This window comes from Staurois parvus, unplaced genomic scaffold (genome assembly GCF_062004578.1).
Source record: "Staurois parvus isolate SC_StPar_1 unplaced genomic scaffold, SC_StPar_1.0 ptg000085l, whole genome shotgun sequence".
NCBI classification, from domain to species: Eukaryota; Metazoa; Chordata; class Amphibia; order Anura; family Ranidae; genus Staurois; species Staurois parvus.
In genome coordinates, this window is record NW_028317881.1 from 100,163 (window position 1) to 172,251 (window position 72,089).

The 72,089-nt window shown below is 44.3% G+C and overlaps 1 protein-coding gene across 1 annotated transcript; it reads right to left on the reverse strand.

Annotated features, from left to right (window-relative positions):
- Positions 1-7,616: 7,616 nt before the first annotated feature.
- CAMLG (calcium modulating ligand) lies at positions 7,617-46,950 on the reverse strand. The gene is made up of 4 exons (XM_089669943.1): positions 46,707-46,950; positions 27,998-28,407; positions 23,189-23,254; positions 7,617-8,590 (listed from the first exon to the last, which is right to left on the reverse strand). Exons 1-4 carry the CDS (start codon positions 46,852-46,854, stop codon positions 8,399-8,401), a joined length of 816 nt encoding a protein of 271 aa, XP_089526069.1. The 5' UTR covers positions 46,855-46,950; the 3' UTR covers positions 7,617-8,398.
- Between the last annotated feature and the right edge of the window lie 25,139 nt (positions 46,951-72,089).

Below are 72,089 nucleotides of genomic sequence, written 5' to 3' on the forward strand. Positions count from 1 at the left end.
CTGCTCAATGGCTGCCAATCACAGTCAGTGAGGGAGTGGGGGCGGAGCCAAGCTGAGCCACACTCTGTGTGTCTCAGACACACAGAGGCAGCTCAGGAGCAAGTGGCCCCAGAGCATGCAGCAGGGTGGAGCCAGGAGCACCACTGGGAAACCTGAGAAGAAGAGGATCAGGCCTGCTCTGTGTAAAACCACTACACAGAGCAGGTAAATAGAACATTTTTGTTAATTAAAAAAAAAATCTGAAGCTTTAATATCACTTTAAGGATTGTGCAATTTCTCATAGAAAAAAAAAAAAAAATCAAGTTACTTACGGTAACGTCTTCTCCGGGAGTCTTTCAGGCCAGCACCTTGAGAGACCTCGGCTCCTCCCCATCTGAGGAAACACCTCCACCCTAAAATAAAAAGACCTCCACTCCCCTCCGACCTCAGTTCACCAAACATCCTCCAGTCACCTGGGGGAGACACAACGTGAGACAACGTAATCACCACAAATCATGCTCACATAAAATCATATCAATACTGGGTGGGAAACCGGTGCTGGCCTGAAAGACTCCCGGAAAAGACGTTACCGTAAGTAACTTGATTTTTCCCCTTACGTCTTTCAGGCCAGCACCTTGAGAGGATAAGCGAGTACTCACCCCTCGGGCGGGCTAACTGCTTGCAAGACCTTACGACCAAAGGCCTGCTCCTGCACCGAGACCAGGTCCAACCTGTAGTGTTTGGCAAATGTGTCATAACTGGACCATGTTGCCGCCCTGCAGATCTGCCCCGGAGATGCCCCTGCAAACTCAGCCTGAGTAGCCGCCACCGCCCGTGTGGAGTGCGCCCTAATACCGTCCGGAACCTCCAGGCCTTCCGCCTGGTATGCTCCAGAAATTGCCAACTTCAACCAACCTGCCAGCGTCCCTCTGGACGCCTTTTTCCCTTTCCTAGTTCCCTTGACAAAAACAAAAAAGGATTCGGTGCTTCTAAACTCCCTAGTCCTTTCTAGATACTGGAGTACGCACCTTCTGACATCCAGTAAATGAAACTTTTTCTGATCATCCCCAACCGGGTCAGGAAAAAATGAGGGAAGGACTATGTCCTGTTCCCTCTGGAATCTTTGTGCCACCTTTGGGATGAAGGATGGGTCCGTTCTAAAAACTACCGTCTGGAAAAACACGGAGATAGGGCGACCTGATGGACAACGCTTCCAACTCACACACCCTCCTTGCCGTGGTGACCGCTACCAAGAAGGCAGTCTTAATGGTGAGTTCGTCAATCGAGCAGGACTCCAGGGGCTCGAATGGCGTCCTTGTCAACGCACCAAGAACCCTGGCCAAATCCCACATCGGGAACGGACTGGCCCTTGGAGGCCTCTGTCTCACTAGAGCCTTAAAAAATCTAGCCACCAGCGCCTCCCTGGCCAGGGGTGTCTCCAGGAACACGCTGAGAGCAGAGATCTGTCCCTTGAGCGTGCTAACCGATAACCCCATGTCAGCCCCCGCCTGTAGAAATTCCAACACAGACACTAAGCTGTGGGTTGTCAGCGACATCTGCTCACACCAAGCAGTAAAGCGACCCCAGACCCTACCGTAAATGGCCTGGGTCTCCTCTTTCCTACTGGCCAGTAACGTGGCCACCAACCTGGGTGAAAAACCTTTCCCTAAGAGGAGCTGCCGCTCAGAAACCAAACGGTTAACCTCAACTTCCTCACGTTGGGGACCGGTCCCTGTGATAACAAATCCTCCCTTGGTGGCAGTTCCCAGGGCGGACGGGAGGTTAAACTCTGCAGTGTGGCGAACCAAGCCCTCCGTGGCCAGAAGGGCGCTATCAGAATCAATGAGGTCCTCTCTGTTCTGAATTTCCTCAAAACTAGGGGAAGCAAAGGAACCGGGGGGAAGGCGTAACACAGCCGGTAGTCCCACTTTTGACTCAGCGCGTCCACCATCCTTGATCCGTCTCCGCGAGACAGGGAAAAGAAGGCCGGGACCTTGTTGTTCCCTCCCGAGGCAAAAAGGTCCATGTCAAGGGGACCCCCACCTCAACACAATATCCTGAAACACCTCGGGGTTCAGGGCCCATTCCGATTCCCTGAGTCGTGTTCTGCTCAGAAAATCCGCTTTCCGGTTTAGCTCTCCCCTTAAATGCACTGCAGACAGGGATGCCAAGGTCACCTCTGCCCAGGACAAGAGCGTTGCTGCCAAGGCTCCAAGGGCCCTGCTCCTCGTTCCCCCTTGCCTGTTTACGTACGCCACTGTCGTGGCATTGTGCGATAGGACTCGCACGTGGTGGCCCCTGATTCTCACCTGGAAGGCTTGAAGAGCCTCTGCCACTGCCCTCAGCTCCCTCCAGTTTGAGGACCTGTTCCTTTGTTCCCAGGACCATTCCCCTTGAGCCACCAATCCTCTCAGGTGGGTGCCCCAACCCCTGGAGCTGGCATCTGTCGTTACCTCCCTGGACACTGGGAAGCACCATAATAACCCCTGGGTTATACTGGACGCCCTTCTCCACCACCACAGCGACCTTTTTACACTGGGGGGAACCAGTACTCGGTCCTCTAAGGAGTGAAAACTCCCGTCCCAAACTCCCAGGATCCAATACTGGAGGGGACGCATATGCAGACCCGCCCATTGCACTGCCGGGATGGAAGCAGTCAGTCAGTAGACCCAGTACTGACATGACCTGCCTTATCGTTATTGGCCCATTTCCCTGAACCAGTCTGATCCCAGCTTCTAGCTTCGACACCTTCTCTGGGGTCAGGCTGACCCTCTGCCTCACCGAGTCCAGAGAGTAACCCAGGTAAACCATCTTCTGAGAAGGCACCAGACAAGACTTCTCCAGATTCACCATCCACCCCAGGTGTTCCAGATGGCCCCGCACTATACCTAGATTCCGCAGAAGGTGAGCCTCTGAATCTGCGAAGAGCAGCAAGTCGTCCAGATAGGCTATCACTGAAATTCCCATCAAACGAATAGGAACCAGTGCCTCCGTCAGAACCTTGGTAAAAATTCGCGGAGAGGAGGACAGGCCGAATGGAAGAGCCCTGAACTGCCAGTGTTGCACTCCTCCCTCTCCCTGCACTGCCAACCTGAGGAACCGCTGAGAAGTTTCCGCAATGGGCACGTGCAGGTATGCGTCCTGCAGGTCTATGGACGCCATGAAGGACCCCGGCGGGATCAGGGACCTGACTGTAAATATAGACTCCATGCGGAACCTCCGGTAACGCACAGATCTGTTGAGGGGTTTTAGGTTCAAAATCAGCCGGAAAGCTCCCGACGGCTTTTGAACCAGAAATACATGGGAGTACACCCCCTTCCTTTGTTCCCCTTCTGGGACCCTGACCACAACCCTTTGGTCCTCTAGATCTTCTAAAGCAGTGATCAGGGCAGCGGCCATTGTCGGGTTTCTCGGACGCGACGTCACCAAATATCTTTCGGACGGTGTTTTCACGAACTCCACCCGATAACCCCTTCTGACAATATCCAGAATGAAGGGGCTGGTGACCACCGCTTCCCACTGCGGGAGGAAGGCCGCCAATCTTCCTCCCACAGGAGGCACCGAGTCAGTGTGTCTTCCGGGGCTGCTCAGGAGGGCGAAAAATCGCTCCTCCCCTGCCCCGACCTCTCTGTCCTGTAGGCCTACCCTGGCCCACCGATCTAAGGCTCAGTCTCCTTAATGGACGGGCCCTACATGTCCCTCCCTCCGCTAACTTCCTTTTGAGGGGAAAAGATTTTTTTCTTGTCTGCCGTTCGGTCCAGCGATTCCTCCAACCCTGGGCCGAAGAGACAATCTCCTGTGAGAGGGATACCGCACAGTCTGACTTTGGAAGTGATGTCCCCTTGCCATGTCTTTAACCATAGTGCCCTCCTAGCTCAATTGGTGAGAGCCGCAGACCTAGCCCCCAACCTCACCGACTCAGCAGATGCATCCGCAATATAACCTACCCCCTGCAGAAGGGTCTCAAAAGAGGCCAGGATCTTCTCTTTGGGGGAGTCCGCCACTATATGAGCCTGCAACTGAGTAAGCCAGTACTCCAAATTTCTGGCTACCACTGTCGAAGCCATGGCTGGTTTCAGATTATACAAGGTAGAGTCCCAGGCTTTTCTAAGAAGGGATTCCGCTCTCCTATCCAGCAAATCTGGTAGGACCCCCATGTCCTCAAACGCCAGGTCAGTCCTCCTAGTCATTTGGGAGAAAGCTGCGTCTAGTTTGGGGTTCTTGTTCCACACTGCAGCGGGATCCTCACTAAATGGAAACCGTCTTTTTAACGATTTAGAAAAGAACGGCTTTCTCTCTGGGTCCTGCCATTCCTTCTTAATAGTCTCGATTAAGACGTCATGTACCGGGAAGATTCTGTAACTATGCTCCTCCAACCCTTGATACATCTGGTCATGGAGAGATAGGGTCTTAACCTCCTCCTTTATGTCCAGGGTCTCATAAATTGCCCCCAAGAGCTCATCCACCTCCTCTAAGGACAATTTATACCGGGAGGGACCCCTACTTCCCTCCGAGGGACCCTCCCCTGCAGACTCCTCCTCTGACCGGGAATCCCCCAATGGTTCCCCCTCATCCCTAGCCACGAGAGGCTCCATGCTGCGACTTAAGGTCGCTGGGGGGGGGGGAAGCGTAGACTAGGGAAGCGCAAACCGCTCCATGAGCGATTTAAAGGAGTCAACGGTGCTAGTCAGATCCTTTACCGATCTAGCTAAGTCCCCCTGCTCAGGCCTGTCTTCCCTCACCAACCCCTCTATGCATGGGCCACATAGCACCTTCCTCCAGGATTCTCTTAACACTTCCTTGCAGGACAGGCATCTCCGTTTGGGCTCTTGGTGTTTTGTCTTAGCCCGAGCCTTGCCCTGAAAAACATAAAGGGGCAGGGGGGAGTCACCATACTACCCAGTATCCTCTTCCCTGGCAGAGCCTAAGGGCCTGCACCCACGCAGACCCCCTGCCCTTACCCTACCGGGAATGCCTCTGGAGCTAGGGGGTAACAGATAGGGGAGGCCTCCACTGAGGCACCTTACCTGCAGCTGGCTGGTGCTGGCGTCTCCTGGTCCCGGTGCCTCCGACATCGCGCTCCGGGAGGGTGGTCGCTTGGTGCAGGCCTGTCCCCCAGGCTACTATGCACCGCACCGCCTTTTAAATTTTGCGCGCCGTGGATAGGGGCCGCGACCGGAAGTCGCGGCCCGGGGTGAAGCCCCGCCCCTTCCACCGGAACTCACCGTCTCCCGGCGTCCGGCCCAGCAAAACAAGCCTGCCAGCATGGGAAGGAGCGAGACTTCACCCCGATCCTCACCAGACCGTACCACAGCCACCCCAACTCGCCGGAGGGGGTCGGGGGGCGAAGTGCAGGTACGCGCCAAGCCCAGTCACCCGGGGTGCGCGCCCTCTGCCACACAGCCTGCCCAGGGAGGATGAGCAGCCGGACCCTCCGGCCTTCACTCCCGGCTGCGTTAGGCCTGACAACCGGCTATCCGGCCCTAGGCCCCCCTGCCATCTGGGTGACAGCACCTTGAGCTTCCTCGTGTCTCCCCACCGGAGGAAACACCTGAACTGAGGTCGGAGGGGAGTGGAGTGGAGGTCTTTTTATTTTAGGGTGGAGGTGTTTCCTCAGATGGGGAGGAGCCGAGGTCTCTCAAGGTGCTGGCCTGAAAGACGTAAGGGGAAAAATAGAAATCCGACTTAATTTTATGTTCTGTAGCTGACCAGTTTGAATTTGATGAACTGTTCTCTTCCACATGCCATTTTATGCCCTCAATGCATCAAACTAAAGTATTCACCTTCAATTTAGAATTACAGTAAATGTTTTTTATTGGTTTGGTCTGGAAAGTATTAATCCTGCCCATTTATATAATTGGTAATGTTCTGAGAGAGAAAAGAAGGCTATTGCTCATTAGTGGTGAATATGTTTTGCTGTGTTTACAATTCTAGGTAAATCAATTTGAACACAAAATTATTCAATCTTAAAGTGATATGTCGCAGGTTACTATATTACTGTATTACTATATTACTGTTTATTTTCAAAAGAACAAGCTCTCTTGCAGATGTAGCTGCTAGATGGTTGAGACAAACTTTCCACCACTCACAAGGGTGCTTACAATGATCTGCTTTTATATATGTAAAACTTCTATCCCCAGAGGGAAAAATAAAAAACTCTGTAACTGCTCTTAAAGTGTATCTAAATCTGAAAATACATCTAAAACACTCTCTGAACACCCCCTCCCCAAAGTTTAACACTGCTGCTGTCCTAAGGTGCCCCTGCGCTCCTTCTTCCATACCCTAATACAGGAGGCGTGTTAGTGGTCAGATAAGCAGGTGAAAAAAAGCCCAAAATAAGAAAAGGAATGCAGCCACCACATCTAATGACTGGTAATCTGCAGTATGTTACATTTTTGGTTTGCATTAACTCTAATCAGGGACATTGGCTAAGATGGTTACAATAGCTACTGTACACTTAAAGTGTTGTACAAGCTCACCAGTTTTTTGATACTTTATGCTAACAAAAAATCTTGTCGTTTTACACAGGTTTTCCAATGCACTGGAATATCACTTCATCAGCATTCCCTTATTTTCTTAAGAAATAATAAGATCAATAAATGTTACTACATTGATCCACCAGCGGAATATGAACACCATGACTTTTAATTTTGAGGTTTTAAATTACAAGAAAATGTCTTACCTGCCATTGTTCTCAGCATGACACCTGCCTTTTGTATTTCCACCAAAAATCAGTACTAATGTCCTTGAAGTAAAGTCACCTCCCAAACAAATTGACTAACTGTGGCTAGATATGCACACACATGGAATACATACTTATTCAAAGAACATCTGAATAAAAAAAACAAACAAACGTCTCCATGTGTGCATACAATCTGTCTTAGAGGTTCCCTTTGGTACTTATGAAATAGTATATTTGTTGCATGAATAATAAATGCCTAGCATATACATGTAAATTCCCTTATAATGGTAACATCTTGCTCTTGAACATTGCTTCTAGAAAGCACACACCATCTATACATGCTGGAGTTAGGCACATGTTTGCTAAAACATATATTTGAGTATACTTTTAAAAGGAATATTTTCTTTAGCAAACTACTTTTCTTTTTTGATGTTTAGGAGTGTTTACATTCAGGAATGGATGCTGCTGTAGGACATCCTCAGCAGCTGGTCCATTTACACTACTGAAAGTTCGTTCACTAAAATGCTTGAAAGAAAAAAAAAAAAAATTATATACACTACTGAATATATATATATATATATACACATATATATATACATATGTATATATATACATATGTATATATATGTGTATATACATATATATACACATATACACATGTATATGTGTATATATATGTATATATACACATATATATACACATATACATATGTGTATATGTGTATATGTGTATATATATGTGTATATATACACATATACACATACATGTATATATATACACATATACATGTATGTGTATATGTGTATATATATACACATATACACATACATATACATACACATATATATATATATATATATATATATATATATATATATATATATATATCTACACACACACACACACACACACACACACACACACACACACACACTTAAACGCTGAGAAATGGCATATTGTGAACTTGGCTTCTTAGGCATTTTATTAAAGCCGAACTCCAACAAAACTTTTTTTCTTTTTTTTTAAGTGGGTAAGAATTTATGTTCTGTTTTTATTCTAGGTCATGTCCTTCCTGAGTAGATCTTCCACATCAATTCCTGTTATGCCTGGAGAAGTGTGTTGATCTCAAAAGGAACAGAAAAAGCATAGCCTGTAACAAAAAAAATGTCAGTTGTAACCTCTTCTTACTATTAAAATGTTTTTGTAGTGTGTCCTGACAATAAGTGATGGGACGTCTCCTGAATAGGGGCATAGACTATAATAAAATCCCGACCAAGTCTCTACTCATGTTACCCAAAATAAAACAAAACATTTTGGCTGGAGTTGTTTTAAGTGCAAGTAAAGCTGCATTAACCCTTAAAACCCATAACCCCATAAACAAACTGGAAAATGAATACATGATAGAACAAGATAAAGCACATTACATCCATGTATTGTAGAAACCAGGGTATCATTGTAATTCCCTTTTGATATGATATAGATATGTATTAGAGGAATTTCCAGTACAGGGCTGTTGTATAAATGGACCTTAAAACAACAAATAAAAACGGTTACCAGACATTTTAAACAGAATATTTTTCAACATTATTAGGTTAAATAATTGCTTTAGGCACCACAGTGTCTCTCCCAGTTTTGGACTTAAAATAGGTATGTAGCTTATGATCTAGATCTCCTGGCAAGTTACTCTCAATCAGGCAGTAAGGCCAGAAAGATTCAGTCTAAGGAATAATGAACAGTCATGGGTCTTCTGAGCCAAGAAATAAAAGTATTTCATGACAAAAAATGAAGGTGAAGAAGTAAACACAGAGGTCTGTAAACACATCTGCCATCTTGCTGTATGTATCCAGTGAGCGACTGATCACTTCAGATGGAATCCCAGACAATAAAAGAGCAGCAGTGAGGACAGTTGTCTTTGTTTTTTTCTCCCCCTAAAAACAAAACAAATTAAAATTATTACAGTCAGCATATGACATCCCATGAAGCTTCACTTTAAACCTTTTCTACCACACTGACAAAAAAACAAAACAAACAAAAAAAAACACAACAGTTCAGAATTTTGGACTGGTTTCAATAAAATATATAACACAGCAAGCTAAAATAAATGTATAAGAATAAACATTATATATCAGCAGTAGAAACACAGGTGTGGGTAATCTTAAAAGGGTAACATTAAAAGCAGTGAATGTAACATTCAAACATTCACTGTCAGTGAATCAATCACTGCATCTATAAGATTCAACTGGAGTGAATGTTTGGTAAATATCAGATTCACTGCTTTATAAATATGCCTTTTGGTTAGAGCAGAGAAAATCCAAACTATCCTGGGGCTCTGTTGGAGAGATTCCATAATTTCCTGTCTGGTAAGAAAAAAAAAAATCTGACAGGAAGTAACATGGAAATCACTTAAAGAGCAACACAGAGAAAAGTAAAAAACATAGAATTTTGACTCACCCACAAACTCCTTATCTTGGAGTACAGTACATTACTGTTGCACACAGAACTTAGGTTACAGTGCCATGAGAAAGTATTCATACCCCTTGAAATTTTCCACACTTTGTCATGTTACATCCAAAAATGTAAATCTATTTTATGTGCTAGACCTACACAAAGAGACACATAATTATGAAGTGGAAGGAAAATGATAAATGGTTTTCAAACTTTTTTCCAAATAAATATCAGAAAAGTGTGGCATGCATCTGTATTTATCCCTCTTTACTCTGATACCCCTAACTAAAATCTAGTGGAACCAATTGGCTTCAGAAATCTAATTAGTAAATAGAGTCCACTTGTGTGTAATTTAATCTCAGTATAAATACAGCTGTTCTGTGAAGCACTCAGGAGGTTAGTTAGAGAACATTAGCAAACAAACAGCATCATGAGGGCCAAGGAACACACCAGACAGGTCAGGGATAAAGTTGTGAAGAAGTTTAAAGCAGGGTTAGGTTATAAAATAATATCCCAAGTTTTGAACATCTCCTGGAGCCTTGTTCAATCCATCATCCAAAAACGGAAAGCGTATGGCACAATTGCAAACCTACCAAGACATGGCCGTCCATCTAAACTGACAGGCCGGGCAAGGAGAGCATTAATCAGAGAAGCAGCCAAAAGGCCCATGATAACTCTGGAGGAGCTGCAGAGATCCACAGCTCAGGTGGGAGAATCTGTCCACAGGACAACTATTAGTCATGCACTCCACAAATCTGGCCTTTATGGAAGAGTGGTAAGAAGAAAGCCATAATAAAGTCCCGTAGGGGAGACACAGCAAAACATATGGAAGAAGGTACTCTGATCAGATGAGACCAAAATTGAACTTTTTTGGCTTAAAAGCAAAATGCTATGTGTGGCGGAAAACTAACACTGCACATCACCCTGAACACACCATGCCCACTGTGAAACATGGTGGTGGCAGCATCACATTGTGGGGATGATTTTCTTTAGTAGGGACAGGAAAGAGTTGATGTAGCCAAATACAGGGCAATCTTAGAAGAAAACCTGTTAGAATCTGCAAAGACTTGAGACTGGGGTGGATGTTGACCTTCCAGCAGGACAATGACCCTAAACATACAGACAGAGCTACAATGGAATGGTTTACATCAAAGCATGTTCATATGTCAGAATGGCCAGGTCAAAGTCCAGACCTAAATCCAATCGAGAATCTGTGGCAAGATTTGAAATTTGCTGTTCACAGACGCTCTCCAACCAATCTGACAGCTTGAACTATTTTGCAAAGAAAAAGGTGCAAAAATGTCACTCTCTAGACGTGCAAAACTGGTAAAGACATCCCCAAAAAGACTTGCAGCTCTAATTGCAGCGAAAAGTGGTTGTACAAAGTATTGACTTGAGGGGCTGAATATAAAAGCACACCACACTTTCCACCAATTTATTTGCAAAAAAATGTTGAAAACCATTTATCATTTTCCTTCCACTTGACAATTATGTGCCACTTTGTGTTGGTATATCATATAAAATCCCAATAAAATACATTTACGGTTGTAACATGACAAAATGTGGAAAATGTCAAGGGGTATGAATACTTTTTCAAGGCACTGTACATGCTGCTACTTTCAGGTTACTGAACAATAGCAAAAACAACAGAAAATATCCATTTAATCTGCCCGGTCCGGGAGTTTTTTTTTTTTTTTTTTTTTATTTAATCAAGCTATAGGCAGTGATCAAGGCACAAGGCAAGCCAAAATTCTTGTTATTCTAGTTGTACAACACAGTAATGGTATTCATAGGCGATGAAACATGCCAAAGCAAAAAACTGAGGGGTGGGCAACAACATAGCAACTGAGAACTTCCAACAAGCCCACAGAGAAAAACAAGGGTTTAAGAACATCCAAAATACTCAGCTGATGCAAGCTTCAACCACAAGTTGTTTCAAGCTATTATCTGAGGACTGAACATCAGTGGCATATCATCCAAGTGTGTGGTGTGCATGGGCCCCGAGGGAAGAGGGCCCACTGTTCTGTGACCCATACTGAACCAAGAAAGGAAACAAATCTCAGACATTGCAGCTGCACCTGTCACTGCCTGACCCCCGTCACAGGATCCTATGACTCACAGTCAAATGCAGAACCTTTTGCTATCCAGGAGCTGCACATCACTGTCAAGGAAAGGGTTCGGCCTCACTAGGTGGTGGGGTGCTGAAGTCATCTTAACCACGGAGAGCTCAGGAGAAAGGAAATCTTCCATGTCTGAGATCTGTGAATTTAGGGAGGAGGTTATTGTGTAGACTGTGACAGTGACCTGGGAGGGTGTAATGATTGTAGTGGAGAGCAAACTGACCTGGGGGGTGACTGTATTAGTAAAAGACATGACGGAAGGGGTTCCTTCCTCTTCCGAATTGCGTGGATGGAGGAATCTGTTAGTTTATTTTGTTCAGCCCTCTTGCTAGACAAGAACAGACTAACCATCGATGACCAGTTTAACAGATCCTATACTATATTATACATTACAGACTCTGCTCTACATAAGCTATATTGTACATTACAAACTCATGCACCATGAGATATATATTTACTGTACATTAGACTGCTGCACTACATACTGTATGATATATTGTACATAAGACTCCTGCATTATATTTGCTATAGTGTACATAATCCTGCACTATATACACTATATTGTAGATTACATACTTGGGAAAAGTGTCTCAGCAGTTGCTGGTTGCGAAGCAGTTTCTGAATATTATAGCGAAGTTCTTCTGTAAGATAGGCTCAGACAGAACACCAGGTTGAAATCCTAGACATAGAAGATCGAACTGGGGAAATGACATTAGCAACTCTCTGCAGAGAAATCCTAATAAGGTAATGTGAGGCAAGGAGTTTCTGGAAAAAGGATGGTTAGGAGAGATTTCAGTCCCTTGAGGGTGGCCAAGAGCAGACTGAAGGAAGGTCCATGGAAAGAGGCCCTTTTATGTGCAATAATAAATCTTGCAAGAGTTGGATTCCCTTGCTTTGAGTAAGATGGGAATAACCAAGCCAGAGATACCCCTATTCCTTAGAACTTGGGTTTCCACAGCCATGCCGAGGAAGGAACAGGAAGCTTTGTACCAGTAAGTCTGTATTTTTTTTGGAAAAGTCCAAGTCTCATCTACCAGTAAGTTAGTGTACCAAGTTCCGTTGGTCCAATTTGGTGCAATAATTATCATCGGAAATCACTGGAACCCTTCCCTACTCTATCTTGTACAGCAGTCTAGGGAGTATCATCAAGGTTGGAAGCAGTTAGAATGAGGTCCAAGGAATCACCAAAGCATCTACCACAAAGGCTAGATGATCCCTGGCCTTGGCTAAAAGTTGTTCAGCTTGTTGTTGAATCTGGATATCAGGATGTCCATATATGATTTTCCCCATCTCTGACAGATTTTGAAAGATCTCTGTGGGCAGAGCTCATTCCCCCAGGTCTGCCAATTTTACACTCCTGTAATGGGGACTTCCATGTCATGAGAGCTGGAATGTAAGTTTATGCCCATGAGAATATTAGAATTGCTTCTTTTAGGGCTACTGCTGTGATATTCTCTGATTGTACTCCTACAATGGATGCACCAAAACATATCAGCCGGAAATAGCCCCATGTGCATTGTGCCGATATGAAAAATTTAGCCGATACAGGGGACTGTGTGTACTGCAGATGTGGGGTGGGGGTGAAAGGCAAAGCAGGAGAGGAGCAGTGTATACAGGGATTGGCTGTCACTATATGTCAGTGCCGGTTTTTCAATGTAATTACCGGCTTTTTTTTCTTCACTATAGCTCAGAGAATCAGCTATCACTTTTTCCCCAGCTAAAAGAAACAAAGTTTCCTTTTAGTTAATTTCCCCGAGTTAAAAGTAACAATGTTTCCGGTTTGCTTTTAGTTTCTTTGCCGAGATAAAAAACAAGTTTCCTTTAGCTCGGGGGAAAGTGACAGCTAATTCTGTGAGCTATAGTGAAGGAAAAAAAAAAAAAAAAAAAGCAGTCAGTTGCATTTAAAGATCGGCAGCAACATATAGTGACAGCCAATGAGAGAACCTCTCTGTATACACTGCTCCTCTCCTGCCCCATCCACTGTTCCTCTCCCCACCCCCTCCCCCCTACAAAGAGGACCTGTCACTCATATGCTATCATATAGGGGACTAATGGTCCCCTATGATATAGCAATAAAATCATGTTTAAAAAATAAATAAAATGTACATGAAATTAGAAAAATAAAAAAATAGAAAAAATGGAGCCTCCCCAACCACACATACGCAGACATTTCGGTTTTGTTCGGTTTTCGGCCACATGCATTCTAAATTTTCGGTATCGGTTTCGGCACCAGAATTTTCATTTTGGTGCACCACTAACTGACTGCTAAAAGGGAGGTCCAATGTTGCAGAGACAGTTTGACAGGTACCTCGTGAGTCCTGTGGGAACAATGTTCTCAACAATCATTGAGCAAAATCTTCCCCAGCCTGTAAGGCTTGCATCTGTTGAAACCACTTTTCAAGTCTTTTGAAGGAAAACTTCCCCAATTCTGTTGCAAGATTGGAGATCCACCATGGCAGGGAGAGCTGGATTGGCAGTGCCACAAACTGGAAGGGCTGGTCTCTTATAGCAAAACATAAGAAGTGTTGAAGTGATAAGAAGATGGGTATCTTGTACCTCTGCTGACTTGTGACATTCCCCTTGTTGAAAATGAGAAAAAAAAATCCAGACAATCACATTGGCTGATTTGGAAAGAATTTATTTGCAAATTATGGTGGAAAATAAGTATTTGGTCACCTACAAACAAGCAAGATTTCTGGCTTTCACAGACCTGTACCTTCTTCTTTAAGAGGCTCCTCTGTCCTGCACTCATTACCTGTATCAATGGCACCTGTTTGAACTTTATCAGTATAAAAGACACCTGTCCACAACCTCAAACAGTCACACTCCAAACTCCACTATGGTGAAGACCAAAGAGCTGTCAAAGAACACCAGAAACAAAATTGTAGACCTGCACCAGGCTGGGAAGACTGAATCTGCAATAGGCAAGCAGCTTGGTGTGAACAAATCAACTGTGGGAGCAATAGTTAGAAAATAGAAGACATTCAAGACCACTAAATCTCCCTCGATCTGGGGCTCCACGCAAGATCTCACCACGTGGGGTCAAAATGATCACAAGAACGGTGAGCAAAAATCCCAGGACCACACGGGGGGACCTAGTGAATGACCTGCAGAGAGCTGGGACCAACGTAACAAAGGCTACCATCAGTAACACACTACACCGCCAGGGACTTAGATCCTGCAGTGCCAGACGTGTCCCCCTGCTTAAGCCAGTACATGTCCGGGCCCGTCTGAAGTTTGTTAGAGAGCATTTGGATGATCCAGAAGAGGATTGGAAGAATGTCATGTGGTCAGATGAAACCAAAATAGAACTGTTTAGTAGAAACACAACTCGTCGTGTTTGGAGGAGAGAGAATGCTGAGTTGCATCCAAAGAACACCATACCTACTGTGAAGCATGGGGGTGGCAACATCATGCTTTGGGGCGGTTTCTCCGCAAAGGAAACAGGACGACTGATCCATGTACAGGACAGAATGAATGGGGCCATGTATCGTGAGATTTTGAGTGCAAACCTCCTTCCATCAGCAAGGGCATTGAAGATGAAACGTGGCTGGGTCTTCCAACATGACAATGATCCCAAACATAACGCCCGGGCAACGAAGGAGTGGCTTCGTAAGAAGCATTTCAAAGGTCCTGGAGTGGCCTAGCCAGTCTCCAGATCTCAACCCCATAGAAAACCTTTGGAGGGAGTTGAAAGTCTGTGTTGCCCAGCGACAGAACCGAAACATCGCTGCTCTAGAGGAGATCTGCATGGAGGAATGGGCCAACAAACCAGCAACAGCGTGTGCCAACCTTGTGAAGACTTACAGGAAACATTTGACCTCTGTCATTGCCAACAAAGGATATATAACCAAGTATTGAGATGAATTTTTGATATTGACCAAATACTTATTTTCCACCATAATTTGCAAATAAATTCTTTCCAAATCAGCCAATGTGATTGTCTGGATTTTTTTTCTCATTTTGTCTCTCATAGTTGAGGTCTACCTATGATGCCAATTACAGGCCTCTCTCATCTTTTTAAGTGGGAGAACTTGCACAATTGGCGGCTGTCTAAATACTTTTTTGCCCCACTGTATACTGTGGTTCAGTCTGGATCCATCTAAAAAAAAACAAAAACCAGATAGGGCTCTTTGAAATGGGCAGTCTAGTTCTATGTGTCTTATCTCGCAAGCATCAGCTCCGTATCCTTTCATCAGTTTTTACATTCATCTTCAGTTTGGTTTAGATCAGTATACATCTGTTTTCACATGTCAATTTTTTTTAGTTGCTCAGGAAAAAAAAAAAAAAAGTCATAGGTGTACAAATGCATAAAACAAAAAAATACAGACAAAATCCATTATGTCCACAAATACTGTTCTGCAGACACAGGGATGTCCAATTTGTATCGCCTGATGCCTGGGATGTAGTTCTTCTTACCCTTTAGCTCTGCTGCGGGCAAGCAGCAGGGCTCACCTGTCAGGAGGAAGCATTCGGGCGGCAGCGCTGACACCCGACTGCTTCCACACAGCCCACAGTGCCAGCCTCTCACCCTTGCCCGCTATATATGTCCCGGGCTCCACTTGCCCATCTGTGGGCCTGGGACCAGCTGCCGGGGGGAATATGGGAGGGAGGAGAGCGGACACATCAGTTTAATTAAAGTTACACCCAAGCATATATATAATTTCGGTAAACACAATAATAACACACTTCAAACTGAGTAAATCTAGCAAAGTACCCCAAAAAAGTCACACTTTCACCCCTGAAAGTGAATAAAATTAAAAAAAACCTTTTTTGTGCCAATCAATGTTTAAATAAGGAAGCTGCCAGGCTATATCATGGGAATATGCAGCGGACAGATGAGATCCCTATGATGAGGAGACATTAGATGCTTGCCTAAAAGTGGAACCCCACCTGTAACGTACTAGAGTGAGAGTCCAGGAAGTAACTTCAACATTGGAGTGAGAGTCCAGGGTGTGCTCCACCAAGGCTTGTTATTACTCTGAGAGGGTAATTGTATGCTTTTCAGCTATAGAACTGTTCACGGAGCGTGCACGATTTATATACTTATTATTTTTTTTATTTTTTATTTTGTGTGTTTATTCATTTATTTAATTTATTCATTTGTTTAAGAGTGTACACTGATGTTTCACATTTATTTATGGTGTACACGGAGTGATTTCACGATTCACGTGTTGCCCACGATTTGAATCTTGCTTTATTTTTGCACCTTTTTTGAAGTATATACTTATTGTTTGGTAAAGTATATACCAGCTGTTATTTAAGGTAATGCACTATGTAGTTTTTCATGTATTTGAGGTACACAATTTATCTGGATTTATGTGGAGGTGCAAGTTGGACATAGAAGAGAAAAATATATATATTTTTTGTGGATTTTAATTTTTTTGTGGACTTTATTTAAACATTGATTGGCACAAAAAAGTTTTTTTTTTTTTTAAATTACACCCAAGCATATACCGTATTTTTCACTTCATAAGACTCACTTTTTTCCCCCAAACAAATGGAGGGAAATGTGCATCTTATGGAGAAAATATGGAGCGGCCGGCCTGGTATTCCCGCCGCCTGCATCGTGTTAGAATACCGGGCCGGCCGCTCGGCTCTACTGCGCAGAAGAACCGGCTCCTCCATCCTACCTGTTCCTTGGTCCAGTGGTGTCCCGTTTCCATCGACGGTCTTCTTTCCCTGGCATCTTCAGCGTGGGTACCCGGCTGTGACAGCTTGCGGCTTCACAGCCGGGTGCCCACTGCGCTTGTCCGAGAAACGCTGCGCTTTGTGAATGGCCCCATAGTCTTGTGGGACCGGTCACGTGTTCTCTTGTTTTCCTGCTCTAAAATCTAGGTGCGTCTTATGGTTAGGTGCGTCTTATGGAGTGAAAAATACGGTAACACTCCAAAAAAATTTTACAAGGCCCCCACCCCCACATATGTGCGCACATACAAACGTAAAAGCACACGCTGGTGCACCTACGCAAGAAAACAACACCTGTGATACACGTTACGTATCACCGCGCACGCCAGAATGAGAGCAATAATTCTAGCACCAGATCCCCTTTGTAACGCTAAACTGATGACCTATAAAAGGGGCTTTAAAAGCGTTGACCTATAGAAAATATAGGTCACTGAAGTTTTCCGCCATTTTACGAATTTAAGGTTTAACATGTTGCGTATCCATTTACTCGATGCATCCTCGTCTTTCATATTTTAAATTTATTTAAATTTTTTAAATGTATTGCTTTTTGTACCCTAAAATTAACTTAAGTGTATTTTGTACTGAAATTTTGCATTTCCTAGACCTTTGTGATAATATTGTGTGATATAAAAAATTGGAACTACCACTATTTTATTCTCTAGGGCCTCTGATTTCAAAAATATATCATGTTTTGGAGTTGTGTAATCTTCAGTCCTTAAACGATTTTTTTCAAACGTGTGCAAAAAAAAAAAAAACGCAAAAATGGCTCTGGCAGCGAAAGGCATAAAAAGGAAAAGTCCGACACTCCCCTTTCCTGACGAAGACCCCATCTGTGCTCATTACACTGCAAGGTCTCTCTCCTCCATGCTAGTCCCCTGGTGCGGTGCTGGAGACAGGCAGGGTAAAGAGGAGGAGATATACAGTGCAATATGAATATTAAACGCTTAAGTTGCCCTAAAGCCCTTTTTGTTTTTAAAAGCCCCAGACATACTTAAAGTAGATTTAAATACGGTTTTGGTTAAAATTTATTTATTTTTATCAGGACAGGTAGATTGTCATGAAGGACAAGTAGATTGGAGCACCAATTTAGTCCCTGAACAAGTAGTTTTTTAAAAAATTTCCACACCCCTGAAACATAAACAGACTTGGATGGAAGCGGATGTAAAAGGGACATCCCTACATATTCACCCGCTCAGACATACATGGATCCAGACTGAATACCCCTGTGAAGGGGCCTGAAATATGGTAAAGAACACTAGAAGAGCCAGGTCCGGCAGAGAAAGGTTGCCTGATAGTTTAGGAGAGGCAGCCCAATGTAGACATTCAATGGAAACACTCCAAAAATGCATGTACATGCATTTTTAAACACAATTTTGCAGGTTGTTAAGGCCCCTTTATGATGGGGATAAAACAAATCCTAACACCTGAACACAGTTTTGCAACTTTAACATGTGTTAATAAAACTGTACATATCATCGCAATGTCGAAGTGATTATGATTATACATTACATCTTAGTGTATATGTATGTAGATGAATTATACTGGGGTTTTTTCAGGACAAATTGAGCTTTCATTTGGTGGTAAATAGTAATGAATAATGCTTTTTTTTTTTTTTTTTTTTTTTTTTTTTTTAATTATCTTGTTGAAAGCCTGGTCCTTGTATTGTGCAGAATGCTCCCAGCACAAACATATATGCGGCCCAAAAGAGTAGAATGGTAGACAGACTGCATATAGCAAGAAGGCACAGGGTGGTCTAACTGCACAGGCAGATATTTAAAGGAAGAGAAGGGTTTTCAGATGTACCGTCCAGGCTCTTCTACAAAAGCACAAAGAAACGGGAAATGTCGAGGTCAGAAAACACAGTGGTTAACCAATGAAACTTGGTGCAGCAGATGAAAGACATATTATAAGGACTTCCTTTAGCAGTCCAAAGATGTCCAGTGGTACCATCAGCTTAGATATGGCAGAAACCAGTGGGACCCAGGTACAGCAATTTACAGCGTTAAGATATCTGGGTTCAAGGTTGTCTTAATAGAAGACTTACAGCTAAAAAGCCATATATCCGAAGTGGAAACAAGGCCAAGCGACTAGCCTATACAGGAAAGCACAACAACCAGCATACAGAAAACAATCAAGTGTTCTGAACGGAGGAGTCGAAATGTGAAATTTCTGGCTGTAACCAAAGGCAGTTTGCCAAAGGCCTACAACAAGGATGAGGGTCTGCAAACAACAGTAAAGCAAGTTGGAGTTTCCTTGCACATTTAGGGCTGCGTTTTCTCGATGCTGAAAAGTTCAAGCAGGTATTTAAAGTACAAATCTTGCAATACAATTAAGGAGGCATCTGATCAGTGAAAAATTATTTTCTGCAGCAAAACAATGACCTCAACCATAAATCCAATGTCATCAAGAAATCTTTTCAGTGAAAGAACAACATATAGTCTTGGAAGAGATGGAAGACCTCAGCACCATTGAGTCTGTCTGGAATTACATGAAAAGACAGAAGCAACTGAGACCGCTTAAATCAGGGGTCCTCAAACTGCGGCCCGCCGAGGCCATTTATCCGGCCCGCCGGCAGGGGCGTATTTTCCGCAAGAAAGGGACACTAAGATCCAGTCCATGAAGCGCTGCTCCTTCAGTCACTCCGGCCACTCCCTTACTCCTGCCGCTCGGCTCCGCCTCCTCACGGGTGATTGGGCGCCAGAACTGTAGCTCAGGAAAGGCACACAGGCAGCCAATCACCTGCGAGGAGGCGGAGCCGAGTGGCCCCGCGAACATCGAGTGAGGGAGAGGCCAGAGTGAAGGACAGCTGACAGGTAAGTGTGCCATGCAGAAGGTGCTGCTGCAACCAGGTATGCTGGCTGCAGCAGCACCATGCTGGAACAGGGGTCAGCAAGTTAAGTGTCATAGGGAGGAATAGTGCCCCATCATTGCTGTCACTTATACTAATGATGGGGCACTATTCCTCCCCCCACTGACACCCAGACGGAACACTATTCTTCCCCCCCCACTGACACCAACGATGGAACACTATTCTTCCCCCCCACTGACACCAACGATGGAACACTATTCCTTCCCCCCCCACTGACACCAACGATGGAACACTATTCCTTCCCCCACTGACACCAACGATGGGGCACTATTCCTTCCCCCACCGACACCAACGATGGGGCACTATTCCTTCCCCCACCGACACCAACGATGGGGCACTATTCCTTCCCCCACCGACACCAACGATGGGGCACTATTCCTTCCCCCACCGACACCAACGATGGGGCACTATTCCTTCCCCCACCGACACCAACGATGGGGCACTATTCCTTCCCCCACCGACACCAACGATGAGGCACTATTCCTTCCCCCACCGACACCAACGATGAGGCACACTATTCCTTCCCCCACCGACACCAACGTGGGGACACTATTCCTCCCACTGACACCAACGTGGGGACACTATTCCTCCCACTGACACCAACGTTGGGACACTATTCCTCCCACTGACACCAACGTTGGAACACTAGTCCTCCCACTGACACCAACGTTGGAACACTAGTCCTCCCACTGACACCAACGTTGGGACACTAGTCCTCCCAGTGACACCAACGTTGGGACACTAGTCCTCCCAGTGACACCAACGATGGGGTACTATTCCTCCCAGTGACACCAACGAGGGGGTACTATTCCTCCCACTGACACCAATGATGGGACACTATTCCTCCCACTGACACCAATGATGGGACACTATTCCTCCCACTGACACCAATGATGGGACACTATTCCTCCCACTGACACCAATGATGGGACACTATTCCTCCCACTGACACCAATGATGGGACACTATTCCTCCCACTGACACCAATGATGGGACACTATTCCTCCCACTGACACCAATGTTGGGACACTATTCCTCCCACTGACACCAATGATGGGACACTATTCCTCCCACTGACACCAATGTTGGGACACTATCCCCTTCCCCCACTGACGGGGCACTATTCCCCCCCTCCACACTGACACCAACGATGGGGCACTATTCCCCCCCCCTCCTGACACCAACGATGGGGCACTATTCCTCCCACTAACACCAATGATGGGGCACTATTCCTCCCACTGACACCAATGATGGGGCACTATTCCTCCCACTGACACCAATGATGGGGCACTATTCCTCCCACAGACACCAACGATGGGGCACTATTCCTCCCACTGACACCAACGATGGGGCACTATTCCTCCTACTGACACCAATGATGGGGCACTATTCCTCCCACTGACACCAATGATGGGGCACTATTCCTCCCACTGACACCAATGATGGGGCACTATTCCTCCCACTGACACCAATGATGGGGCACTATTCCTCCCACTGACACCAATGATGGGGCACTATTTCTCCCACTGACACCAATGATGGGGCACTATTTCGCTCCATAAGACACACTTGGGGGGAAATGTATGTGCGTCTTATGGAGCGGCCGACCCAGTATTCCCGCCGCCGGTGTATATCCGGTCTGTTTTTTTGTTTTTTTTTTAAACTATAGTCCGGCCCTCCAACGGTCTGAGGGACAGTGAACTGGCCCCCTGTTTAAAAATACATTTTTCATAGTAAATGTATTTCTAAAAGGTGCTATTGACATTGACATGTCAGTAACAACCCATGCAATCCACACATACAAAGAAACCAAAACAAGTAAGTTCTGAAATTAAGTTATGTGTAATAAAATGTAATGACGCAGGGAAAAAGTATTGAACACATGAAGAAAGGGGAGGTGCAAAAAGGCATGGAAAGCCAAGACACCAGCTGAAATCTAACATTAATTAAAAAGCAATCCTGCCCCTTGTCAGTGCAAATGAATATCAGCTGGTTTAGTCTCAACTGATGGCCTATAAAAAGGTGTCTCATTACCAAAGTATCACTAGAAAACACATCTCATGATGGGTAAAAGCAAAAAGCTCTCTCAAGACCTTCGCAACCTTATTGTTGCACAAACATACTGATGGTATTGGTTACAGAAGGATTTCTAAACATTTGAATGTTCCAGTGCGTACTGTTTGGACCATAATCCGGAAGTAGAAAGAGCATCATTTCACCATAAATTGGCTACGACCAGGTGCTCCTCGCAAGATTTCTGACAAAGGAGTGAAAAGAATCAGAGGAGTTGTCCAAGAGCCAAGGAACACTTGTGGAGAGCTTCAGAAAGACCTGGAATTAGCAGGTACAATTGTTTCAAAGAAAACAATAAGTAATGCACTCAACCGCCATGGCTTGTATGCATGCTCACCTTGGAAGACTCCATTGCTGAAGAAAAAGCATATTGAAGCTTGTTTTAAAGTTTGCTTCACACATATTTAGACACGCCTGTGAAATACTGGGAGAATATAGTCTGGTCAGATGAGACCAAAATTGAACTCCTTGGATGCCGTAATACAGACCATATTTGGCAGTCAAATGGCACTGCACATCACCCCAAAAACACCATACCAACAGTAAAGTTTGGAGGTGGGAACATCATGGCGTGGGGCTGTTTTTCAGCACAGAGTACTGACAAACTTCATTTGTTTTAAGGGAGGATGAATGGAAAATGTACCAAAACATTCTTGATAACAATCTGCCCCCATCTGCTAGGATGATGAAGATGAAACGAGGGTGGACATTTCAGCAAGACAATGATCCCAAATACAAAGCCAAGTAAACTTTCAACTGGTTTCAAAGAAAGAAAAGAAAGTTGCTAGCATGGCAAAGCCAATCACCTGACTTGAATCCAATAGAAAATATATGGAAAGAGGCCATAAAAGAGGCCCACAGAACCTTCAAGATTTGAAGACTGTGTGGAAGAATGGGCTAAAATCACGCCAGAGCAATGCACACAACTAGTTTCTCCATACCGAAAGCGTCTTGAAGCTGTCATTACCAACAAAAGGATTTTGTACAAAGAATTAAAAAAGTTTCAGTTAGCGTGTTCAACACTTTTTCACGTGTCATTCCATTTTATTACATATAAACTTAATTTCTGAACTTACTTGTTTTGGTTTCTTTGTATGTATGGATTGCATGGGTTGCTACTGACATATTGTGAACATTTCCTGTCAATAGCACCTTTAGAAATAATATATTTACTGAGAAAAATGGTGATGTGTTGAATATTTATTTTACCCGCTGTATCCTATAATACATCACTTACTAATTTCACCTATGCCCGTAAACATCAAATAAGCCTGCATACATGAATACAATGCAATAAAAAAGAAAAAAAAAAAAAAAGAAAAAAAACTTACCTTTGGAAAATATTTGGACAATCCCATGAATGCAAGTTGCAATGTGAGGAATGGAGCAAATATGGACTGTAAAAGAGCACAAAGAAGTCAAAGCCAATTAAAGAGATGATTAAAAACACCCCTTTGATTTTGAAAAAAAAGTGTATACTGCAAAAAATAGTAGACAATGGCATTTACCAGTTAATAAAAGGAAGACCATCAGATGCTTCAAAACATTAACAGAAAATATCCTAACAGCAGCCCGTGAATGAGTTTTAGTATTTTCATTTATTATTAATTTTCACTTTATTACATTCCAGGCTGTGAAATAAAAGCCATATAAAAATGGCCCTCAGAGAGGACTCTTGATAAAAAAAATAAAAAAAAAGAGTGGATATAAGAAGTTTACACACCCCTGTTAAAATGTCAGGTTTCTGAGATGTAAAAAAATGAGACAAAGATAAATAATTTCAGAACTTTTTCCATTTATGTGACCTATAAACTGTACAACTCAATTGAAAAACAAACTGAAATCTTTTGGGTTTTGGGGGTGGGGGGAGGTTTAGGTAAACATAGAAATATAAACGAATGTGGTTCCATAAGTGTGCGTCCTCTTATAACTGGGGATGTAGCTGTGTTCAGAATTAAGCAATCACATTCAAAATCATGTTAAATAGGAGTCATTACACACCTGCCATCATTTAAAGGGCCTCTGATTAACCCCAAATAAAGTTCAGCTGTTCTAGTAGGTCTTTCCTGACATTTTCGTAGTCGCATCCTACAGCAAAAGCCATGGTCCGCAGAGAGCTTCCAAAGCATCAGAGGGATCTCATTATTAAAAAGGTATCAGTCAGAAGAAGGCATTAGCTACACCATGGAACACATTGAAGACAGTCATCATCAAGTGGAGAAAATATGGCACAATAGTGACATTACCAAGAACTGGACGTCTCTCCAAAATTAAGAAAACTGGTCTGGGAGGCTGCCAAGAGGCCTACAGCAACATTAAAAGGAGCTGCAGGAATATCTGGCAAGTACTGGCTGTGTAGTACATGTGACAACAATCTCCTGTATTCTTCATATGTCTGGGCTAAGGGGTGGAGTGGCAAGACGGTCTTAGGAAGAAAAACATCCAAGCCTGGATAAATTTTGCAAAAATATATCTGAAGTCTGCCAAAAGCATGTGGTAAAATGTGTTATGGACTGATGAAACCAAGGTTAAACTTTGTGGCCATAATTCCAAAAGATATGTTTGGCAAAAAACAAAAAAAAAAAAAAAAAAACACTGCACACCACCAAAAGAACACCATACCCACAGTGAAGCATGGTGGTGGCAGCATCATGCTTTGGGGCCGTTTTTCTTCAGCTGGAACTGAGGCCTTAGTCAAGGTAGAGGGAATTATGAACAGTTCCAAATACCAGCCAATATTTGCACAAAATCTTAAGGCTTCTGCTAGAAAGCTGAACTTCATCTTTCAGCATGACAACGACCCAAAGCATGCATCCAAATCAACAAATGAATGGCTTCACCAGAAGAGGATTAAAGTTTTGGAATGGCCCAGCCAGAGCCCAGACCTGAATTCGATCAAAAATCTGTGGTGTGATCTGAAGAGGGCTGTGCACAAGAGATGCCCTCGCAATCTGACAGATTTGAAGTGTTTTTGCAAGGAAGAGTGGAAAAATATTGCCAAGCCAAGATGTGCCATGCTGATAGACTCTTACCCAAAAAGACTGAGTGCTGTAATAAAATCAAAAGGTGCTTCAACAAAGTACTAGTTTAAAGCAGAGCTCCACCGAAAAGGGGAAGTTCTGTTTAGGTCTTTGTTTCCTGCTCCCCATTAAAGGATTGGCACCTTTGGGGAGTGGGGGGGAGAGGGTACCCAAATTTGAAAGGTACCCGCTCCCACTTCCAATGTGATCGGAAGCCATTCTCCCCCTTTTTGTAGTCTTCTGGGACACGTCACAAGTCTCAGAAGAATACGGGCCATTCACAAAGCGCAGAGCTTCTCAAGCATGTGCAGTGGGCACCCTGCTGTGAAGCCGCAAGCTGTCACAGTAGGGTGCCCACACTGAAGATGCCAGGGAGAGAAGACGGCTGGTGAAATCAGTGGTGATGAGGACACCGCTCGACTGAGGGACAGGTAAGTGACTGTATTTGAAAAAGTCAGTTTTTGTAGCTACTGACTTATTATTTCTTTTTCCAGTTGGAACTCCGCTTTAAAGGGTGTGCACACTTATGCAACCATATTATTTTAGTTTTTTTATTTTTACTTCCCTCCACCTAAATAATTTCAGTTTGTTGTTCAACAGTTTATAGGTTACATTAAAAAGGTGGTAAAAGTTCTGAAATGATTTATCTTGGTCTCATTTTTTTACATCACAGAAACCTGACATTTTAACAGGGGTGTGTAGACTTTTTATATCCACTGTACATTTGAACAGCACAAAATATAGCCTAAGAAGAAGGAGTACTGGATGTGATGTTTTGGCTCACAGAGAGCCCTGATCTTAATATCATGGAGTCTGTCTGGAAATACATGAAGAGACAGAGGGATCTGAGGCAGCCTACATCCACAGATCTGTGTTAGTTATTGAAGATGCTTGGAACAACCTAATTGCCAAGTTCCTTCAAAAACTGTGTGCAAGTGTACCTTGAAGAATTGATGCTATTTTGAAGGCAAAAGGGTGGTCACAACAAATATTGATTTGATTTGGATTTTTCTTCTGTTTACTTTCCATTTTGTTAAATTTCTAAAAAATAAAATATTAACACTTCTATTTCTGAAAGCACTCTTAACCACTTGCCTACCAGGCACTTATACCCCCTTCTTTACCAGGCCAATTTTCAGTTTTCAGTGCTGTTGCATTTTGAATGATAATTGCACAATCAAGCAAGATTGTACCCATATGAAATTTTTTTCTCACAAATAGAGCTTTCTTTTGGTGGTATTTAATCGCCGCTGGGCACTTTACTTTTTGCGCTATAAACAAAAAAATTGCAAAAAATGTGAGAAAAAAAAAGTTTCTTTGTTTCTATTATAACATTTTTCAGACAAGTAATTTTTCTCCTTCATTGATGTGCGTTGATGAGGCAGCACTGATGGGCACTAATAGGCGGCACTGATGGGAACTGATAGGCAGCACTAATGAGATGTCACGGATAGGCGGCATTGAGAGGTGGCACTGACTGGCATCACTGCTGGGCACTAACTGGCAGCACTGCTGGGTGGCACTGCTGGGCACCGATCGTCAGGGCACTGATCATCAGTGCCCTGATGATCGGTGCCGATCCCTGCTCTGACAACTGCCGGTTCTCGGCAGCACTTTCCTCACGCTCTGACAGCGTGAGGAAAGTGCAGCCAAGAACGAGCAATTGCATTTCCCGGTGATCAGCGTGGTAAAAGGCCACTGTGATTGGCCTTTTACCACATCACGTGATCAGCTGTGTCCGTAGGACACAGCTATCACAGAGATCGCCAGGGGGCGCGCAGGAGAGTGCGTTCTGGGAAGATGTCGCATGACGCCCTCCCAGAACTGGCCGGCCGCAGTGTAGCCGTCATTCGGCTATCTGCAGTTGGCAGGTGGTTAATTTACAGAATTATTCACACTTGCCTAAGCCTTTTGCACAGTACTGTAGGTAATAAGTAGAATTTGGGAGCATCTCTTCATCAAACCTGTTAAAATGTTTCTCTCAAACTCAGCCATAAGGAATTCCATATTAGACCCCTATGACTAAGCCCTATGAGCGAGGCATAATGCATAAGAGGGAGTGGCCTGGGTGGAGTCAGGCTGAAGTCACTTTCACTTCTCTTACACCAAGGCTGCTTTCTCGATGTTCGGCTTTCTACTAATCTCTCTCTCTCTTCATACAAGATATATTTTAAAATCTCAAAGTATTTTTTTTTTTAAGGTTTGGACAGAGTGCAGAGGGATTAGAATGCTTGTCAGTTTTTATTGCTGTCTGTGCCCCTGTTAAGAAGATTCATCCTCTCTATTTGTCCTGTTTACCATTATCAGTGAAAGTAAAAGAAAATCCCAAATTTTGGGTTGTCCCCAGAAAAGTAATAGAGGGAAAATCTTTCAATGGGACCACTAGTTCTGATGACCTGGGGTTCCCCAAGGAATTCCGTTATTTTGCAAGGATTTCCTCTCACTTCCTGTTTGGCTATGGGGCAGGAAGTGAAGGTAAATCTATGCAATGCAACACAGATTGCAAAAAAAAAAAAAAAAATTGACAGGGGTTATAAACCCTCCCTTGCTCTATTCAAAATAACAGGTTTGCCTATAGTTCTACTTTAATGTAGATCTAAACTCTAACTACATTACATTTAGGTTGCTAAAGCACTGTATTTAAAAAAAAAAAAAAAAGACAATTTTTTCATAAACTACTTTCTCACTTTTTTTTTTTTTTATTAACCTCAGAACTGCTGATCCTATCCCAGCCTTTATTAGGCACTTGATCCAGCACTGACTGCACAACTTTTTCCTGGACTGGCTTCCTGATAATGACATCAGTAGACCATAGCTGTACAATGTGTGTAGGCATGGTTGCTTGTAGTCTTCATCAGGGGCTCAGGTGACAACCTTCTTGACAGGTTCACCAGGCATTATTTTAATATAAGATGCATAATTAAAAAGATTGGAAAGAAATTTTTCATTACATTAGCATGATAAAGCTTATATGAGATTTTACAGACTATGTATCGATTTACATTAAGAAAAAGTAACATTAAAAATTAAAACACTGACTAGCATAAGAAAAAAAAAAACAAGCACATTACAGAGTTCCTTTGGATGCATCCAGCACTTGTTGAAGTATCACAAACTTACCAAATATTTGCACACGGACATTCTTATAAACACAGCAAGAATGGCACTTCCCACAAGTCTAAAAATGCGGAAAGCGTCCATTTCATCTACTCCATTGCTACTGTCAGGAACAGGCTTCTCACTATTGAGCTGGTTTCTAAGTTTCATTGCTTCATCAAATCTTGTTAAGTACTGGTTCAAGCCTCTAGGTGTAGACTCTGAAGTTACATCTGCTCGGTTTCGGAGTCCATTGCTATCTTTTCTAAAATCAGAACTCTTGCTGAAGTCCTCTACATATGCTGCCATGCCTTCTCCACAAGAGTGCTCACTTGACGTGCCAGTATCACCAGAAAATACAGTCCCTCTCTTAGACAATGATGACTGTAACGGTAGAGAGTTTGGTTTATCAAGTCTATCAATTCGAAGTTCATCTGAAAGAAAAAAAAAAAAAAAAAAGTTTCTTAGCAATGCTTTGAACGAACATTAACCAAACAAACTGAAGTTCAATTGGCATTAGTAGAGCATCCAGTACAAAGATTAAAAGAGCTTGCAAGAAGACAGTATGGCAATTGTAAGTCAGAAGCATCCTGTGGTTTTCAGCATCATGCCTACACAGAAATAGCCAGCTGCTGGCAGGATCAACAGGTATTTTTAGGTTACAATCAAATCTAATAAACAAAGGGCTTACTAATACCTGTTATTACAGGGTTGTGGATTTTTTTTTAACAACAACTACTTGTCCAGGGGACTACATCAGGGTCCCAATATACTTGTGATATTAAAAAAAAGAAGGATGGTTGCAGGTTTTTTTTTTTCTTTTTAATTTAGACAGAGGTGCTTTTAGGAATGTTTAGGGCTTTAAAAAATGAAAGGGGCTTTATGGCAACTTAAACTGCACAATGTTAAAAACAATAAAAGTTTATCTCCTCCTCATCTCCCTGCCAGTCTCCAGCACCACACCCAGGGACTAGCAGGGAGGGCAGAAACCTTGCAGTGTGACAAGCACCGATTGGGTGCTCGTCAGGGAAGGGGAGTGTTAAGCTCTTTTAATGCGCCAGCCCCAATGAGAAAAAAACCCCCCAAAAACACAATTATTCCTTCAGGTTACACTTGCACGTGGAAACACTTGGGTGCTCAGTACTATCACCTGCTGAGCAGCCAACTCAAGCTCTGGTGTCTGATCCGTTAGGCTCCATTCATGCGTGGGCGTTTTGGGATTGCGGCAGAATTGCTGCGATTCTGCCCACATTCTCAGAAAGCACTACAATCGCAAAACGCAGGTTCAGGTGTCATTTTCAATTGCAGTTAAAACGCAGTGTGGTTTTGCAGCACGGCAAAACTGCGGATTTTAGGTGCCACTGAAAAAAAAAATTGCACCTGAACCTGCGTTTTTCGATCGCCAGCAAAATTGCAGAGATTCTGTCGCAATCCCAAAAACGCCAAGTTAATAGAGCCGCTCTAATTCATATGCGATTCTGGATGCGTTTTCAAAAGCAGATTCGCATGATAGGCTAGATATTATGTGCTCCTATTGAGGTGGTTCACACAGATGTAATCCACATGCATTGTGTTTTGAGTGCCATTATGAAAAGGGTCCTGTGTGAATTTGTAGTGGTGCATCCAAACTCGCAAATTATAGAGTATCTTGGCATGTGGAGATAAGTGGATAAAAGGATTGCTATTGACAGGAGTTTTTGCATTGAAGTCTATGGGGTGCGTTCTTGCATTGAAGTCAATTGACTGCCGTAGGGCGAAATGTAAAACAAAAAAAAAAAAAAATACCCTGTCAGGTGCCTGGAACTGCATGTCCCAGACATCGAGTGGCATGGATTTGTGCATCCCTGTTATTAGAAACAGAAGGCATAGCAATGATATTTAGTGTTTGCATTTACAAACACTTTAAGATTTGAAAGTCCAGCAATGCCGCCATCCACTAATACACCCTCAATCCCTAGGGCTGCTTTATATCTTGGCACCACTTTGTTGTGCTTTAACAAATACACTTTAACGTGCTTTGTGTTGCATGTAAGATGCATTGTGTTAAGGCAGCCCATTAATTTTAATGGGGCTTCCAACACAACACAGGCAAAAACAGTACGGTTTATTTTCAGATGCGTCACATGGGGGTGTGATATGACTTGATGGCTGCAGCTTCTGCACAGTAATGCATTATTTTCCAGCTCACGCTATTTACATTTTTCTGATTCTCATTATAATCACTGAACATCTTGGAGTTTTAGCAAATATTAAAATTATATATAAAACATAATCCTAACCAATGACACTTGGTAATCATTCCATATATACATACATTCATTAACCGCTTCCTGACCACCCTATAGCAGAACTACCGCTACAGTGATTTTATATATATATACATACATACATACATACACACACACACACATACATATATATATACATACATACATACATACATACATACATACATACATACACACACACACACACACACACACACACACGCAATTTTGTATTTCCGGGTAGGGGGTGCTCACGCTCCCTACCCGCACCACCATTGGCGGCTACAGCTGTCAATCACCGGGTCCTGGCTAGAGATTCCCCGCCGGCACCCGGTGATCGCCGAGGAACACTGACGGGGGAGAGGTCTGTATGTAAATAATACAGATCTCTCCCCAGTCAGCTCCAGCATGCTGCTTTATATTGCTCTGCATAGCAGAGCAATACAAAATAGCATGCCTCCCTAGTAAAACACAGCAAAACACACAGCACACATTTAACCCTTTGATCGCCCCAGATGTTGTTAACTCCTTCCTGCCCAGTGTCAGTGCTTTTTTTATAAGCACTGATCACTGTATTAGTGTTACTGGGGATGTCACTGACAGTCAACCAGTTCCCACCCAGTGTCAGAATGCCTGCCGCAGTCCCACTATAAGTCACTGATCACCACCCATACTATTATAAAAAATAAAAATTCCAGTACATACAGCCATTTATAGATGCTATTACTTTCACGTAAACCAATTCATTTACATGTACTGGGATTTTTTATTTATTTTTTTTAGCAAAGACATGTAGCAGAAAACATTTTGGCCTAAATTTATGACGAAATTTGATTTTTAAAATTTTTTTTGCTGGATACGTTTTATAGCAAAAAGTCAAAACATATTGTTTTTTTTTTCAAAACTGTCAGTCTTTTTTTATTTATAGCGCAAAAAAAAAAAAAAAAAAAAACCCCACAGAGGAGATCAAATACCACCAAAGCAAAAGCTCTATTTTTGGGAAAAAAGGACATAAATTTCATTTGGGTGCATGACCGAGCAATTATCAGTTAAAGTAATGCAGATCCGTATTGCAAAAAATGGCCTGGTCAGGAAGGGGGGTAAATCCACTGAAGTCAAGTGGTTAATAAAGCTAGAAACACTGATCTAAACCAGTGGTCTCCAATCTGTGGCCCAGAGGCCAGATGTGGTCCTTGGGGCACTATTTCAGCAACTGATGCCAATAATGGCGTACCATTCGCTCTATTGACGCAATCAATGGGGCACTATTCTTTTCAATGATATCAACAATGGGGCACTATTCCTCCCATTAAAACCAATGAGAGGGCACGGATGCTGGGGCATTTTCTACTCCCACTGGCCACAGTCTGTTCTCCCCTCCCCAAAGCTTGAAGGACAGTAAACTGGTCCTTTGCTTGGAAAATTTGGAGACCCCTGATCTAAACTACTAAAGCATACATTGTGAGGTCTGCTATCCAAAAGACTTGTGAGTCTTCAAATGAGATAGATGAAAAAAGATAGTTATACCGTAAACAGGATTTAGCTTAGAACAAAATCATCTGTTTAAAACTAAACTCCAGACTAAAAAAACACCTAAATACTCAGATAAAATACATAAAAGTCCTGAAATTTAAACAGGAGGATATTACTACTTTCTCTGTTAAAGCGGTAGTAAACTTCCAGTCTATAGTAAGGCTTATTTGTAGGTACAGTGAATGTCTTCTAACCAGTTTAGGAGATATTCACGCTTGAAGCAGCCGGTGACGTCACTGACGCATGCACACCGTGCTCTGAACTGTCTGCACAATGAGCATACCGTGACTCCCGTGTACATTCGTGGAAGCATTGTCATCGCGGCCTGGACATTCAAATGGTCATATAGTGCTAACCTGGAAGGAAAACTGAGTGAAGATGGAAGAGTGGACAAAGGTGACAGCGCCTCGTTGGAGGGATTCTTTTTAAGGCAAGTCTGTGATAATTTTCTATTATGCGGAGCATACTAATACACTATGGCTTAAACCACCCGGGGCCCAATTTTTAGAGTTTACTACCGCTTTAAAATTGAGGAATACACTGCTGACTCCTCCCTGTTCATATTCATATAGACAGGGACAGAGCAGCAGCAGACTGAGGAGGCTGTGCCTTGGCAACAAATGTGCATCAGGTTGCTTTCACACTGAGAAATATAAAAAAAAGGAGCACAAGAAAAGCTGCTTTTCTATGTATATTTTCCTACTGGGCACTGCGAGTGCAGTGTAAAAAATCCTGCTTGCAGCATTTTTGGAGCATGTTTGTGCAGTTTAAAAAAAAAAAAAAAAAAAAAAAAAAAAGCACCAAAAATGCCTGAAATCAATGGAAAACGCCTCAAAAATGCACCCAAGAAGCATTTGTGGTGCAGTTTTAACGTCCTAAAAAACCCCCCAAAAAACACACTGAAAGCAAGGCAACAGAGCGGTAAAACCGTGGCAAAATGCTTTTTCCGATGGATCAGTGTAAAAGTAGTCTAAAGCTTACTCAACTGACTCCCAGTGCTGCCCCTTCCTCTTCTACTTTGAGTACTACAGTGAACTGAAAGCGTCAGGTACTAAGTCAAATTCAGGTACCACACACATTAAAGTATATATAAACCTTGACCTTGTAAAACAAAAAACAAAAAACAAAAAAAAAAAAACAAAAAAAAAAAAAAAAACACCCATTCAGCTAAAAATAGAAATGAAAGGTAAAACATTTGTGCATAGAAAATAAAAAAAATATTATATACACTTTTTTAAAAAGTGACCACATACCCTCTGTTCTCAGCTGCATAAGAGGTGGGGGGGGGGGGGGGGGAGAGAGAGAGACAGAGACACAGACAGACAGAGACACTTAGCAGAATTCTGGTCAATGCACACCTGCCTTCCATGGTAGTTTTTAATAGAAAAGCAGAGGGACTGGAAGGAACACCAGGGATTTTAGAATAAGGAAGCAATACAAAGAGAACAGGGTACACATCAGGAAGTTGGGTTTATTTGGGAATACAGAGATGCATTAATCTGGGTGGGGTCTTCTAAAGCTGCTTGTAGTTCAAGAATCATATAATTGACTATATTTGCATTTTGGAGCACTAATGAAAAAAAAATGGCATCATTAAAAAGGGCAAGCACTAAACGCGGAACTATACTCACATTGGCTCCAGTGATGCAACAACCTGGAACTCCCTGACAGCCACTGAAATTTTCCAGCTTTCGGGTATCACATGCTGGTCACTTTCATCGACTGTGTGGGGATGACATCACTCCTGCACATACATGGGCATTCCTTCAGCTTTTGCATTGCTGAATTTTCCCTATCGCAGATACACTGCAGCAGAGCAGCCCTGTTGTGCTGGATCACATACATTGTATGGCCCTTCCAGGTAGGGGGCGTGTGTATTGCCCCAGCTGTGCTGTCATTCGCTACAGCACAAGCCAATCAGCGGGTTCAGGCCAATGATTTATGGCTGGAACCCACTGATCGGCTAAGCAAATGACAGAAGCAATATGCTGGGTTTTTTTTCTCCCTGCAAAGTAGGATGTAAAAACCGGCACAATGACTAGTAAAAACAGCACACAGTAAACCCTTTGATTGCCCCTAAATGTTAACCCCTTCCCAGCCAGTGCCATTAGTAACAGTGTATAATATTAGCACTGATCACTGTATAAGTGTGACTGGAGACGTTAGTTCCCACCCAGCATCAGTTAGTGTCAGATTGCCCACCACACTTTAAGAGTCCCATTATAAGTCGCTGATTGCCACCATTACTAGTATAAAAAAAGAAAAATGTATTAAAAACTCCAGTGCGGGTATATATATTTAGACACACACATACCATCGTTAGAAGCGCTATAATTCTATCACACAAACCAATGAATATATACTAACTGGATTCCCCCCCCCCCCCCCCAAAGACAAGTAGCAGAATACATTTTGGCCTAAATGTATGAACAAATTATTATTTTTTTTTTAATTTATTGGATGTTTTATAGCAGAAAGCAAAAATATATATATATATATTTTTTTATAAAATGTTCGGTCTTTTTTAGTTTATATAATAAAAACCCCAGTGGTGATCAAATACCACCATAAGAGAGCTCTATTTGTGTTAAAAACAATTATATAATTTTCTTTAGGGTTCAGAGTTGCATGACTCCACAATTATCAGTTTAAGTAACAGTGCCAAACAGCATAAAATGGCCTGGTCATGAAGGGGACAAAACCTTCTGGAGCTTAAAGTGGAACTTTAGTCAGAAAATTAAGTCCTGCTAGATCACTTCAGGATGGGCCCTTTTGCAGGTATGGCTATGTAAAACATTACAAACAAGTGCCTATAAGGTGTAAGGGCCAATTCACACCAGTGCATTGATCTGCATTTTAGCGCAACTGTAAAAAGCAGTTCACAGCAAGGACATCTGAAAAAACAATAATTTCCAATGTGTCTTATTCCCACCAGAACGCTGTGCTGACCTATGTTGCTCAACGCAATGGATGTAAGCGGATGTCAACATAATGCACAGGGTATCCTGTGAAAATGCAGTACGTGTTAACGCATGCTAAAATGCATGTCAACGAACATCAAAAATGTATGGCAACAAATACCAGCACATGACTAAAATAGATGGAAATGTACATCCATTTCCGTGCAAGTAAATGAGGAATGGCCCTTAAACCCAGTAATACACTGGGGTTGATTTACTAAAAACAAAAAGGCTGTGCACTTAAAGTTCAGTTGCTCTAGATCTGAGAGGAACATGCAAGAAAAAATAAAAATAAAATAATAATAATAAAAAAAACTGCATTTTTGGTTGCTTATGATTGGATGAAAGAAATCAGCAGAGTTTCGTCTCATTTCAGAGCTTCCTTTCAGATCTAAAGCAACTACACTTGCAGTGCACTTAAAGAATAAGTTCACCTTTTGAACGAAAATAATAAATGAACATTTGTTTGCAGGTAAAAAAAAAAATGTGCATTTATTATTTTTGTCCAAAGGAGCCAGGACAGCATTGCACCAGTGATCAGTAGATCACTGATGTCATACACGTCTCCTGCAGACCTGTCAGAATATTAGTCTTGCCTAGGGCAGCACAAAACCAAAATACACCACTGGTCAGTATATCTGCTTGCTGTACGGTATGTACGGTCAAGCAGATATTCTGCCGAGAAGCTTCAATGAACTACCACAGTGCTCCACAGCGCTGTGGTGCTTCATTGAAAAACTACAAGCCCACAGCTGCCAAGTCCGTGAATGATGTGGTCATGCGGTTTTCAAACCTCTCCCCTTACTATCTGTCAGAGGGAGGGGGGCAGCAGGCGCAGCTGCAGCTATAGGAATATGTTACATGTTCCACCCTAAAAACAGGTGGAACATGTAACATGTTCCAAAGGTGAGATATAATAATGTGGTGCTGCGCTTACAGTGAGGAACAGAAGTATTTGAACACCCTGCGATTTTGCAGGTTCTCCCACTTAGAAATCATGGAGGGGTCTGAAATTCACATTGTAGGTGCATTCCCACTCAGAGACAGAATTTGAAAAAAAAAAAAAAAAAAATTCAGGAAATCACATTGTATGATTTTTAAAGAATTTGTCTTGCACTGCTGAACATAAGTATTTGAACACCTGAGAAAAAACATTTGGTACAGAAGCCTTTGTTTGCAATTACAGGGGTCAAACGTTTCCTGTAGTTCTTGACCAGGTTTGCACACACTGCAACAGGGATTTTGGCCCACTCCTCCACACAGATATCCTCTAGATCTGTCAGGTTTCGGGGCTGTCGCTGAGCAACACAGAGTTTCAGCTCCCTCCAAAGATGTTCTATTGGATTTAGGTCTGGAGACTGGCTAGGCCACTCCAGAACCTTGATATGCTTCTTATGGAGCCACTCCTTGGTTATCCTGGCTGTGTGCTTTGGGTCGTTGTCATGTTAGAAGACCCAGCCACGACCCATCTTCAATGCATTGACTGAGGGAAGGAGGCTGTTGCTCAAAATCGCACAATAAATGGCCCCATTCATCCTCTCCTTAATACAGTGCAGTCGTCCTGTCCCTTTCGCAGAAAAGCACCCCCAAAGCATGCTGTTACCACCCCCATGCTTCACAGTAGTGATGGTGTTCTTGGGATGCAACTCATCCTTTTTCCTCCAAACACGACGAGTGAAGTTTAGACCAAAAAGTTCTACTTTGCTCTCAGACGGGCCTGGACATGTGATGACTTGAACAGGGGAACCTTCCGTGCAATGCATGATTTGAAACCATGACGGCGTACTGTTCTACCGACAGTGACCTTTGAAACTGTGGTCCCAGCTCTCTTCATGTCATTGACCAGCTCCTCCCTTGTAGTTCTGGGCTGATTCCTCACTTTTCTTATCAGTGATACCCCACGAGGTGAGATCTTGCATGGAGCCCCAGTCCGAGGGAGACTGACAGTCGTCTTTAGCCTCTTCCATTTTCTAACAATTGCTCCAACAGTTGATCTAAAAAAATACTAATGATATGTGACCCCAATAGCGGGGATAAGCAGGTGAACCCATGACATAATCAATTAGGTGAGAAAAAAATATAGGCTGCACCGCCTATAAAAAAAAAAAAGAAGTGATAAGTGACCCCAATTACAGGGATAAAGAATGGCGTACACGTGAATCCGTGACACAATTAGTAGATCAAAAAACCTCCACAATTATGCATAAATAAAGTAAATGTAACTCCAGAAGAATAAACTAAAAAGTCCAAAAACCACCTAAATGGTGGAGGTGTTCTGTAGTCCTTTAATTGTATGTATATGCAGAGCTGGATAACGGGAGTCCAACACTATGAAATGGCCCCTCACCTCCATGAAGCGACCCCACAAAACGCCTTTCAGAAAAATACAACACCGATCGGGAACCTGGACCCCCTCCTGCAGATATAAGGTCTAACGTAGTGTCAATCCCCCTTCACTGGTGGGAAAAAGGTACTGTAAGCAGCCTCCTCAAAGATGTCCCGGAAATGGTCACTCCTCATACGGCCAGAAAGAGAAAGGAAGATGCTCCCATAGTGTATTAAAGTTTTATTGTACTAAATCGTTAAAATAATAAAAGTCCCACTCACATTTTAAAATTCAAACATAAGCCTTTGTGCATAACCACATGCTATGGGTGTACTTTACATGGATGCTTATTGGAGTCCCAAGATGGCGTCCACGCCGGAAGTTGGGTCAGCACGACCGGAAATTACGTCACCACATCCCACGCATTACGCCACGTTACCACGTGACTTCACCAGGGTATCGTGATTGGTGACTGGTGCTGTCATTTATAGGGAAACCATCTGTCAATCAATTAGAGGAAAGGTGGACTCCCGGTGGCCATTTTACTGGAGTCTATAGCAGAGGACACACTGAACTCATTCCTCTGCTATGATGGAGGGAAATAGGATATTTAGTTACGAGATAAGCTATATATACTGACAACAATATGAATGTAAATAAATAAGTCCCGGACTCTATTTACTGAGATGTAGATGTAGAGTAAATAAATTGAATATATGTAATTATGTTAGGTAATTAAGTTATAAATCACAGCGGCCATTATGCTGGAATCCCTAGATGCATGAAACATGGGACTACAAGTGAAAAAATACCCTAAATCTAAATAAATATAATAAAAATTATGGGCAGGTAAAAACAATATAACTATTAAAATTACCTTTAATCAAAATGGGTCACTCATCAATTAAGATGGAATATTAATTCAATGTAAATAAATTATTAAATGTAAATAAAATATCAATGTTAATTAATGAAGTGTGTACTGAATAATAAAATATTAATATTAAACTATCAATATTGGATAGAAAAATATTAAAAATAACTATACAAATAAAAATTATATTAAAAAAAATATGAATACTTAAGATATCAAAAATAGGGAGTCAAGACGGGATCATATCTATTCAAATTATTTTAACTACACGACTGAAAATAAATAATTATAAATAAGCGGTTAATCTGTTTGGATCGCATAAATAAAAATTATATAATCACCTTTGTATAGAACACCCATAACCTGGGCTCATAAATCGCAACCATCATACATGTTATAAATTGGCTATACGTATACCTCTTATTCTTATATAAACCAATGTTTCAAAATGTAAATATATCCAAGGAAACCTAATATGGAGAAATAAGAAACCTAAATACTAAAAATCATTTATAAAACAGTGTAGGTCAAACTCCAAATTTAAACCCCTCGGGACCTGCGTTTGTAGAGGGTAAATCCACTTGGACTCTGCTTGGCTCAATGTTTGGATTTTGTTACTCCCTCTCCAATGTTTATTGTATTTCTCTATAACCCAGTATAAAAGGGAAGATGGGTCTTTAACCTCCCTGGCGGTATGATAATTTCAGATTTTTGGTGCTGAAAGCGGTACCATTATTTTGCATGGAAATTTGGCATTTTATATTGTAGGCCTGTAATTCTTAGGAATAACTCACCGAAATCTGTCCGAACAAGAGTCTAGTAAACATCCCGAGTATGATAAAACTTGAAACACGAAATAATAAATTATAATTTAATAAATAATCATAAAAAATAATAATAAATGTAATTCAATAATATAATCAAACCAAAAACACTGAAATTTGAAATATAGCGCCAAGTTCGCACATCACTGAGCAAAGTTGCAAAATTGTTTTCAGTGTCTGATGACGAATTTCCCCACGAATCATTATCACTCAATTCTGCGAGTGGTTCTGATTTACTATCGCTGTTCTCTAACTGGTCTAAAACCGCTTTTGACCTAAAAGGACGCTTTTTGGATGCTATGGACATTTCTCAGTTTCCAGGCAATAAGAACAGTAAAAATGCAGGCAGGGCACAGGACAAAGCACTAGGGACAAAATGTATGTGAAATGGTTTGATACAGTAATGTTTTACTATGCGATTTTAGTGAATGTCACTTTGTCATTTTCAAATTTCCTGCCATTCTGTCCCCCGTACGTCCCGACGCTCGCAGGGGACGGAACCCAGAAGACAGATGCCGGCATCCGCCGGATTACATTGCCGGGGACACTGCAGGAGGGACATCGCGGGAGCGCAGAACAAGGTAAGTGATCGAGGGATCGCGGAGAAGCGCTGCATGGTATTCCAGAGTGTAGCTCGGGGTTACCGCTTGTGGTACTGAAACTTTACCCCGAGCTACACTCGGGAATACCGCCAGGGAGGCTAATATGGCAATAAAAAGTGTTTAGACACACTATGTTTGGGATAACCTTTCCGTATGTTTTGAATGTGTTCCCTTAAACTGACCCATAGTGGTCTTTTCGTCCTTCCTACATACTGTAGACCAGGGCTTAAAATTTCAAGTCCTGAGCTACTAGCCAGGCCCTAGAGTTACTCGCCACCAACAAACACACACAAACAGAGACACCTGTACACACACACACACACACACACACACACACACACACACGTACATATACACACACACACACAGAAACATGTACACACACATGTATACACACACATGCACTTACAGACATGCATACACACAGATACATGTACATACACACAGACACATGTACAGATACACACATGTACATGTACACATACACACACCCCTCCCCATAAAAAGTTGCAGTACTTCGTTGTTCACTCACAGATCCAGCTACTGCACTCTAGGGGGATGCAGAGAGCACAGAACACACTCCTTGCTTTGCTTTCACTGCACTCAGCGATTGAGCAGTCTGACGACTCCCAGTGCCAATGACAGATCCGGCTTGAGCTCCGAGTCTGCTCATCAAGATGGCCCTGGGGGACACTCGCCCCCACCATAATTTCCACTCGCCATTGGCGAGCAGGCGAGTGGAAATTTCAAGCCCTACTGTAGACTACACGAACACTGAAGGCCATACACAACTCCCTCTGTCCTTCACAATATAAATTCTTTAATGTGGAATTCTATTCCATTACTTTTCAATATGAACAAATTCCTTCTCTTATTTAATCCTTGGGTAGACTTACATGCATAACAATTTTTGCATGGAAAGAAACCTTTAGCATCTAAAAAGGTCACTAATTTGTTTTTCTTTGGTGGATCCAGGACATTTTTTGCTAATTTTAATCTCAACGTAGGGGCCCTTCTATATATAAATTTGGAGTAAGCTGGTAATAAATCTGTTAACACTTTGTCTGCTTTTATGAGGGGATGATGTTTTTTAAAAATATTTTCAACTTTTTTGTAATGTACATTAAAATCTAAAATGCTAGGTAATTCATCCTTCCATTTACCCTCTTGTCTCTTATTAATCAATGTAGACCTAACCATATCAGCTACCTCTTGTATAGCCGCATTAATCGATTCCTGTGGGTACCCTTTCTTTATAAACCTTTCACCTACTTTTTTACTTGATCTTTGTAATCACTTTCAAAAGTGCAATTTCTTCTTAGATGGACACATTGCCCTTTGGAAATGTTCAGTAACCAAGGAGGGTAGTGACAATTGTCTATAGGTATAAACCCATTTCTGTATACCCTTTTAATAAAACTTTCGGTTATTATTTCTTCCTCTTTCCTTATCAATATTAGGTCCAGAAAATTAATTTGTATATTACCGTGTTTCCAAGAGAACGTAATATTCCTGCTGTTAAAATTAAGCCTATTCAGAAAGGCACGCAAATCTTCCTCCTTCCCCTCCCAAACTATAATTACATCATCTATATATCTCATACATTTTCAGACCCTCAGGGGGGTGTTCATAGATAGCTTCTTTTTCCCAGAAGGACATGAATAAATTTACAACATTGGGGGTAAAATGTGCCCCCCCATAGCTACCCTTTTGATTTGGCGAAATAAATTGATGTTTATGCCAAAAATAATTCTGATGTAAACAGAATTCAAGACATTCTATAATATATTTCCTTTGTGTCCATGGTAGATTGCTCAATTAAGGCCCCAATAGGTAGCCTCTACAGCGTCCTGATGTCCTATAATAGCATATAGGGAGGATACATCCGCGCTAGCTAAAAATATAGAAGTGGATTCGAACTTTAACTCATCTATTATTTGTATCAAATGTTTTGCGTCTCTGAGGTAGGATTGGGTATTTTTCACTAAGGGATGGAAAAATGAATCTATATATTGTCCCAAACGAGCACTTACTGATTGGATCCCATTCACAATAGGTCTTCCTGGTGGGTGTAGGTTATGTTTGTGTATATTACTGGAATCCTACAGCAATCTGGTACTAAAAACCTGGCCTCCTTATTTAGAATATTTTTCTCAGTACCCTTCAATATTAATTTTTCAATTAATTTTTGGACTCTTTAGTTTATTCTTCTGGAGTTACCGTATTTTTCGCTCCATAAGATGCACTTTTTTCCCCCCAGAAAAAGGGGGGAAAATGTCAGTGCGTCTTATGGAGCAAATATGGAGCGGCCGGTCCGGTATGTCCGCCGCCGCCACCATGTCAGAATACCGGGCAGGCCGTTCGTCTCTTCTCTGCAGCAGGACCTTACCTGTTCCTCGATCCAGCGCTGTACAGTCTTCCCGTGCCGGCATCTTAAGTGTGAGCACCCAGCTGTGACAACCGGTGCACACTGCGCATGCGCGAGAAGTGCTGCGCTTTGTGAATGGTACGGTGTCTTCTGGGACACATGATAGGTCATGTGCAGTGGGCACCCGGCTGTCAGACGGGTGCTCACACTAAAGAGAGGACAACTCCACGGAAGTAGGAGCGGGTACCTGTCAAATTCAGGTACCCGCTCCCCCTCCCTCCCCAAAGGTCCGCAGTCTCCGGTCATCCCCTGCCCTACGTCCGCAGTCTCCGGTCATCCCCTGCCCTACGTCCGCAGTCTCCGGTCATCATAGGTGCAGCCTATAATTTTTTCTCACCTAATTGATTTTGTCACGGGTTTACGTGCTTATCCCCACTATTGGGGTCACATATCATTAGTATTTTTTGCTTTCCTATATTTACAGGCGGTGTAGTCTATATTCCTTTTCTACACCATATACAGTTTATATTGGTGTCACTTAGTCACTATATTTTTCTTTATCCCCATTTGGGATCACTATTAAATGGTTCTTATTTTTTCTTTAGTTTACATCAGTTGGTTTGTGTTGATTTATATTTATTTATGGTAAATTTGTGGTTTTTCACTTATAATCACTGTATTATTCACCTATGGGCACTTTGAGTGTTCTTTTTTTGGTAATTTTCTGGATTATACCAGGTTGGCACATATATCAGTGGATATATCCGCACATCACTTGTCTATTTGTGCTATTTAGCACAGCAGGGGGGGATTTCATTCATCACCAATATTTTCAGTTTCACCGATTTATATGGTTTATTATTTCACGTCTCTTTCTTCTTTCTGATTATATCAGTTTGGCACATATTATTTGTCACTATTTTCTTGTTTGTGCAATTTAGCACAGAAGTGGGGAGTTTATTAAGTGTTCTTGCATGGCAAGACCACTTACTGTTATCGCACATATATATTCTTATTATTATAGCCAAATTTACCACCCTAACTCCTCCTACAGTTTTTACACTACATAGACAGTAATATACCGAAACGTGCGGATTGTTCCCGATTGGTGTGCTATTACTTTGTGGAACGTTTCGCCGAATGGTTCACGAAATATCAGAGTTTTTGTGGTGAAATTGGTCCCATAGGAATGAATGGCGGAATGTTCAAAACTAGAGTGGGAGCGGACAAAAGCTAGAGTGTGCGCTGAAAAATCAGGACATGATTTCTAAACTGCCATCACTCCCTCATTTTCAAGCCCCCCTACACAAATCTTATATCAAAATGTTCAGCTATCCCTGTTGCCACTAAAAAATGTCCACGGCTAAGCCATAGTCCTGATAGTTTTCACAATATGACTATTTGTTTGCAACTCACGCCGGCCATTGATATTCATTGAAACTCCACTCTAGCCACCTCAAATTTGAAGAGCAATTTCTAAACTGCGCCTTCATTTTTAATATTTCAGAGACATACTATGCATCAAAATGTAGGTCTGGGTCTTGTGATTCTCACAATATAAAGCTCTTCAGTGTAGGATTTATAATTTTTAAACTACAACCGTTTGAAGATGGCAACCGCCAGTGAAGTGAGCAAGTTGGAGCAGTTTGTTATTAACCGCTCTTCTCTACCCTTGCTGTAGAGTGAGTTGCCATAGGAACCAAGGTGAGTGAGCAGGCAGCAGACAGTTACTCAAGCCACGCCACCCAGTTACTCCGCCCACTCCAGTTGTAGACTACTGGTGGAGGAAAGAACACTTCACACAATTTCCCCAGAAATTGTAGCTTTTCTAGTTCCCATTATCATCTTTGGGTTCATTGGCAATTATTTTATGGTTTTATTTATTTTATGATTTAAAGTCACATATAATACACCTAGGTATTTTTTGGGAGGTTTTTGTATCTATTTATTTATGTAGATTTTATTATAAGCTATTATTTTATATGTTCTTTCCGGTATGTTTTATCTATATGTGTAGCACCACATTATTATATCTCATTATTGTCCATTGTGGTGTGCTTTATTTAGAGTTTACATTCTGAGAACAGGAGGATTATACAGTTATACTTTATGTTCAAAGGTGAACTTATCCTTTAAAGTGCACTTGCAGGGGCATTTGCGGTACCCTTACAATGCACAGTATATTTACCTTTAGTAAATAAACCCCATTGTATTACTCTGCTCTGCACCTGCTCAGTTGCTCTCTATTTTAAAAGGCACTGCCAAATTTGTAGAGACCAATCTGCTGACAGCATTGAAGCGGAATTAAACCCTCACATCCTTTACAGCCAAGGAAACTGCTTCTGTTTGACCTGCAACTGCCACGGTGTTGCACATGTGATCAATTATGACAGCAGCCATTTGATGGTTTGAGTTTGGTTGAGGACACCAGCAAATGTGACAGTTCTCCGAAACCATTAAATTGATGGGTCTAGTTTCGCTTTATGATTAACTGCTGCTCAGGAGCTCTGGGCTTCAGCAAAATGGCAGATTTCAGCAAGAAGAAACAGGAGCAATGCTGGAGGCAATTTACAGCACTCACTGATTTTGGTAGGATAATTATTAATGTGGAATAAATGCTGCTGGCTAAAGAATAAATTATTTTTTTATCAAAGTTGTTATGGGTAAAGTTCCGCTTTAAGCCTGGGTTCACACTGATGAAGTGTGGAATTCGCAGTGTTTTCTGTGCGAATTCCGCACCGCATCAGAATCGCACCCCATTCATGCAAACTGCTGTGGATGTGTATGTTAAGTTAACAACACCTCAGAATTGGTCCACAAAATGCAGTGCGATGTGCAGAAACGGGTTGCATAGGTGTGAATACCCACGCGGTCCAATCCAAGTGTGGACCAAAAAAAAGGGTCCTGCACCTTTTTTTGGTGCGGGCGAGGTGCGATTAGAACAAAAAAAAAAAAAGGTATCGTTCCAATCGCACAGCACACAATTTTCATGTGATTTTCGCAGGAATGCGGTGCAGTTCCTGTGCAAATCACATGCAATGTACCAAACCGTATATAAGTGAACCCAGGCTAAGTGGCTAAAGCAAAAGAGACAAAGCATGCCTCTTCTGCATTAAAAATCCTGCCTGTTCAATCATTTTTATATACTACCTAATGTCCCACTTTAAAGTAAATGGTTGTACACAGCCTTGCTCTTGTGACACCTATGCGCATCGGCACTGAACACATGATTATCCAGAGTATTCACCAAATGTTATGAAAAACGGTTAACCACTTGCCTGCTGCCCTATAGTAGAACTATTGCTACAGGGCGGCAGGGCTGCGCAAAATCACGTATACATGTGATTTGCACTTACGGGTATGGGGCACCCGTGTGCTGCCATTAGCGGCTAGGCATGTCAATCACAAGGTCCTGGCCAGAGATTCCCTGCTGGTACCCAGAGATTGCCATGCAAACCTGACTGGGGAAAGACCTGACTGTAAACAACATAGGTTTCTCTCCTGCCAGCAGTAACATGCTGCTTTGCATTTCTCTGCACAGCAGAGAAATACAAAGCAGCATACCTCCCTAGTAAAACAGCCCACATGGTAAAAAACACACATCACACAGTTAACCCTTTGATCGCCCCAAATGTTAACCCCTTCCTGCCCTGTTTCATTAGTACAGTGTCAGAGCTTTTTATTAGCACTGATCACTATTAATGTCACTGGGGATGTCAGTAGCAGTCAGTTCCCACCCAGTGACAGAATGCCTGCTGCAATCCAGCTATAAGTCGCTGATCGCCACCATTACTAGTATAAAAAAAAAAAAAAAAAAAGATAATTCCAGTATCTATGGAATTAGTAGAAGCTACAACTTTCACGTAAACCAATTAATTTACAAGTATTGTGATTTCTTTTTAGCAAAGACATGTAGCAGAATACATACTGGCCAAAATGTATGAAGACATTTGTTTTAAATGTTTTTATTGGATATATTTGTAGCAAAAAGTAAAAAATATTGTTTTGTTCTTTTTTTTCCTTAATTGTCGGTCTTTTTTTTGTTTATAGAGCAAAACATTAAAAATGAAGAGGTGATCAAATACCACCAAAAGAAAGCTCTATTTGTGGGATAAAAAGGACATAAATTTTATTTGGGTGCAGCATTCCATGACCGCGCAATTGTCAGTTAAAATAACGCAGCGCTGTATCGCAAAAAAATGGCCTGGTCAGGAAAGGGGGTAAATCCTTCGGAGGGCAAGTGGTTAAAGCGGAGTTTCAGCTAAGAAAAAAATAAAGATCAGCAGGTACAAAACTGTAGCTGCTGACTTTTAAAATACAGCCACTTACCAGTCCCTTGGTCCAGCGGTGTCCAAACCACCGCTGGTTTCACCGGCCGTCTTTTCTCCCTGGTGCCGACATCTTTAGTGGGGGCAACAGGCTGTGACACTTGCGGCTTCACAGATGGGTGCACACTGCGCATGCGCAAGAAGTGCTGTGCTTTATGAATGGCCCCGTAGTCTTCTGGAACCTGGCATGTTTTCCAAAAGACTACGGGGAGGAGGTGTCAACTTCCGCTTCCAATCGCTTAGGCACTCGCAGTGGGAGTGGGTACTTGTCAAATTCAGGTCCCCAAAAGGTACCAATCCTTAACAGGGCGCGGGGGGCAAAGGCTTAAAGTGGAACCTCCCTTTTTGGGTGGAGCTCCGCTTTAAACAACAAAGCGGACAAGTAATAGCATTTACAAGAGCAGGACCACATGCAGCCACTCACTTGGATTGCAATACAGGTTGCAGGTGAGGGAAAGCAATCCCTGACCCACCCAGATAAGGCGAGCCTGGTGTTATTACTGAGCCTCTTGTCCAATATCACTGTCATTAAATCCACGTCAGAGGCTGCTGCTCTGAACTGATTTGTCTCCTAATGATCCCTTCTATAGGACTAGAACTAAGAAATGTCATGCTGCCTGTATGACACTAATGATCTGATGAGGCGCTCACCGCTGCTGGCCGGCTTATGTATCCCCATGATCCTATTCATCCTCTCCTCCGAGTTACTCATCAGCTTCCTCCGCCGGATCTCTGCCCTCCGCTGGGAAGCTGACATCCCCTCTGGAGACAAGTCTCCGGTACCGTCCGGACCCTCCATACCGTACTAGTAGCTTAGATCACCTCTCCACCCTGTACGATCATTTACACAATGAGCTCCTCTGTCAGCTTAATGACGGCTCACAGTGATGACATCACTGCCTGCGTCTGGCATCCTCCATCTTGTGGTTGGCAATTACGTAAAGGAAGGGAACCGCAGTAAAATATTAGCTGCGTCATATATAGCAAAGCATTTCTCTGTCCTCTTCCCAGTCTGGCTCCTGCCTCCTCGATCCTTACTGAAGCATAGACTGCTTCTCCTGAAGTGATGCATAACCACCATACTCTGCATTAGTACTAAAACCTATACTGTGAGTAGGGTTGCCACCTCATCCCTTTAAAACCTAACATATTAATTACACTGTTTCTGAGGCTAGTGTAATGCAGATAAGGCACTATGAGTTTAACACACTAACCAGCCACAGAACCTGTGGAAACAATATGTGTTTGATTATAAAGGGATGAGGTGGCAACCCTGTGATGGAACCATTCCAGGGGGTGTGTCCTTGACAGCCTTTGCTTACAGAAGTGTGCTGGATAATACTGGGGGGTCACTGAAGTGACCAGGTAGCTCAAATGCAGACCCTGAAAAGGTAATCAATATTGCTTTTTCTTCAAAGCCCATCGCCAGTGAGAAAGATAACCCTTTTTCCTCCCCCTCTAAGGCCGAATGCACAAAGGGTGTTTTTGCAGACACTTTTAGAGGTGTCAGGCATTTTTTTTTACAGCTTTGAAACAGCCCTCCATGATATCCTATGTGTCCATGCACACAGACTTTTGGAAGCTTTTTGTAGCAGTAGTGTTTACCAGCAGGAAAAAAAACCAGGGCCAGTGTGTCCAGGAGCAGCAGTGTTTTGGCAGAACACACCTAGACACGTGTTAACGCTAGGCGCTGTAAGGAGATGTATCTTTAAACTGGCATCTTTTTTCTATAATGCCTCTGTCACGTGTGCCGCCTGCTCACTCCCTTCTCTCCCTCGCCGTACAGAGCCTTGAAGCAGGTTGTGTGGGATGAGGGAAGGGGACCGCTGTGGCAAGGGTCACAGCTCCCCCAGCAATTCAGCCGGAAGACCTATGACCCCCCACTGCCAGGAAATCCCGGCAGGGGGCTGCTGGGAGGTTTTTGCGTGCCCCCGGCGGGCACTGGGCTTCCCGCGCTCAGTGCCCAGCCGGAGACAAAGGCCGCGCTCCCTGTGCGTGGCCGGAGTGAGGGGGCGTGCCTTGTTGCCCTGGTAACGTGGCGCTGGGCCGGCCATTGCTGGGGCAACCCGGAAGCATCCTGCGCGGCTTTTAAAAGGCCAGCGCGAGACCAGGCTCGCTCTCCCTTCCTCCTGCGCTGTCCGGCAGCTCTCCCTTGGCCCGCCGCCACCACTGTCGTGGGAGGTCCGGGTGGGGACCGGGCCTCTGCAGCCATCCCCGTTGAGTGCTCTGCATGAGCCCCCCTCCTCAAAGGTCAGACCCTACAGCCATGACTCCCGCTGCTGTTCCTGGCAAGCTGGCCGCTGCGAGGACCCCTGCCTGCTGATCGCTGGGCCCCTGGAGAAGCTGGCCGCGGTGAGGGCCCCTGCCTGCTGATCGCTGGGCCCCTGGAGAAGTTGGCCGCGGTGAGGGCCCCTGCCTGCTGATCGCTGGGCCCCTGGAGAAGCTGGCCGCTGTGAGGGCCCCTGCCTGCTGACCGCTGGGCCCCTGGAGAAGCTGGCCGCTGTGAGGGCCCCTGCCTGCTGATCGCTGGCCCCCTGGAGAAGCTGGCCGCTGTGAGGGCCCCGTCCTGCTGATCGCTGGGCCCCTGCCTGCTAATCGCTGCTGTCCCCTGAAACGCTGGCCGCTGTGAGGGCCGCCGTCCGTTGCTGAGGGTCCCTGGGAAGTTGCCTTGCCTGCTGATTGCTGGGTCCCTGGAAGCTGCCTGCTGCTGAGCATCCGCAAGTCGCCTACCTCCCTGGAAGCCACCTGCTGCTGAGCGTCTGCAAGACGCCTATCGTGAGTGTCCCTAGAAGCCATGAACTGTCCCTGTTGTGCACACAGACCACCCGTGTCATGAACTGTCCCTGTTGTGCGCACAGACCACCCGTGTCCTGAACTGTCCCTGTTGTGCACACAGACCACCCGTGTCCTGAATTGTCCCTGTTGTGCGCACAGACCACCCGTGTCATGAACTGTCCCTATTGTGTGCATAGACCACTCTTGTACCGGACTGCCCCTAGTGTGCGCACAGACCACCCGTGTCATGAACTGTCCCTGTTGTACGCACAGACCACCCGTGTCCTGAACTGTCCCTGTTGTGCGCACAGACCACCCGTGTCATGAACTGTCCCTATTGTGCGCACAGACCACCCTTGTCCTGAACTGTCCCTATTGTGTGCACAGACCATCTGTGTCATGAACTGTCCCTATTGTGTGCACAGACCACCTGTGTCATGAACTGTCCCTATTGTGCGCTCAGACCACCCGTGTCATGAACTGTCTCTATTGTGCGCTCAGACCACCCGTGTCATGAACTGTCTCTATTGTGCGCTCAGACCACCCGTGTCCTGAACTGTCCCTATTGTGCGCTCAGATCACCCTTGTCATGAGCTGCCCCTATTGCACGCCCAGACTACCCTTACTCGAACCGCCCCATGGCGTACCCGGAGTATAGCTACCTGGGATGCCCCTGAGTGCTTGAGCCATCGCTACCCGCTGAGTCCCCGTGAGCCTGATGTCCCTAGAAAGCTGGGTGGGAGCTGTGCTGAGGTCAGGCCCCCCTAGTCAAGGTCCCGTTGAGTCCCCGTGAGCTCGATGTCCCTAGAAAGCTGGGTGGGAGCTGTGCTGAGGTCAGGCCCCCAGTCAAGGTCCTGCTGATTCCCCGTGAGCCCGATGTCCCTAGAAAGCTGGGTGGGAGCTGTGCTGAGGTCAGCCCTCCCCTAGTCAAGGTCCTGCTGAGTCCCCGTGAGCCTGATGTCGTCCCTAGTACGCTGTGTGGGAGCTGTGTTGAGGCCAGACTCCACAGCCAAAGTCCCGGTGAGTCCCCATGAGCCTGATGTCGTCCCTAGTACGCTGTGTGGGAGCTGTGTTGAGGCCAGACTCCACAGCCAAAGTTCCTTTGAGTCCCCGTGAGCCTGATGTCGTCCCTAGTACGCTGTGTGGAAGCTGTGTTGAGACCAGACTCCGCAGCCAAAGTCCCGTTGAGTCCCCATGAGCCTGATGTCGTCCCTAGTACGCTGTGTGGGAGCTGTGTTGAGACTAGACTCCGCGCAGCCAAAGTCCCGTTGAGTCCCCGTGAGCCTGATGTTGTCCCTAGAAAGCTGTGTGGGGGTTGTGCTGAGGTCAGACCCCATCGCCAAGGTCCCGTTGAGTCCCCGTGAGCCCGCTTACCGTGGGTGTCCCTACGAGCCCCATGTTGTGGAGTGCCATGAACTGTCCTGATTGAGTGTCTTTCATAGTTCAATAAAGCTTTGTGTGTTCCCCATCTTCTTTGTGTGTTCTGTCCTGCCTACGCTTCCGTCACAGCCTCCATGTTAGATATGTAACAGCTCAAGTTTCATTTCTCAGGAATATTCTTTCATTTCTGTGTAAACAGATATACCTTATACGGTACCCCTCAGCTTTTGTAGTTTCTGTTTTCACATAACTATACTGATAAGAGTGTAATGCTTTATTGGTTATCCTGATTCTGCTTCTGTATATTAACCCTTACACATAAAATTAAACTTCAGAAACATGGCTTAAAACACTTTTCTGTCATTAGCTTTATTTCTCTGGAAGCGGTGGTAATAGAGGAGCTAGGACAGGTTGCCTACAGATAGAAATGAGTTCTACCAATTTGGTGTCAGAAGTGGAATAAAGGTGCAGCCAATAAGGTAAGCTGAGCAATATGTCTTAGTTCACCTTGATAGGAACACTTTGAAAACACATCAGATCTCAATGGGGAAAAATATGCTGGTTTATCTATACTGATATGAACTGGGTAATGTGTTAGAAACGTAAGGATGCCCCATCGTTTGATGGAAATTAAAAGTATCAACACACAGAGGACTGAATTCAAAGACACCCTGAAAATCATAGTGAAAAAATTATGCAGTAGGCTAGTCCATTTTGCTGAAATTTCATAGCAGCAACTCAAAATGGTACTCAGTAGTTTGTATGGCCCCCACATGCTTGTATGCATGTCTGACAACGTCAGGGCATACTCCTAATGAGATGACAGATGGTATCCTGGGGTATTTCCTTCCAGATCTGGACCAGGGCATCACTGAGCTCTAGGGGTCTCCAAACTTTTTAACCTCCCTGGCGGTTTTCCCGAGTGTAGCTCGGGGTAGAATTTCTATACCACAAGCGGTAACCCCGAGCTACACTCGGGCTTACCATGCGGCGCTGCTCTGGGGGTCCCTGCAGCACTTACCTTGTCCTTCGTTCCCACGATGTGTCCCCTGCAGCGTCCCCGGCCATCTCCTCCGGCCGATGCCGGCATCCGGCTTCTGTGTTCCGGTCCCCGTGACGTCCGGACGTACGGGCGCCGCCGGCGGCGGGAAATGTAAAAAATTTAAAAAATGTCATTTTTTTTTTTTCAATTTTAAATAGTAAAACATTGCTGTTTCATCCCATTTCACATACATATTGTCCCTAGTGCTTTGCCCTGTGCCCTGCCTGCATTTTGTCTGTTCTTTCTGCCTGGAAACTTAGAAAAGTCCATGGCGTCCAAAAAGCGTCCCTTTACGTCAAAAGCGGTTTTAGACCGGCTAGAGAACAGCGATAGTAAATCAGAACCACTTACAGAATTGAGTGATAATGATTTGTGGGGAAATTTTCCTAAAAATTACAGCCTACAATAAAAAACTATTTCCATGCGAAAAAATGGTACCGCTTTCAGCACAAAAAATCAGAAGGAATCATACCGCCAAGGAGGTCAAACAAAGGGCCAGTGCACTGTCCTTCAGACTTTAGGACAGCCAGTGGCCCACTATTGCCAGTGAGTGTAGAAAATGCCTCAGGCTTGTTGGTCAGTGGGAGCAAAACCATTACATAGCGCCTGTGGTCAGAAGAAGGAATAGTGCCCTATAGTTGGTATCAGTGGAGAGAATAGATCTCCATCATTTGTGTCAGTGGCAGGAATAGTGCCCCATTGTTTTTGTCAGTGGCAGGAATAGTGCCCCATCGTTTGTGTCGGGGGACTGTTCCTGCCACTGATACAAACGAAGGGGCACTATTCCTGCCACTGACACAAATGATGGGGTTCTATTCTTTCCACTGATACCAATGATGGGGCATTATTTCTGCCACTGACAAACGATGGTGCACTATTCCTGCCACTGTCATTTGTGCCAGTGGCAGGAATGGTGCCTCATCGTTTCTGTCAGTGGCAAGAATAGTGCCCCATCATTTGTGTCAGTGGCAGGAATAGTGCCCCATCCTTGGTGTCAGTAGGAGCAATAGTGCAATATTGTTGATATTAGTGGATGTAATAGTAACTAAATAAAATTAGTGAATATTACTTGTGAGCCACTACAAATAGGTAAATGACTTCTTACTCTTATTATTATATGGTAATATAATTTTGGAGTGCGGCACTTTATTTTTATTATTTTTTAGTGGGTGTAATAGTGCTCTATCTTTGATGTCAGTGGGAGGAATAATGTTCAGACATGGAATGAAGTATGGCCCATCACTGGTGCCAGTGGAAGGAATATGGCCCTACTGTTGGTGTCAGTGAGAGAAATTATGCCCCACTGTTGGTGTTTGTGGAAAGAATGATGCCTCATCAGTGGTGTCAGTAGGAGAAAATCGGGACACTATTCCTGCCACTGACACAAACAATGGGGCACGATTCCTGCTACTGACACAAATGATGGGGTTCTATTCTTTCCATTGATACCAATGATGGGACAGTATTCCTGCCACTGACAAACGATGGTGCACTATTCCTGCCACTGTCATTTGTGTCAGTGGCAGGAATGGTGCCCCATCGTTTGTGTCAGTGGCAGGAATAGTGCTCCATCATTTGTGTCAGTGGCAGGAATAGTGCCCCATGCTTGGTGTCAATAGGAGAAATAGTGCAACATTGTTGGTATTAGTGGGTGTATTAGTGCTCTATCTTTAATATCAGTGGGAGGAATAATGTTCAGACATGGCACTGGTGCCAGTGGAAGGAATATGGCCCCACTGTTAATGTTAGAGGAATTATGCCCCACTGTTGGTGTTTGTGGAAAGGATGATGCCTCATCAGTGGTGTCAGTAGGAGCAAATAATACCTTGTAGCAATGAGAGGAATAGTGCCCAAGGGCCACATAATGGCAAGCAAAAGGCCGCATTCGGCCCTCGGGCCACAGTTTGGAGACCACTGGTCTAGCCTGTAGAGGTCTGTGTGTCCCTCCATTGATATGCCTTCCCAGACTATCACTGACCCACCACCAAAACAGTCATGATGAATGATGTTACAGGCAGCATAACGTTCTCCACGGCTTCTCCAGACCCTTTCATGTCTGTCACATGTGCTCAGGATGATCCTGCTCTCATCTGTGAAAAGCACAAGGTGCCAGTGGCAGACCTGCCAATTCTGGTGTTCAATGGCAAATCCCAATCGAGCTCTATGGTGCCAGGCAGTGAGCACAGGGCCCACTAGAAACGTCGGGCCCTCAGGCCACTTTCAAAAAGTCTGTTTCTGATTGGTCAGAGACATTCACACCAGTGGCCTGCTGGAGGTTATTTTGTAAGGCTCTTGCAGGGCTCATCTTGTTCCTGCTTGCACAAAAGAGCAAATACTGATCCTGCTGATGGGTTAAGGAGCTTCTTCGGCCCTGTCCAGCTCTAGAGTAACTGCCTGTCTCCTGGAATCTTCTCCATGCTCTTGAGACTGAGCTGGGAGACACAGTAAACCTGCTGGAAATGGCACATACTGATGTGCCATCCGGGAGGAGTTGGACTGGCTGTGGAACCTCTGTAGGGTCCAGGTATCGCCTCATGCTACCAGTAGTGACACTGATCATAGCCAAATGTAAAACTACTGAAAACCAGTCAGTCAGAGAAAGTAGAGTAGGGAAAAAAATGTCAGTGGCCTCTGTGACGATCGCGGCGTCAGACCCCAGCCCTCCTCACCAAACTCGTGACCGAAGGACTAGCCAATCTAAAACCACTCTGTCACGTGCGTAAAACAATACCACGCCCAGCTGCACCCTGCACAAAGATTTTCCAGCTAATGGACCACAATCTGTGTGTCTGCAGCCTAAGAGCGATTGTTACTGGGTCAGGTTAATTACGCAATTAACCCTTCACACTACCACCACCTCCTTTTTGTACACAGAAAGAGGAAACTCGACAATATCTGCAATAACACTATGATGTTGAATAATCGTCTGTATACCACTGTCACCGCAGACAGGATATACAGAGGTTTAAACACACACGGTAGCGCTCTTCAGAGACAGGGGTTCTTAGTTTGCATTAAAGAGCTTTAGAAATAGTTCAACACTTTCAGAAAGTAAGATTTATTACTAAAAGGTCAAAAGGGTGCAATAAAAATATTTACAGAAAAAAGATGTAGCCAATATATATATATAAATATACAGAGAGCAATAACACAGCAAAGAGATAACAGAAAGGAATTTAGATAGATAAAGTACTTGCCAAAAATATTAGTTTAAGCAGCTTCCAGATTTCTGAGCAAAAGGGTGCTTTATCTCCCAAAGTTAGTTCCGGTGTTTCAGAAGGGAGCTTCTTCAACTTCAACTCAACTCAGCTTTTCTTAGCTCCAAACATAATAGTCTTTTTCTAGGAACTCAGCAGGGTGTCTCCTTAAAGCAGAGAACCAATCGTCTCATTTGAGGAGGGAGTTGTGGGCGGAGGCGCCAGCTAGAACCAAAATCCCTCCCAGCTTATATCATGACCCATAACTTACCCTCGGTGCGTTTAGCAGCCTTGCCATTAGTAAATTAATATGCAGACGCATCTGCTGAACGTCTAGATATGAAATATGACATACCTGGGGGGATGGTTGAGGAAATATAATTTTCTGCTCTCCTGTAGATGTCAGATAGGTATGTAATATATCAGATGACTTGTATTAAAGTGACTGGTCTGAATATATGCTTGGGTTTCTGCAAGTTTCTCATATTCCAAGATATGTAATCATAGGGGAAAAGTGGATTTTTGAATGTGAGCCTGCTTTATGGCTTATCTGGAATGTCTTTGAACTCAGTGAAGGACTTGGTTTATGGCTTTACAAACCTTCTCTAGCAAGAGTCTCGCAGACAGAGGGGGGCCAGGCTAATTGGGGTTTATAACCATGACGCCCTCCCAATGAGTTTGCTGACTTTGATCTCTGCATCAAACAGACTACATGTCACTCAACAGAGAGGGAGGGGGGATGAGGAAAGAGGAAGAGAGAGATACAAGATGGAGGGTTTGGAGCAAAATGGATGACTGCGTCCATCTCTGTGTGCACGATTGCTACAGCCTCCACCTGTAAAACCATTCTGTTTTGGGGTTGTCTCATTGTTGCCCATCTAGTGCACCTATTGTTCATTTCATTAACACCAAAGCAGATAAAACTGATTAGCAACCCCCTCTGCTACTTAACTGACCAGATCAATATCCCAGGAGTTTAATTTACTTGATGCTATACTCTGATTAAAAAGTGTTCATTTAATTTTATGAGCAGTGGCAGAGTTTATAGCCTTAACCAGAGCACCTGATTTTTTTGAGAATCAGGATGTAAATGTTTACAAAGATTTTAGGTATGCTTTTGGGGTTGTTCATGACTTTAGAAAAATATAGCAGAGGCGGGAATTCACTACTGCAAATAAAGGACTAATAAAGCAAAAGGAATATCACATGCGGACCTAATAGAGTATCTCACAGAAGTGAGTACACCCCTCACATTTTTGTAAATATTTTATTATATCTTTTCATGTGACAACACTGAAGAAATGACACTTTGCTGCAATGTATAGTGAGTGTACAGCTTGTATAACAGTGTAAATTTGCTGTCCCCTCAAAATAACTTAACACACAGACATTAATGTCTAAACCGCCAGCAACAAAAGTGAGTACACCCCTAAGTGAAAATGTCCAAATTGGGCCCAAAGTGTCAATATTTTGTGTGGCCATCATTATTTTCCAGCACTGCCTTACCCTCTTGGGCATGGAGTTCACCAGAGCTTCACAGGTTGCCACTGGAGTCCTCTTCCACTCCTCCATGACGACATCACGGAGCTGGAGGATGTTAGAGACCTTGCGCTCCTCCACCTTTAATTTGAGGATGCCCCACCGATGCTATGATTTAGATCTGGAGACATGCTTGGCCAGTGCATCACCTTTACCATCAGCTTCTTTAGCAAGGCAGTGGTCGTCTTGGAGGTGTGTTTGGGGTCATTATCATGTTGGAATACTGCCCTGCAGCCCAGTCTCCGAAGGGAGGGGATCATGCTCTGCTTCAGTATGTCACAGTACATGTTGGCATTCATGGTTCCCTCAATGAACTGTAGCTCCCCAGTGCCGGCAGCACTCATGCAGCCCCAGACCATGACACTCCCACCACCATACTTGACTGTTGGCAAGACACACTTGTCTTTGTACTCCTCACCTGGTTGCTGTCACAGACGCTTGACACCATCTGAACCAAATAAGTTTATCTTGGTCTCATCAGACCACAGGACATGGTTCCAGTAATCCATGTCCTTAGTCTGCTTCTCTTCAGCAAACTGGTTGCGGGCTTTCTTGTGCATCATCTTTAGAAGAGGCTTCCTTCTGGGATGACAGCCATGCAGGCCAATTTGATGAGGTGTATGGTCTGAGCACTGACAGGCTGACCCCCCCCCCTCCACCCCTTACCTCTGCAGCAATACTGGCAGCATTCATGCATCTATTTCCCAAAGACAGCCTCTATATATGATGCTGAGCATGTGCACTCAACTTTTTTGGTCGACCATGGCGATGCCTGTTCTGAATGGAACCTGTCCTGTTAAACCACTGTATGGTCAGTTTCAGGGTCTTGGCAATCTTCTTATAGTCTAGGCCATTTTTTGTAGAACAACAATTCTTTTTTTGCAGATCCTCAGAGAGTTATTTGCCATGAGGTGCCATGTTGAGCTTCCAGTGACCAGTATGAGAGAGTGAGAGCGATAACACCAAATTTAACACACCTGCTCCCCATTCACACCTGAGACCTTGTAACACTAGTCGGGGAGAGGGGGGGCTTGCTTGGGGGGGGGGGGTGCTTGGACCAAGGACCTCCAGGAGGTGGCGGCCATCACACGGGTCTTCCTGTGCTCTCGGCCCGGTGCTGTGTGTAACCCGGAGCTCAGTGGATGCCAGGCGATCAGGTGATCTGCCACAAGGGAGCTCTGGGAGGCAGATGAGCCAGCCGACGTTTCTTGGAGCAAGGGAGATGCCGGCTCTCTTCCTCCTGCACACAGGACCGTGGCAGCTGGAGACATGCGGAAACAAACTGGGTGAACCCCCCCTGCAATCCACTCATTGTGAGAGGGGAATGTCGAGTGCAATGTTCCCCAGAAGAGAGTACCTGGAGCCGCCTTACCACTCACTTGGAGTAAAGGAAGAGATGTCCTAAAGTGCGGGAAAGTCTCTCAGAGATGTTCAATCCCATAGCAACCAGAGATCTCACATGGGGGAGAAGTATTCCTGTTTCGAGTGCGGGAAATGTCTTTCATGTAAGTCCTATTTTTATATATACCAGTGATAATACAAGAGGGAGCAGGCATACCCTTGTTCAGAGTGCGGGAAATGTTTTTCACTGAAGTCCAGTCTGCATATATATCAGAGACCTCACATGAGGAAGATGCTATATCCCTGTTCTAAGTGCAGGAAATGTTTTCTCAAATAAGTCTAGACTTTATATATATCAGAGATCTTACACAGGTGAAAAGCCATATGTCTGTCCTGAGTGCGGGAAATACTTTTCAGTGAAGCCCAGTCTTCACACACATCAGAGATCTTACACGGAGAAGTTGTATTCCTGTTCGGAGTGCGGGAAATGTTTTTCAGAGAAGCCCTTTTCTTCATATATGACAGAGATCTCATATGGGGAAAAAGCCGTATTGGGGACAAGAGGATGAGTGAGAGCGGCAAAAGTACTTAGATTAATATATTGCATGGGAACTGAACTGTATGTATCGAACTATATGTTTAATCTGAGGAGGGGTTCACCCAGGGGGAGGAGTGGGAGGGAGGAGGGGTGAAGGAGGGACGGGAGGGTGGGTGGGTGGTAGGAGGGTATGGGGTGGGGATAGGTAGTTTAAGAGTCTAAGAACTAGCGAGAGAAACATCAGTCTGGAGAAATCCTAGGGATCTGTCAAGGTCCTACCTTTTCCCAGAGGTTATGTTACTCCATGTGCTGGCATCCATCTTGGATTTCTGCTGAGCATGGTGGGAAGCTTTTATGCCTTCAGGTCTCTGAGATCCATCCCCCAGAGGGGTGTGGCTGAGTACATATAAGCCTGTGATCCGCACATGCTCTTTGCACTTGTGTCTTGTGTCTTTGTCTTGCTACAGCTCTGTGTATATGCTCGTGACTCTTCTGGTATTCTGACTCGGCTTGTGACTAAGACCATTCTCTGTGTTTTCCTTCGATCTGACCTTCCGTTGCTGAACCCGGCCCGTGACCTGTGATTCTCTGTCTACTGTTCTGTACTGTTTTGTCCTGTTGTTGTCGACTCGGCTTGCCTGACTACGCTATTGTCATTCTCACCAGCTACACGCCATTGGCGGCGGCCATTACCGCAGCCGGGGTGTCTCGGGGGCCGCGACCTGGTTCCTGGCTGCGTCAAGTCCATCCCCACCATCAGGGGCCCTGGTGAAGGGCAGCCTGGGACTTAGACTCCGCGCCTTGAGGGACTTCGGTCTGTTGGTGGTGGTTGTCGTCAGCCAGTGCCTTACCCTGCCACTAGGCCTACCTGTCCGTTCCACAGCCCTGCCCTGACATTACACAAGTGCCATGAATCCTGACGGTGCAGGTACGCCTTCGCTTCCAATGTTGGTCGCCAGACTGGATCAACAGGATCTCCTGTTGGATCAGTTCGCTCAGGCGTTGCAAACTCTGCTGGCACGCACCGCGCACCTTACTCCTGGTGTTATTAGGCCGGTTGTCACTCCGGTGGTCGCTCCCGCTGCTGTTCCGCTTGTTGCGCCTACCGCCGCGACTGCTGCGGCACCCGCAGCGCCCAGAGGTATGACTGGTTCAGCCCCTCTTCCACAGCGCTTTGGGGGTGAGCCGAGTCAGTGTCGTGGGTTCCTCAACCAGGTGGGGATTTACTTCGAATTAATACCCCACGCTTTTCCGACTGAGAGGTCAAAGGTGGGTTTCCTAATATCGCTACTCTCAGACAAGGCTTTGGCCTGGGTGAATCCCTTATGGGAGAGGAATGACCCAGTGATTCACGAGTTTTCCGGTTTTGTCGATGCCTTCCGTAGGGTATTCGACGTACCGGCTCGCTCCGCCTCGGCTGCCAAGCTGCTCATGTCTATGCATCAGGGTTCACGGACCGTTGCCGAGTACGCCATAGAGTTTCGTACCCTGGCAGCAGAGGTGGGTTGGAACAATGAGGCTCTGGTGGCTGCGTTTTCTCAGGGTCTTTCTGATGCATTGAAGGACGAGATCGCAGCCAAGGAATTGCCTGTGGAGCTGGAAGCACTAATTTCCTTCCTGATCCTGATTGATACCAGGCTCAGGGAGAGGCCTTCACTCAAGGAACGCCTGCGGAGGCCTTCCAATCGACTGGCACCTGCGTTTTCTGTCCCACCCATTCCTCCCTGTCCTCCCACGCCTCCTGGGGATAGATTGTCTGGTGGTGAGCCCATGCAGCTGGGGTTTGCTTGCCTTTCCGAGGGAGAGCGGGCCGCTCGGCGTCGTGAGGGTCGCTGCCTGTACTGTGATCTTGGTGGGCACTTTCGGCAGTCCTGTCCGGTCCGTCCGGGAAACGCTCGCACCTGAGATCCTGTCGGGGACAGATCTTGGGTGGAGTCTCCTTGTCCCCGGCGTTCCGCAGAGATAAGCCACTGATCTCCGTTGTCCTCTCTTGGGCGGAGGGCTCGGTGACGGCCCAGGCGTTGGTAGATTCTGGGGCCGGCGGGTTATTTATGGACAGCTCGTTTGCTGCCCAGCACTCCATTCCCCTGCAGGCTCGAGTTACCCCATTGGTTCTCGAGGCAATAGATGGCAGGCCCCTGCAACCACCGCAGGTTACCCACGAGACTATGCCAGTTGAGGTAGCTATTGGGGCTGTTCACAGGGAGTTGGCCTGTTTCCAGGTGATTTCTTCTCCACACTATTCGGTGGTTTTGGGGTATCCCTGGCTCCAGATGCACAATCCAACCTTCAATTGGCAAACTGCTGAGATTCTCTCGTGGTCTCCACAGTGTGGGGCCGGGTGCATCCGTGGGCCGGTTAAGGTGTTGTGTGCCTCCTCGGACTCTGCGTTGCCTACTGATTATGGGGAGTACCAGGACGTGTTTGATAAGGTACGCGCTGGTGCCTTACCTGCTCATTGTCCTTACGACTGCGCCATATCCTTGCAACCCGGTGAACTCCTCCACGTGGCAGGGTGTATCCTCTCTCGGTTGCGGAGAATAAGGCCATGGAGGAGTACGTTGCGGATGCGCTTTCCCGGGGGCACATTCATAAGTCTACTTCCCCAGCAGGAGCGGGCTTTTTCTTTGTAAAGAAGAAGGGTGGTGAATTGAGGCCTTGCATTGATTATAGGGGTCTCAATCGAATCACCACTAAGAATGCATACCCGATTCCCTTGATTACTGAGTTGTTTCGACCGCCTTAAGGGGGCAACAGTCTTTACCAAACTTGACCTTAGGGCGGCGTACAACCTCGTATGGATCAAACAGGGGGATGAGTGGAAGACCGCGTTTAACACCAGAACCGGCCACTACGAATACCTGGTGATGCCCTTCGGGTTGTGTAACGCGCCCGCAGTTTTTCAGGAATTCATAAATGATGTCCTTCGTGACTTGTTGCAGCAGTGCGTAGTGGTTTACCTGGATGACATCCTGGTTTACTCTACCTCCATGGAGTCCCATATCCAGGATGTCAAGCGGGTGCTGCAACGATTACGGGAGAACGAACTCTTTTGTAAGCTCGAGAAGTGCGAGTTCCATCGATCCCAAGTTGCCTTTTTAGGCTACATCATTTCTGCGGAGGGATTCTCCATGGACCCTCAAAAGGTTTCGGCGGTTCTGCAGTGGCCTCGTCTCAATGGTCTTCGGCCCATTCAGCGCTTTTTGGGTTTTGCCAACTACTATCGGAAGTTCATCAGGAACTTCTCCACGCTGGCAAAGTCTCTCTCAGACCTAACCAAGAAGGGCAGTAATCCTCACGAGTGGCCATCCGAGGCCATCGTAGCTTTCGAGGCTCTGAAATCCGCCTTCGCTTCGGCTCCGATACTGTCTCATCCCAATCCTGGATTGCCCTTCGTCCTTGAGGTCGATGCATCCGAGACAGGAGTAGGCGCTCTCCTGTCTCAACGTCGGTCACCCGATGGACCCCTACTTCCCTGTGGGTTCTACTCCAGGAAGCTTTCCTCTGCAGAGTGCAACTACCAGATTGGAGATAGGGAGTTGTTGGCAATCATTCTGGCTCTCAAGGAATGGAGGCACCTGCTCGAGGGCTCCGCGGTTCCGGTCCTCATTCTTACCGATCATAAGAACCTGACTTATCTTTCGGAGGCCAAAAGATTGACACCCCGTCAGGCCAGATGGGCCTTGTTCTTGTCGCGGTTCAACTATGTGGAATGTCAGGGCTGATGCATTATCGAGGCAATACTCTGAGTTGTCCAGGGAGGACTCTGAGCCAACCTCGGTCATACCTCCGGATCAGATCCTGGCTGCCATTCGCACCAGTCTGACTTCTCCCCTTGGGGAGCAGATTTTGGCGGCTCAAACTGACGCTCCTCCCGAGAGACCAGAGGGTAGATGTTTTGTACCCGAGGGGTTGCGTACCTGTCTGCTGCGTACTTACCATAACTCCAAAACTGCCGGGCATCCGGGGAGGAACCAGTTGTCTTGGGTCGTCTCTCGGTTGTTCTGGTGGCCAACTCTCCGTGCCGACATCGCCTCTTATGTAGCGGCATGTTCGATCTGTGCCCAGAATAAATCTCCACGGCATCTTCCAATGGGTCTTCTGCAACCCATTCCCAATGGGGAGCGTCCTTGGTCACACCTGGGCATGGACTTTATTGTAGACCTCCCTGTGTCTCGGGGTCATACGGTCATTCTCATGGTCGTCGATCGTTTTTCCAAAATGTGCCATTGTATTCCACTCAGGAAGTTACCAACAGCGCAAGAACTGGCCACGGTCTTTTCCAGGGAGATTTTTCGCCTGCATGGGTTGCGCAAGGTGATTGTCTCGGACCGTGGGAGTCAGTTCGTGTCCAGATTCTGGCGCGCCTTCTGCTCCCAGTTGGGTATTAGTCTCTCCTTCTCTTCAGCCTACCACCCGCAGTCCAATGGGGCTGCGGAGCGTTCCAATCAGGCCTTAGAACAATTCCTTAGGTGTTATGTCTCGGACCATCAGGACGATTGGGCTGATCTCCTGCCTTGGGCAGAGTTTGCCAGGAACTCAGCGGTCAACTCCTCCTCCGGGATGTCTCCCTTCATGGCCAACTATGGGTACCAACCCGCGGTATTACCTGAGAGGTTCTCACCACAGGACATTCCGGCTGTGGAGAACCATCTTGCTGCCCTGCGTTCTTCATGGGGGCAGATCCAGAGGGCTTTGAGGGACTCGGCTCAGCGTCAGAAGTTCCAGGCTGATCGCAGACGGTTGCCCGCTCCTTCATACCAGGTCGGCGATCGGGTGTGGTTGTCTACTCGTAACCTCGATCTTCGGGTGCCCACACCCAAACTAGCTCCCCGTTTTGTCGGTCCTTTTCGCATTCTCCGCAAGGTGAATCCGGTGGCCTATGCCCTTGCCCTTCCACCTGGGATGCGGATCTCCAATACCTTTCATGTATCACTGTTGAAACCTCTGATCTGCAATCGCTTCACTGCCTCTCTGCCTCGGCCCCGTCCCATTCGGGTTGACGGTCATGAGGAGTATGAGGTGAGTCGGATCCTGGACTCTCGATTGGTGCGCGGTCGATTACAGTTCCTGGTTCATTGGCGCGGTTATGGTCCCGAGGAGCGTTCCTGGGTTCCTTCCGCGGATGTCCATGCTCCTGCCCTCCTCCGCGCTTTTCATACCCGCTTTCCTCAGAAACCTTTTGTTGAGCCGCGGAGGGGGAGGGGCCCTTGAGGAGGAGGTACTGTCAAGGTCCTACCTTTTCCCAGAGGTTATGTTACTCCATGTGCTGGCATCCATCTTGGATTTCTGCTGAGCATGGTGGGAAGCTTTTATGCCTTCAGGTCTCTGAGATCCATCCCCCAGAGGGGTGTGGCTGAGTACATATAAGCCTGTGATCCGCACATGCTCTTTGCACTTGTGTCTTGTGTCTTTGTCTTGCTACAGCTCTGTGTATATGCTCGTGACTCTTCTGGTATTCTGACTCGGCTTGTGACTAAGACCATTCTCTGTGTTTTCCTTCGATCTGACCTTCTGTTGCTGAACCCGGCCCGTGACCTGTGATTCTCTGTCTACTGTTCTGTACTGTTTTGTCCTGTTGTTGTCGACTCGGCTTGCCTGACTACGCTATTGTCATTCTCACCAGCTACACGCCATTGGCGGCGGCCATTACCGCAGCCGGGGTGTCTCGGGGGCCGCGACCTGGTTCCTGGCTGCGTCAAGTCCATCCCCACCATCAGGGGCCCTGGTGAAGGGCAGCCTGGGACTTAGACTCTGCGCCTTGAGGGACTTGAGGCCATTTTTTGTAGAACAACAATTCTTTTTTTGCAGATCCTCAGAGAGTTATTTGCCATGAGGTGCCATGTTGAGCTTCCAGTGACCAGTATGAGAGAGTGAGAGCGATAACACCAAATTTAACACACCTGCTCCCCATTCACGCCTGAGACCTTGTAACACTAGTCGGGGAGAGGGGGGGCTTGCTTGGGGGGGGGGGGTGCTTGGACCAAGGACCTCCAGGAGGTGGCGGCCATCACACGGGTCTTCCTGTGCTCTCGGCCCGGTGCTGTGTGTAACCCGGAGCTCAGTGGATGCCAGGCGATCAGGTGATCTGCCACAAGGGAGCTCTGGGAGGCAGATGAGCCAGCCGACGTTTCTTGGAGCAAGGGAGATGCCGGCTCTCTTCCTCCTGCACACAGGACCGTGGCAGCTGGAGACATGCGGAAACAAACTGGGTGAACCCCCCCTGCAATCCACTCATTGTGAGAGGGGAATGTCGAGTGCAATGTTCCCCAGAAGAGAGTACCTGGAGCCGCCTTACCACTCACTTGGAGTAAAGGAAGAGATGTCCTAAAGTGCGGGAAAGTCTCTCAGAGATGTTCAATCCCATAGCAACCAGAGATCTCACATGGGGGAGAAGTATTCCTGTTTCGAGTGCGGGAAATGTCTTTCATGTAAGTCCTATTTTTATATATACCAGTGATAATACAAGAGGGAGCAGGCATACCCTTGTTCAGAGTGCGGGAAATGTTTTTCACTGAAGTCCAGTCTGCATATATATCAGAGACCTCACATGAGGAAGATGCTATATCCCTGTTCTAAATGCAGGAAATGTTTTCTCAAATAAGTCTAGACTTTATATATATCAGAGATCTTACACAGGTGAAAAGCCATATGTCTGTCCTGAGTGCGGGAAATACTTTTCAGTGAAGCCCAGTCTTCACACACATCAGAGATCTTACACGGAGAAGTTGTATTCCTGTTCGGAGTGCGGGAAATGTTTTTCAGAGATCCCTTTTCTTCATATATGACAGAGATCTCATATGGGGAAAAAGCCGTATTTGGGGACAAGAGGATGAGTGAGAGCGGCAAAAGTACTTAGATTAATATATTGCATGGGAACTGAACTGTATGTATCGAACTATATGTTTAATCTGAGGAGGGGTTCACCCAGGGGGAGGAGTGGGAGGGAGGAGGGGTGAAGGAGGGATGGGAGGGTGGGTGGGTGGTAGGAGGGTATGGGGTGGGGATAGGTAGTTTAAGAGTCTAAGAACTAGCGAGAGAAACATCAGTCTGGAGAAATCCTAGGGATCTGTCAAGGTCCTACCTTTTCCCAGAGGTTATGTTACTCCATGTGCTGGCATCCATCTTGGATTTCTGCTGAGCATGGTGGGAAGCTTTTATGCCTTCAGGTCTCTGAGATCCATCCCCCAGAGGGGTGTGGCTGAGTACATATAAGCCTGTGATCCGCACATGCTCTTTGCACTTGTGTCTTGTGTCTTTGTCTTGCTACAGCTCTGTGTATATGCTCGTGACTCTTCTGGTATTCTGACTCGGCTTGTGACTAAGACCATTCTCTGTGTTTTCCTTCGATCTGACCTTCCGTTGCTGAACCCGGCCCGTGACCTGTGATTCTCTGTCTACTGTTCTGTACTGTTTTGTCCTGTTGTTGTCGACTCGGCTTGCCTGACTACGCTATTGTCATTCTCACCAGCTACACGCCATTGGCGGCGGCCATTACCGCAGCCGGGGTGTCTCGGGGGCCGCGACCTGGTTCCTGGCTGCGTCAAGTCCATCCCCACCATCAGGGGCCCTGGTGAAGGGCAGCCTGGGACTTAGACTCCGCGCCTTGAGGGACTTCGGTCTGTTGGTGGTGGTTGTCGTCAGCCAGTGCCTTACCCTGCCACTAGGCCTACCTGTCCGTTCCACAGCCCTGCCCTGACAGGATCAAAGGGGAAGATGTGGAGGAAAGAGGAAGAGAGAAGAGATGGAGAAGATAGAGGTGTGGAGAGGAGAAGAATGGAAGAGATTCACATGTGACTTATAATGTTAAAGGGTTAAATAGCCCTGGGAAGAGATTTGGGATTTTTAAAGAAATTCAACAGAGATTTTCTTCAGTGGTTTTTTTTACAGGAGACACATTTGTTGCAAGAATCAAATGTGAAATTAAATTCCAGATATTATCCAATGTGGGTTTATGCAGATTCCCCAATGAAACATGCCAAGGGAGTGGCAATAGGTTTTGCGAAAAATGTAAGGTTTAAGCTGGAAGACAGATTGGTAGAACAAGAAGGGAGATTTCTGTTTCTGAAGGGAAAATTGCAGGAAATAGACTGTACATTAGCAAATATTTATTGCCTGAATAAGAAACCGGAGGTATTCCTAAAAAATACTCTGAGGAAGTTAATGGATTTCAAAAAAGGAAATTTAATTGTGGCAGGTGATTTCAATCTCTGCTTGGATCCCCAGATGGATATGACGTCCACTGTGCAGAGAGATGGTAGTAGGTCTCTGAAATACTTGAAAAAAATTATATACCAATGTCAACTTGTAGATATATGGAGAATTAAGCACATGAAGGACAGAGACTATACGTTTTATTCTGTTGCACATGAGATGTATTCAAGACTGGATTATATATTGCTGGACCATCGAGTTATCAAGTCTCTGGTCAAAGTAAAAATAGAAGTGATGTCAATATCAGACCATGCCCCTGACACAATGCAATTATTATGGGGAAATGAACAGATCGGGGGAAATTATGGAGGTTAAATGAGACACTTCTCCAGGATTCAGAGGTGGATCAAATAATTAAAAAAGAAATAGAGCAATTTTTTGAGGAAAATGTTGCTACGGACACTTCCCCAGAATCAGTGTGGGAGGCTCATAAGGCCTATATTAGAGGAATCCTGATAGCGATTGGAGCAAAAAAGAAGAGGGAAAGAAGAGAAAAAATAAACACGCTTCTTAGTGAACTCTGTGAGTTAGAGCAGATACATAAACATAAAGTAACAAAAGAGATTATGAAGAGGGTAATAAATAAAAGAGAAGAATTAAATACATATCTGGAAGAAGATAAGATAAGAGTGTTCAATAAAATGATAAATGAGAGATACAAATGGGGAGATAGGCCAGGAATGTATTTAATGAGGGCTCAGAGAAAAAAAAAAATATAGGAACTATATAGAGAAAATAAGAGACCACAAAGGAGATTTACTGGGTTCAACTAAAGACATAGCTAAAGTATTTAAAGAATATGATAATAAGCTATATAATATTATCTCCCACAGCTCCATAAGTCAAGATGAAGTAGGAAAAATAGAAAAAAGACAGACATACTTAAAAAAGGCAGGATTACCAAAATTAAGTGAGGAGCAATTAAAATCACTAGAATCAGCAATAACACAGGAGGAAATACACTTAGCATTAAAGAGCACTATAGCTGGGAAAAGTCCAGGACCTGATGGATACACAGTGAGATATTATAAAAAATATAAAGAATTATTAGTACCTAAACTGAGGATATATATGAATGCATTGGGAGGAGAGATGGAAAAGAGGAGGGAATCCCTACAAGCCCATGTAGTTCTCATACATAAGGAAGGTAAAATGATACTCACTGTTCAAGTTACAGACCGATTTCTTTATTAAACACAGATACCAAACTATAAGCAAAGGTTCTGGCAAACAGGTTGAAAGACCTAATATCGGAATGGATACACATAAACCAAGTAGGCTTTGTTCCAGGGAGAGAGGATAGAGATAATGGACTGAGATCTCTGTTTCTCATACAAAAAAGTAGGAAAGAGAAAATCCCTGCGGTGGTACTCTCTATCAATGCTGAAAAGGCATTTGATAGAGTAGACTGGGGATATATGCTGGATACATTGGAAGTACTGGGGATGTGACCTGGAATGAGAGAGTGGATAAGGAAATTTTATAGTCAACCCTCTGCAGCAATCATGGTTAATGGGGAATTGTCCGAGTATTCTGGGATGCAGAACGGAACTAGACGGGATGCCCTTTGTCTCCATTGCTATATGTTTTATCATTGGAATCTCTTTTGGCTACAATAAGGAATAATATAGATATAAAAGGAATTTGGATAGGAGATACGGAGCATAAGGTGGCAGCTTATGCAGATGACATGCTGTTCTATGTGGGAAACCCAAGGATAACATTGCCAAATTTAATGAAATCACTGAAAGAATATGGGGAGATGTCAAATTTAAAAATCAACCCAACAAAAACAGAAATTTTAAACATAAATCTTCCAAATAGAGAGAAAAATAGGCTACAGGAGGAATTTCCCTTTGTTTGGCGAGAAAAAGAATTGAAATATCTAGGAATAAAATTAACTGTATCCTCCAATAACATGTATAAATTGAATTATATCCCATTGTTAAATGAGATCAGGGATGAACTAAGGAAATTAGGAGGGGAAACCTCGTCATGGATAGGTCGTATAAATTTGATAAAAATGGTGATTGTTCCAAAAATATTATATAAATTTCAAATGATACCAATTAAACTACCAGAAGTATATTTTAGATCAATTAAAAAATGTTAATAGGATTTACATAATGTAAAGCGCTGAGCAAACTGTCGGCGCTATATAAATCCTGTATAATAATAATATAATAATTTGGAGGAATAAAAAACCGAGAATAAGCCAGAAAATTTTATGTAGAAATAAAGAGAAAGGAGGATTGGGAGTCCCAGATTTAAAAAGATATTATAACTCTGTAATAATGGTGAGAATTTTTGACTGGACATATAATGCACAGGGGAAAAGCTGGGTAAAATTGAAAATATACTAAGTAATACTAAATTAAGTGGAATTGTATGGTTACCTCCACAATACAGAGGATTAGCAGACAGTACAAGTTTGTTCACATTTAATGTTTTAAGAGTTTGGGATGTTTTACACAAACAGATGGGATGGGAATTTAATTAATTGTTAATGCCCTTAAAGTCCACAGAGTTTTTCCCCCCGGGTAAAGAAGGTATCACAGGGAAGTGGATTAAGAAGGAAGATGCACAATTAAGGGATATAATGGTGGGGGAGAAAATAGGATCACTTTAGGAATTGGAAAAAGAAGAAGTTTTTATGGAAATGGATGAGTGGCGTTATTTTCAATTGAAACACTTTATAGGAAAGCTTCCAAAGATAATACCCAGGATGTATGGGTGATAGCAAAAATTCTGATACGATATTTGTAAACAAGAGGAAAAATTACATATGGAACAGGTCAGAGCAGGTCTGTGACAAACTGTGTTGAACAGTGTAATCTAATGTCAAAATGAGGAACTATAATAGGACTCCAATGCCACAGTGATTTTCTTATCATAGTACAGTTCCATGGCATAGGACATTGGGGTTGGCAGATAGTGAGAGATGAAATAAAGAGAAGATTCTGTATACCAAATCTTTCCAAGTAGACACAAGACCAAATAGGACGGTGTGTAACGTATTAGGAACAATTAGGATCTTGGAATCACCACAGAACCAGGAGCAACAGGTGGAACAAGAAAAGGAGACAGATCCATCAACATCCTCCAACCTTCAGGATGCTACTTCATCCAGAGATGGCTGGGAAGAACTTCCTTTGATTAGTTGTCTCTCAGTGATAACTTTTTCAGTAACTTACTGGGCTAGCCACTGCTATTATCACCCGAAGGAACGGCCACCAATGTGTGGCCATAACAGTGAAGCTATAAATGACACTGAACTAATAAAAAGGGAGCAGAAAAGATAATTGACTGAAAACATGTCACTGTTGAAATTTAAGTATAGGTATGCTAAGCTCTCAAGATTTGAGAGTTGTTGAGTTTGCAATATGCGCCACCCTGAAATCATGAATATTCCTTTGTGTGCTGCTCCTAAAAATATGACATCAATGCTTATTGGTAATCTGGGTATTATCCTTACAAATGTTACTGGGAAGATAGCTGAGGACGGCAACTTTGTAGTAAATACTACTAAGAACAGAAGGAAAAAATATATAAGTGAAACGCAACTAGAGGAGGGCCTTCTGAATGTTGAACTGCGGGTATTTAAGAAACAGGTGCTCATAAATGAAGATAGAGCAAATGGGTGCAGCATTGACTGGACTGTGTGAATCTACTACTGACTCTGAGTGTTGTACATGGACACATAATACATCTGCTGAGATCCAAGACTATTATGAAGTCATCGAGAATCACAGAGCCCAGGTAAATGCCCAGGTAAATTATTATTCTGGCCAATGAAATGAATTAACGCCCAAGCGCTTGATGCTTATAAACATGCTAAAACGCTTGTAAACATATTAGACACTGACAAGTGTCAGGCGTTTTTTCTGCCAAAATGCTGCTGCCAAGAGGAGGAGTGTTTTTAACCAGTTCCTGCCTGGCCAATAACAAAATGATGGCTGAGTGGGGCTTTCATTGATTCAGGGGATGTCAAATGACGTCCTTCCGGATCACCGACATGCTGAAGTCTGTGTCCAGACGGATCTGTGTACCGACCCCTTGCCAGTACCATGTGACTGCTATGAGCAATCACAGCAGGTCACATGATAATTGTAAACAATGAATGGCTTCCTTTCATGCCATCCATTGTATACAATTGTGTTGCAAGCTGTGATTGGTCACAATAATCACATGGTACAGACTGGGCCAATCACAGCCCATCTGTGTCATGTGATTAGCTGTGGCCAATCACAGCTAATCAAAACAGAAAAACAGTGAATTAATCTATTTCGTTCAGTTAAATGTTTGCCTATAGCAGTAAAATTCATTGCTATAGGCAATCATAATGTGTAAAAATAACCTGATCACTTCCCCAGAGTTGTTACTATGGTAACATTATATTACTCTGTTCACAATGATTTATCAAATTTTATCATTTTTTTCACACAAATAGAGTTTTCGTTTGGTGGTGTTTAATCGCTGCTGGGTGTTTTTTTTTTTTTTTGAGCTATAAACAAAAAAAGCAAAAAATTTTGAAAAAAAAAGTTTTTCTTTGTTTTTCTCCTTCACTGATGTGTGTTGATGAGGCTGCACTGATAGGCGGCACTGATGAGATGGCACAGATAGGGAGCACAGATGGCCACTGATAGGCAGCACTGATGAGCCGACACTGATATGCAACAATTATGGGCACTAATAGGCAGCACTGATGGGCACTGAAAAGCGGCCCTGATTGGCACCACTGCTGAGCACTGATGGGTGGCACTGCTGAGCACAAGTGGGTGGCACTACTAGGCACAGGTGGGTGGCACTGATGGGCGCAGGTGGGTGGCACTGATGGGCACTGATCAGTGCCCTGATGATCAGTGCCGATCCATCCTGTGACAATTGCCAGTTATCGGCAGTACTTTCCTCATGCTGTGACAGCATGAGGAAAGTGCAGCCGATAACCAGCAACTGCATTTACCGGTGATCTGCTGTGTCATTGGACACAGCTGATTACGTGGTAAAAGGCCACTGTGATTGGCCTTTTACCACATCACGTGATCAGCTGTGTCCGTAGGACACAGCGATCACAGAGATTGCTGGGGGCGTGTTCTAGGACGTCATATGACGCCCTCCCAGAACTGGACAACCGTGCTGTAGCCGTCATTCAGCTATAGCACCACTGGCAAGTGGTTAAAGGGTGATATCTGTACTGTTGTGATATTTTTGAGCCTCAAGAAATGAGATACGCCATCAGTACATCAGGATTGATCGACTTTCAGATATATACCGTAGTTTGTGGACTTTATAACTTTCCTACAAATTAAATAATATACACTAATTTGGGTTATTTCCACCAAAGAAATACAGCAGTATACATTTCAGCCTAAATTTATGAAGAACAATTATTTATTTTCAAAATTTTATAACAAACAAAACATTTGTTTTTTTGGTCTTTTTTCATTTATTTAACAAAAAGTAATAAAACCCAGTGGTGATTAAAAACCACCAAAAGATAACTCTAGTTGTGTGAACAAAATAATAAAAAATTTAGTTTGGGTACAGTTTTGCATGACTGCGCAATTGTCATTCAAATTGTGAGAAGGCTGAATGCTGAAAATTGGCCTGGGCAAAAAGGGAGTAAAAGTGCTCGGTATTGAAGTGCTTAAAACATCATGTGTGCATGAGGCCTAAGTATTCGTTCTTAAAAAAGTCCTATCTCTGGGAGAAGGATTTACAGATTTCCTGGTATTTGTCAGACTGGCAGGACACGGCAAATTATTTATCTGAGATGTCAATCAATACTATCCTTATAGAATCCAATTATAAAACCCTTCTACGCTGGTATTTTGGTGCCGACTAGGATAGCTAAAATGCATTCAACTACCTTTTTGAACTGTTTTCGCCAATGTGGTCAGCGGGGAACAATGCTCGATGTGTGGTAGCAATGCCCCATGTTGTCCCGATTTTGGATATGAATTTTTAATCTCATACGCTCAGTCACAGATGTTAACCTTACCCGGCCC

Excerpts from the sequence above, each read along its gene's own strand:
- CAMLG (XM_089669943.1), bottom strand. The coding sequence starts at position 46,854 with ATGGAGGGTCCGGACGGTACCGGAGACTTGTCTCCAGAGGGGATGTCA. Across the intron at positions 28,408-46,706 it reads ACATAAGCCGGCCAGCAGCG|ATGAACTTCGAATTGATAGA; the intron begins GTGAGCGCCTCA and ends TTTTTCTTTCAG. Across the intron at positions 8,591-23,188 it reads TGTCCAAATATTTTCCAAAG|GGGGAGAAAAAAACAAAGAC; the intron begins GTAAGTTTTTTT and ends TTTTGTTTTTAG.